General features: G+C 34.3%; 3 protein-coding genes and 1 non-coding gene across 4 annotated transcripts; 1 reads left to right on the top strand and 3 right to left on the bottom strand.

The window, feature by feature from the left end:
• The first annotated feature begins 8,846 nt into the window (after positions 1 to 8,846).
• LOC120067587 (uncharacterized) lies at positions 8,847 to 9,293 on the top strand. Its single transcript, XM_039019133.1, has one exon. It carries the CDS (start codon positions 8,847 to 8,849, stop codon positions 9,291 to 9,293), a length of 447 nt encoding a protein of 148 aa, XP_038875061.1.
• A 3,054-nt stretch (positions 9,294 to 12,347) lies between these two features.
• On the bottom strand, positions 12,348 to 18,994 carry CYSC1 (cysteine synthase C1). The gene is made up of 10 exons (XM_039019845.2): positions 18,559 to 18,994; positions 15,148 to 15,257; positions 15,000 to 15,057; positions 14,652 to 14,915; positions 14,223 to 14,360; positions 14,077 to 14,128; positions 13,282 to 13,361; positions 13,079 to 13,138; positions 12,872 to 12,952; positions 12,348 to 12,680 (listed from the first exon to the last, which is right to left on the bottom strand). The coding sequence occupies exons 1-10, from the start codon at positions 18,739 to 18,741 to the stop codon at positions 12,582 to 12,584; spliced, it is 1,125 nt and encodes a 374-aa protein (XP_038875773.1). The 5' UTR covers positions 18,742 to 18,994; the 3' UTR covers positions 12,348 to 12,581.
• A 20,323-nt stretch (positions 18,995 to 39,317) lies between these two features.
• Positions 39,318 to 43,550, bottom strand: LOC120068027 (ribosomal RNA small subunit methyltransferase G). The gene is made up of 9 exons (XM_039019697.2): positions 43,320 to 43,550; positions 43,130 to 43,210; positions 42,120 to 42,209; positions 41,856 to 42,022; positions 40,833 to 40,902; positions 40,602 to 40,681; positions 40,412 to 40,474; positions 40,146 to 40,222; positions 39,318 to 39,536 (listed from the first exon to the last, which is right to left on the bottom strand). Exons 1-9 carry the CDS (start codon positions 43,395 to 43,397, stop codon positions 39,436 to 39,438), a joined length of 807 nt encoding a protein of 268 aa, XP_038875625.2. The 5' UTR covers positions 43,398 to 43,550; the 3' UTR covers positions 39,318 to 39,435.
• Positions 43,551 to 53,756: 10,206 nt separating this feature from the next.
• Positions 53,757 to 53,863, bottom strand: LOC120068666 (small nucleolar RNA R71). Its single transcript, XR_005479301.1, has one exon. It is a non-coding gene; the product is annotated as a small nucleolar RNA R71 (small nucleolar RNA).
• Between the last annotated feature and the right edge of the window lie 18,226 nt (positions 53,864 to 72,089).

Below are 72,089 nucleotides of genomic sequence, written 5' to 3'. Positions count from 1 at the left end.
TGATATCGAACCTAGTAGAGGTAAAAGTATGTAGATTGATTAGGGTATGGGCTATCCTATCTTAATTGTTGATTGGGACATTTTCTTGACTAGGTTAATGCTAGTTGTCCGCCTTTGTAGAGGCTAGTTTAATCTAGTTAAGTAGGTACTTGTGAGCTTAATCCGATTGTGAATTAAATTTGTAAAATTCAATGATAAGAATTTCATTGAACCTCTAACTTGGATTAGAAGTAAGATTGTTTTAAATTTGGTTACAACTATCCTTTCTCTTTTGATTTTTAGCATGTTTCTTGTCTTAATAAAAAAACCCCCATTTTATAGCTTTCATAGTTAAGCTTGGTTAAGGAAAAGATTAAATAAAATTTTCCTGTGGATCGACCTCTTACTTCCACTTTAACTACGAGTTAGTTAGGTTGTTGTTCGAGCTTTACAAATATTGTTTGTTTTGGGTTCGGTAGACCTAACAACACCTACTTAGCTCCAAACAATCGCCCTCGACTCTACTCCTACCTAGAGTTGTCAATGACCACCAAATGGTCACTTGTGGGAAGGCCAACATATTTCATCTTAAAGCTTGGGTTGTCTTTGCCTCTACCGATGACTTAGTTAAATGTTCCAACATCAAACCGACCAAAGCCACCAATGCCCTCAAATCTCTCTTGTGGAAAGCTATGATGGAAGCTGAATACAGTCCCCTCTGCAACTCCAAGACCTGGTCCTTAATACCACCATCTCCTGAGTATAATATTGTGGGTTACAAATGGATTTTTTGGCTGAAGATGAACACCAATGGGTTCATTCAACGTCACGAGGCCCTCCACGTGGCAAAGGGGTTTCATTAGACGCCTAGAGTTGATTATTTTGACACCTTCAGCCCAGTGGTTAAACCTTCCACTATACGAATTGTACTATTCCTTGTTGTTTCCAACCACTAGCCTCTCCGTCAACTAGACTTCAACAGTGCCTTCCTCAATGGCACCCTTAAGGAGGTTTTCTATATGACTCAACAACCTAGATTTGAAGATCCCACTCAGTCACATCATGTCTGCAAACTTCACAAGGTCATCTATGGCCTCAAACAAGCTCCTAGGGTGTCAAACGATGAACTCATAAATTTTCTACTCAGCTATGGGTTTATGCTTAGTAGGTCAGATGCATCTCTTTATTATTTACATCGCTCCACTACAATTATATTACTTCTTATTTATGTTGATGATGTTATCATCACTGAAAGTGATCCGAAATTCATTTCTTAGATAATTGTTACTCTAGATTATAGATTTGCACTAAAGAACCTAGGCCGATTTAATTATTTCCTTGGAATTCAAGTCACATATTTACCTTTGGGCCTTCATTTCAACCAATCCAAATATATCCATGATTTATTGGATTGTCACAATCTGTCTAGCATCAAACCATGCCCTACACCGGCTGTTTTAGGGCTATCGCTTTCCATTAATGATGGTGCTCCTTTGTCTGATCCTCTACCTTATCGAAGTGTCCTTGGCGCCCTTCAGTATCTTGTCAACACAAGGCCGGATATTGCATTCACTACTTAATTAACTAGTAGTACAAGTAGCAAGTCTGGGGTCAAACCACAAGGAAGCGTGGAAGATTAGTTCCTCGAAGCTCATTTTTAGTTAAAGTGGTAATTTGGAGGGGGGTTAGATTGGATAAGTCGAAGTATATGAAAAGTAAAATGCGAGAAAATAAAGGATAGAAATGCAATTAATCAAGACTTTAGAGGAATGGAGTTGCTCAATATAATTTAGGTCATCAAATTTTCATAATATGACTTAACCTTTCTTGCCTATGTCTAACCAAATTAATTAGAATCCTAATTACTGTCCTTAAAATCTAATTAGTTAATATGAGAAGACAAATTCGCTCTAAATACCTTAACTAATCGCATTAAGCTTTAGGGAGACGCTAAGATGAACTAATTAACTTCCATCGTCTAGTTAACTCGTTCAATATGATTTTCACATTGAGATTGATTAAATCAATACCTAATGCAGTCAACTTCACAATTAAGCAAGTTAATCAAATCTCTTACTTCTTATGGTTCATTTCCTTAATCAAGGTTAAACCTAAGCATGGAACTACATAAATAAGTATCGTTTTTCAATGAAATACATGAAAATGCAATTCGTAATCAATAAATTCAGAGTGAGAATCCGTAAACGAGATATATACGTCGTAATATAAAAATTCTCCCAAAAATTACATTGAGTTCTTCCAAATCCCTAAACTAGGAGAAAACACTAGAACTTACCTTCCCATGGGATGAAGAAGACAAATCTAAGTTGAAAGAAATCAGACATGAGGATTTCCATAAGCAGCGAAATGATCGTTCCAAATTTCATTCGATATTGAACATACACAATTACAATCAAGAAACGGAAACTAACAGGTCATGCACAATACAAAATTACAGCATGCTTTAATGAGATCAAGGGATAAAGTATCATATCTTTGAAGACCCATTCTTCAAACTCCCTCGATCACGAACACTCGTTCAGTCTCCAAGATAGCAACACACAAATGCTCGAACACAATGACTGCAACATAGCACGATCAACAGCAAACACGAACTCAACAATCTCCAAGATCACGAACTCAACGAACGACCTCCAAAACCTCGAACTCCATCGAGTTGAGTGAGGACACCACCACAAGTGTTACCTTGGTATTCTCGATGTGAGAATTTAGAAGTATGGGCTCTATGTGAACTTAGTTATAGGCAAAGACTGGAGAAACAACAATCGTGTAGACGATTGAGCAAGTGGGAGATGAGAAGTGCTATCGTATTGACGAATGCTCTTCTAAATTTAGAAAAACATTTTTTCTTTTATTTTACAGTTACCATAAAACTACCAATAACCTCCCACTCAATTGGTCATTAGAGAAAAAGATATAATTATCCAATAATTAATATTATGATAAATACATATGATAACTAACTTACCATATTATATTTATAACATATAGTTTTAATATTTCATCTCATGAAACATATAAACCATGGCTCTTTTTCTATTTTATGGTACTTAATGTAAATCTTATTTACATTAATCCTCCACTTGATGTATCTCATACATCACATCGATCATATCATATATAATCAAATTTTCTCTTGTCAATTTGAACATTTCAAATCAACACCAAGAACTGATTCTCAACTATGGACCTGTAGCTTGAAGCTCCAATGGTACGTGAATAACTGACTAAACTCTTTAGTAACGAGATCCATCATTCGTTAACTGTCGGGCACCCCACTAAAGACTGATAGCTATACTCTCCTTACTATAGATATATTTTGTGTCCATATCAACCAATCAACAATGCAATAACCCTTCACAGATAGCTCATAAGTACAGCTGGGCCAATAACTGTTATGCCCCTGTAGTTACATCTAACTCCTTAAGTACCATTGATCCCTTTAATGAACATAAGTCATAGTCCTACTATGACTGAGTCCTCTCTTCCAAAGAGAATTTGTGGCCACTATGTTTAAGACCCGAAATCAACCCTTAAGGGAGCAATCTATCTACTTTGGGGAAGGAGTGAATTCCATCTTGTGTAACTGAGTTCCTAGCTCCCAAATCAGACAAATCCCCAAAAAGGTAGGCATGTTGAGTTGGCAATCTGGCCACTCTCACCCATACTAATCAAAGGACCGCCCTCAAATGCAGGAGTTCCCAAAACACTCGGGATTGAGGTCATGTCACCTATGGTCGTTTAGGTGAGATGTATGCTCAAGTATCAATGGCGTTATATAAATAGAAGAAACATCTTGTGGTCTGTTGTATAAGACACCCCCGCTCACATGTCTTCACATGAATGGTCAGGATCTACCATCTGTAGTAGTTCACAACCTTGTAAACCTCTACACAGCGGGTTATATCTGTAGTGTCATAAGGATCAGGTATCCCTCCTTAATCCTTATACTACAGATCTTTTTAGGTTATCACGTAAGGCATGATCCACTTGTATATATTATATACATGCTTAAGTTTACATGCAATAATCATAGAGCTTTGTTTATTGGATATGAGTAAATACCAAATAAAATAACTCTTATTTTATTCATAACAATGTGTACAGTTTACAAACTACAAGACTCTGGGAGAATTAGGACACCAATTCAAACACAGGATCCCATCTCAACTAATTACATGAGAAGAAGAAAGAAATTAGAGAAAAATGTAAGTGAAAGAGGTGACAAGGTGGAGAAATTGGCTAAAGGCCAATTGGGAGGTCAATCCCCCTTCCCTAAAACGAAGAATTCTTTAAATAGCAGTCGTGGTGGCGCCGCGACACTCTGGTTTGCGCGTCCGTCAAAGTACATAGCACCACAATGTTGCACCCAAATCTGGTGTTTCTGGAAAAAGCGTCGCGGCGCTGAGCGCTGCGCCTCTTGAGGCATTTTTGTCATTTTGTCTTCTTTGAAGCTCGAATGCTCTTTTTAGCTCCTAATTTTTCCAAATTAACCCCGAATAGCCATAACAGCTGATTCTATCTCTTAGGTGCTCAAAACATACAAAAACACTAAATAAACACATTAAAACATAGTAACGACGTAGAATTAAAAAGAGGAAGATAACACACTTTCGGTGCTATCAAACATCCCTAACTTAATTCTTGATCGTCCTCGAGTAAGGTAAAATCACACATTCATACAAAAATATGTTTGCTCAATCACGAAGGTCATTATTCTAGTCTCAACAGTCTCTTAAGATAAGATTTGCAATCAAAGATGAAATCTGATTACAATCAATCAATGAAGCACATTTAAAAATGATTCTAAACCTATCCATACATGGATGAGTCCAAAGCCCTACTATTAAGCCCACAACTCAAAATGGTTTTATAAGGCTCTCAATTCATCTTCCCCTTACTCTAGCTCTAAGGTTCAAGAGTTAAGCTTCGTAGACTCAACAATGCACTGACACACTTAAGGGGAACCAAACCTTTATTTTATTTTTGTCTTTTCTCATTTTCTTACTTTTATACAAAAGAGAAAACCTTATCTAGACACGTCACCTTCGTTTTGGCTTGCCCATAAGGGTTACGGGAAAGAGATCCAACTATAAGCAACGTCTCCTAACAAGGTGCCAAAGCTTACTCATTCCTCGGGGTACTTTAGCTCAGAGGGAAACTACAGGTGTCATAGCCGCCCAAGTTAATCATAACCCCAAGAAACGAGAGTAATCCCCTTCAAAAATAACATACAAACTTGTTTTTATTTTACAACATGCTTTGCCTTTTACAAACTTTCTTTTACTATACAACATGCTTGACTTCTACAACACAAAACAAGAGTTTGATAAAAACTTAGGCATACATTACTAGGTTGAGCTTTCAGTCACTTAACACCTATCACCTAGGCCTTTCGGGGTGACAACAAAAATATAAGCTCAATAATACAACTCTAAGCATGCTAACCTAATCACAAAGAGGGTGCGACATCAACTACTCATCATAATAAACCAAGCAAGAGAGTAAGCAAGCAATTCAAGCACAAAATCATTGTCCAAGCACAGTACTCAAAGACCCCAAGCTATCACAACATACCCCACCCTCAACTTAAAATGATACATTGTCCCCAATGTATCTCTAATCTAAGCACAAAAAAATAAAAGAGTCAGAGAAATAGAAAACCTACCCTGATGATGTTTACGTACATGGGATGGTGGTATCGCGCATGAATTGATCTTCTTCTTCTTTTAGGGCAGTGGAAAAGAACCTACAAAAGAAAAAGAAGAAGCTAAGCTAGAAAAGCAGTAAAGGAAAGAAGTAAAATTTTCACCTGGCTCCCTCTAGGAAGGGAAAATTTTTAATGTCGGTTGCTCAACGTGACCTATCCCCTGTCAAGGTACAAAGAAATTCTCATATTTCTCTGGTCCCTTCTTAGATGAGTCAATATAGCTCGGTACGGCTTTAAGGCTTTTCATCTTTTGAAGAGAGCCAGACAGGTCGAATTTGTTTTTTTTTTTTTTTTTTTAATAAGGCAAAAAAGGAAAAAAGAAAGAATTAAAAGACTCAAATAACCCAAAAGAGTCGAAATAAAGAAAATACTCGACAGACTCGTGAGGACTAGGGAAAGAAAATTAAAAAAATATATGAAATACTAGCAGTTAAAACAGGGCGAGTTCTTTGGACCTCTAACTTTGTCACCTGGATATCGTCGGGTTTAGGCTCAGGATCCTCCTTAGCCTCACAAAATGGGGAGTAGGGCGTGAGATCCCCATGATCATTGAAGAAGTAGCACTCCGTAAGAAACTCAGTCTCCGAGGTATAGACAACAGGCTCCTCTAATTGGCCCTCCAATCTCTGCACAACCTCCATCAGTTAGGCAACATGGTCGATCATGCTTTGCAGTTGAGCTTAGGTGTCCTACTGAAATTGAATGGAGCTATTAGCAAGTTCGGAAATTAAGAACTCCAACGTTGTACTTGGGGACGAAGCTCCATAAAGTGGTTCCTCCTTCTTCATCATGTCAACATGGACTACCTCATGCTTCTAGGCCTCTAGGGAATCCAGGGAATGGTCTGGCAATGGCTCGTCTGGCCTCCCAATTGATGTTACAAGCTGAGCAACAAGGTCATTCAGGCTTTGCAAATCAGTTCCAACCTCTACCTTGGGGAAAAGACTCTCTTGCTGGAAGCGTTCGAACTCCTGCTGCCTATGGGCATTGTTCTACTGAAACTCAAAAGTACAGTTAACAAGCTTTAAAACCAAAACCTCTAAAGACATACTCGACCCTGAAGATTGAGCATGAGTCGACTGGTGGAGTACTGTGAAATCTTTGTTATCCAAGCTCTACTGTCATCCTAAGTATCCTTGGTCAAAGAACTCCTCCCACCAAGAATGGTGAGGCTCGTAGTCCAAATGACCACAATATACCTCCTCGGCGAATCCTCGCGGTACTGGGATCCATTGCAACCTCAGGCATGCTTGCGTAGGGTGCCCCTCAAAGAGGCAACTCGTGCACACCTCTACTTGCTATGAACTCCTTCCCATTACGTGGTCAACCAAGGCGGTCAACTTGGCAATATGGCGGCTAAGCCCACTCACCTCGTCATCAAGACTTACAAGTCGACTTTTGGACGTCTAAGATTGATTTGAAAATCTTGCCATGCTTAACTGACACAAGAAAGAAAACAAATCAAAGCAAAAGAAATTTGAACTAAAAACTAACTAAGAAGAACTAATTGGCTTCCCTAGCAACGACACCAATTTGACGGATAGAATCTCTTTTTGGTGTCGCTCCCAAAAGATCGTCAATCAAATAATATTTATAAATTACTGAACGAACTACTTATACTAACTAGTAGTACAAGAGGCAAGTCTAAGGTCGATCCACAGGGAAGCACAGAAGATTAGTTCCTTGAAACTCATTTTTTTATGTAAGTGGTAAAATAAGGAGGTGGAGATTTGGTATGGATTGGATAATTCAAAGTGCATGAAAAGTAAAATGCGAGAAAATAAAGGATAGAAATGCAATTAATCAAGACTTTCTAGTTTAGAGGAATGGAGTTGCCCAATGTAATTCGGGTCATCGAATTTTCATAATATGACTTAACCTTTCTTGTCTATGCCTAGCCAAATTAATTAGAATCCTAATTACCGTCCTTAAAATCTAATTAGCTAACATGAGAAGACGAATCCACATTAAACACATCAACTAAACGCATTAAGCTTTAGAGAGATGCTAGGATGAACTAATTAATTTCCACTGTCTAGTTAACTCGTTCAATATGATTTTTACATCGAGATTGATTAAAGCATTACCTAATGCAGTCGACTTCACAATTAAGCAAGTTAATTTAATCTCTTCTTTATTATGGTTCATTGCCTTAATCAATGTTAAACCTAAGCATGGAACTATATAAACAAGTATTAGTTGTCAATCAAATACATGAAAATGCAATTTGAAATTAGTAAATTCAGAGTGAGAATCCATAAACAAGATATATACATTGTAATATAAAAATTCTCCCAAAAACTATATTGAGTTCTTATGAATCCCTAAACTAGAGAAAACCCTAGAACTTACCTTCTCATGGGATGGAGAAGACAAATTCAGGCTCCATCTCAACTAATTACATGAGAAAAAGGAAGAAATTAGAGAAAAATACAAGTGAAAGAGGTGAAAAGGTAGCGAAATAGGCTGGAGGCCGATTAGAAGGTCGATCCCTCTGCCCTAAACAAAGAATTCTTTAAATAGCAGTCGTGGACGCGCCGCGACACTAGGGACAGCGTCACGGCGCTTTGACGTGCGAATGCAGCCATCAGAGTACGTAGCATTGCGATACTACACCAAAATCTGGTGCTTCTAGAAAAATCGTCGCACGTTGGTGCTACGGCACTGAGCGTTGTGCCTCTAGAGACATTTTTATCATTTTTCCTCCTTTGAAGTCCAGGTGCTCCTTTTAGCTCCTAATTGGTCCAAATTAACCTCGAACAGTTCGTAACCGCCGATTCTACCTCTTAGGCACCCAAAACTTACAAAAACACCAAATAAACACATTAAAACATAATAACGACCTAGAATTAAGAAGAGGAAGATAGCACATTTTCGGTGCTATCAGATTTCTTCCCGATGTCTCCAACTGAGAATGAAACGACGACGATCTCGATCTCTCCCGACCACACCCGTCACCATCTTCAACTTTGTCATCTTCATCCCTAACACCAAACCCTACCATAGATTTCTTCTTGACGTCTCCAAATGAGAATGGCAACAACATCGATCTTGACCTTTTCCAACCGCACCAACCACCATCACCAACTTTGTCGTCTCCATCCCTTACATCAACCCTACCATAGATTTCTTCCTAATGTCTCCAAATGAAAACCTTAATCCTAGTACTCTTATGTCTCGGTCTCGATCTCGGTCCCTATCTCCGACTGTAAACTCTGTTGCTCTCACACGATGTCGAAGGCAATTACTCCGACCAGGAAAAATCGAGACAATACCGACGCCATATCCATGGGCGAGGAACCGACAAGCAATCATACACAGTATGAGAAACCTAGTTGGAGATGGGATTTTGAAAATTGTAGGAAAAATGAAGTGCAAGAAGTGTGAGGTAGAGAGTGAAATAGAATATGATCTAGTGGAGAAGTTCAAGGAAGCAGAGAAAGTCATAGTGAACAACAAATCTGTGATGTACAACTGTGTGTTGGAGGTTTGGAACGCCCCGAAGCGGCTCGACTGTGAGAATTGTGGCCGAGAAAGGTCTGTCGAGGCAATGATAGGGAAGAAAAGAGAGATTGTAGGATGAATGAATGAATGAATTGTTTTAAGATATGTTAATTAACATATTGTTATGTTTATTTGATTGATTATCTATTTGTTGAGCTAGTTTACTATTTGAGTGATTGTAGGATGTTAATTTATTTAGATTTTTTTTAAGGGATTTTGGATGAATATGATTGATTCTTCTAATATAAAACATTTTTCTACCCATTTTTTAAGGGTTTAGGTTGATGATTGTTGAGGTTTCCTTAAACCATTTGGTATTAATTCAAATGGAAAGAACGAACCATTTTAGGATATAAAATGTTAAACTTTTGGTTCGATTTATCTTAGTATGCTAACTTCCATTCAATTTAGTTATGTTTTTTCTTCAAGAATTTGGTTGATTATAATTTTTTTTTGTTTAAACTTATTTTAATTTTAGTTCAATAATTACTTGAGTGAATTTGAACCATCAACTCGACCATTAAAATGGTGATATTGAGTTATGATGCTCGATTTAATTTTTTATTAAGCTATATATTTTTGTTTTATATGTATCATTTATATATATTTGATGTCAACTTTAGATTTTTCTTCTTTTTTTTTTTTATGCCCTTAAGTTGGTTTAGATTTTGTAATGTGAAAATTTGTACCTATATTATTTTCGATTGAAGGTGGGAAAATTTTAGAATTTTAACGGATATTTTACATAACTCACGATTTGTTTTTTCTTTACGAAATAAAATGGAATGATAATATATTTTGAAGACACAAACGAGGTAAATGAAATATATGAATTAGTGGATACTTTAGAGCAAATGTTTAAAATCTGTGTGTGTTTTTTTACCGTGATTGAATTTTACCTGGAAAAAATAATAATAAATAAAGACATCGGTATTTTTTTTCAGTTTAGTGTTTGAATTTTACCTATAATTTAATTTAATGATTACTGTTTTTTTATTAAAAAAAAACATGTAAAAAATATTTATACAAATATCTTTTTGATTTAGTTTTTTACATTTTGAAAGTGTTTAGGTTAGCTAATTTTTTTATAAAAAATTAATTGAGATATAAGAAAATGAATCAAAATATTTATAAATAATAATAAAATATTACTATTTATATAGACCATATAGACTACTATTTATATCTATATGATAGATATATATAGTAGTCTATGACCGTCTATCTATATATATAGTAGTCTATGACCGTCTATCTATGATATTTTACTATTATTTATAAATATTTTAAGTAATTTAGTTATTTAAAATAATTTTTTCGAGTAACACACTTCTATTGCTAATTGAAGGTTTGATTGAAGATTTGTTTTTCATATTTGTGAGTATATGAGTCTTGATTTGCAATCTTAGATAAATAACCACCAAATAATTAAACTCCTAAAATATTAAATTTAGGAGATAACCACTTTTAGAATATTGTTTTTTGTTATTAGAAATTATTAAAATGTCATTCAATATCCTTTTGAAAGAAAAAAAACTATACAATAGGTAATGGTATTTAATTAAAATAGTTAGATTTTGTTGATATTTATCTTCTAACTTTTTTTTCCTTTCGAAATGTGATCGCATTAGCTAGTAACTTTACAATATTAAAGTTTAATTTCTTAAGGAAAAAAGTAATTAATTGAATTCAACAATATGTAAAATGAAAATTGAAACTTTTAACTTTATAATTGATGGTAAGAAATAAATATTATTTATTTTAATACAATAGGAATGTATTGGAATAAATGGTATGTGATTATTCGTATATGATTGCATTCTTTCAATTCCATGAGCTCAATGTTTTATGAATGCGTATGTCTTTTCAAAATTTAACCAAGGGATGTGATTATTTGAGTGACCACGAATTAGTCTATAATAATGTCTCTTCTTGAAATTGGTTTTTAACTTTTTCATAAAACTTTTCTCTCTTTTATAAATTCGTTGAAGTTCGATTTATTCCACAAAGTTGAGTGCATTGGATCTTGTGGAGGGTAAGGTGTTGCTTCCATGAGACAAGACAATTACTCTTTAAACTCAGCAACTAAAGTGAGTAAAATTGTATTAATAAGACAACGAGAGATCAAACCTTCGACATCTAGAGAGGAAGTCTATACCAATTACAGTTGAGCTAAACTAACTTTAATGAAGAAAATATTATTTGGTGATGATATAGATTTTCATTTAATTTCTTATTAAGTCTAAGATAACATATAATTTTGATTCTTAAAGTTTGAATTTAGTAGCATTTTCAATCCTAAATTTTTAAACTCCACATTTTAACCCTTAATATTTAGGAAAATGATTTATTTGGTAAATTTTGAGAAAAATGTTCTTTCTCACTTTCCCACCCTCCTTTTTCCTTCACATCCTCCCACTATCATCTATCACATCATTACATCTCTCTTTGTTTTTGTTTTTCTTTTATTATTTTTGTATTTTTATCTAATTTTAATCTTTATACTTTCATTGAAAACTTGCATACAAAAAAATACGATACGATATACGGAATATTTTCTAAATTTAAAGTAAAAGTACTAATAGATAATTATTTTAAAAAAAAATCAACCATAAACTAGTATATAGAAACTATATTTAAAATTAAAATTGCACAAGTATGAAAGTGTAGAGATGAAAATGAAATTTTAACCTTTATTTTTTTATTTTGCGTAGTATTTCTTCTTTCTTCTTCCATTTTTTTTCCTCTTAATCTTTTCTCATCTTTTCTTGAAAAATAAATACTAGATCTCTTGTTTATCTCTAAACTTTAAAAAGAAATAGGCCTCCAAACTTTAAAATTTGTATGTAATAGTTGTTTGAGTTTTTAATTTTATATCTAATAGAGTCCTCAGTTTATTGGATATATATTTTTTTTAATTCACGAATTTATAAAATACAAAATTGTAGATTTAGATTTTTATTAGACATTAAATTTAATAAATCAATTAATTTTTTATAAATTTTAAATATGTCGTAGATCGATATACTAGATACAAAATTGAAAGTTAAAAGAAAATTATTTAGATATTTTTAAAATTTGAGGAATAGAAGCAAAATTGAAAAGGGACTAGACATAAACAACCAACTTCAAATTGAGGAATTAAACTTTGTGATTTAACATTATTAGTTTAAAGAGATTACAACTTACAAGAAACATCTCACAATGCACTTCTGGGGAAAAATCATTCCCCCCCTCCCCCTTCTTTCTCTCTTCAATATATATAAAATTTGAACTACAAACTTTCATCCAACATAATACTGGATAAATTTTTAATTTCCCCACATTGGAAACAAGTCAACTGCCATACTTGATATAATCATAAGCTTCAATCAACTGAGACTGGTTGCATGTTCTCAGCTTCTTTCCTCAGTTCTTGGAACAGGACAGATGACAAATATCTCTCCCCAAAACTTGGATGAATTGTCTGAAAATGCAACCAAATAACAAGTTATACCGACTTCTTATTTCGATATCGATTCAATCGTCTTTACGAAAACATTCACAAATCACAACTGGTAAGGATCTTCATCTTAGGCTATGTCGATTTAGCTCTAGAGATTGTTTAAGAAAGTAGGAGAGGAAGATTCTTTTTCTTTTTCTTTTTCTTTTTCTTACCACAATAAGTTTGCCTTTGTTTTCGGGTAATCTCGCAAGCCTGAGCGCAGCGATGGTATTGGCGCCGGATGATATTCCCACCTGAATGAACCAGAAAAGTAAAGCTCTAATCTTAAACCAAAAGGGGGCAAAGTAAGCAAAAATGTTTGTGTTTTATAATATGATTCTGAAAGGGGAAAGGTTAAGCTTTAATGTTTATTCTTTTACCATTAGTCCTTCTTTCACTGCTAGTTCCCTAGCCATATTTACAGCATCTTCACTGCTTACCTGCCAAGTAAATTTTTTTTGTGAATATGTAAATTTGTAATCAAATTTTAAGGGGAAAAAATATATGAAGAATGTAAAAACTAAGAATTAAATCAATATCAAGGGGCCCTTGGCTAACATGTTTTTAGACTTTACTAACTTACTTCAAGAACTTTATCCATTACATCCATATCCAATATGTCTGGCTTGAATCCAACCCCATTGCCTGTAATCTGATGAGGACCTAATCCAATTGACAACACCATGGCCCATTAGTTTTCCTTACCACTGAGGTAGCAATCAAAGGAGATTGATGAAAAGTCACATAAAGAATCTTCCACTGATCGTAATAGAAGCACGGACACGACACGACACAATTTAGTGACATGTTGTTTACTAAAAAGTTAGAACATGAAAATGGAAAGGGCAAGAAAGCGTCTCCTTTTTAAATATGTCTTTATACAAGAAAGAAATTTCTTCAAAAGCATGGCCTATATTAAATTTTATGTATATTTTTCATGGTTAATGTAACTAACACGGACACGCTATCCAGACTAAAACGTTCATACTTCTTGGATTATCAAAAACAGGGCATTTTGTTGGAATGCATTGAATCTGTTATCTGGTGATGCAAACGATTACGTACAAGGGGTTGTTTTCGTATTTGTTTTATTTACATTATTTACAAATTTGGTCCTAGGGTTTAGAGGAATGCACTATTAAACTCTTTAATCCTAGAGGCACCTCTCTTATCAGTAATCTGAATTTTTCTACTCTAATCATAAAACTACTCTCTCACTCTACTCGTGAACATAGTTAACACATTATTAACGAACCACGTAAAGGTTCTCTATTACTTACGTTTTTTTTTGTTCACCTTTGATTATCGATTTCTTTAGCACATTTTCTAAAGAAGAAGTCAGAGAATTTTCCTTGAAAAAGCAATATTGTAACTATACCTGGTTTACCACCATTCAGTACATTACTTTCAGCAGGCTCCACTCCATAAATCTTCAGTAAATAAAAAACCAAAATATCAACCATTAATAAGAAACTCAAATCCATGTTCAGCAAAACTTCATCACATAATCACATAATTACATACCTTAACATTAGGATTTTTGGATTTCAGATACTGTCCTACTCCAGAGACAGTCCCTCCACTGCCTATTCCCATCACAAAAATGTCAACTTGTCCATTTGTATCCTCCCATATCTCAGGCCCAGTGGTTTCAAAATGCACCTGTTCAATTTTTTTAAATCCATCTTCAGTTCAACCAAATATCTACCAACGTCTTATGTTCGAGCGAGGAATATAATTTCAACATCTTAAATCGTTAATTGACGACCCTTGAGCTAATAGGTGAAGGAAATTTTAATATTATATCATCTAACACCTCCTAGACCACCTGCTCTGATACCATCTTAAATTGTCGGTTGGCCCAAAAGCTTAAGTTGGGTGAAGACAAATTTAATATTATATCATCCAACCCCACAAAGAAATTAAGTAAGAAAAATGGATTTTGTTAGGCACCTGAGTATTGGCAGGGTTTGAGAACTGTTGGAGCATGAAACCATTAGGTGTGGATTCCAAAAGATCATAAGCCTTTTTGACAGTACCTCCCATTCCTTTAGTTGGGTCAGTGAGAATCAACTCAGCTCCAAATGCTCTCATTGTAACTCTCCTCTCCAAGCTTGTATAAGAAGGCATGGTTAGAACCATTTTGTAGCCTTTCAAGGTAGCCATAAATGCCATACTGATACCCATATTTCCCGATGTCGGCTCGATCAAAGTCGTCTATGTTGTAAAACAGAGTTTCAAAAGTTCAGAAAAGAAAATATTGTAGAAAAATTTTGCTGTCTAAGAGTTGATAAAGCTGACCTTTCCAGGAGTAATCAGGCCTTTCTTTTCGGCATCGTTGATCATCGCAAAGGCCGGTCTGATGACGAAAGGAAATAGAACTGATTATAAATTGAAAGAGATCAAAGATATTAAGAAGAGAATGTAATTGTAAAAAGAGTGGCTCTACCTGTCTTTGATGCTGGAAGTAGGCTGCATCATTTCTTGTTTTACAGCTATATAAGCTCCACAGCCCTCAGTGACTTTGTTAAGATAAACCATTGGCGTTTTCCCAATGAGCTGAAAATGTGAGTTTGAAAATAAAGATTTAGAACAACATTACAATTTATCTACTAATATGGGCATGGAGATACTAATGTTATATTCTAAACATTATCCTAAACTTTTAGTATTATGTCTATTTAGTTTTTAGATTTAAAAGACTTCACTGCTATCTTAAATATTAGATTATGCTTCTATTCCATTTAGTTTTTGTTGATTACGAAAGTTCTCCTTTTTATAAGCATTTGATTTTTTATTTTTTTTTAAAAAATTAAACTTATAAATACTACTTCCACTTATAATTCCACCTATCCCTTTGTTTTACTGTCCACTTTCTATAAATGTTTTAAAAAATCATACCAAAATTTGAAAACTATGGTCTCGTTTGGTAACTATATTCGTTTTTTTGTTTTTGAAATCAAACCTATTTCCTCCTCATTTTTTACAATGATTTACATCTTTTTTAAGTACAATGGTTGAATTCTTAGCTAAATTTCAAAAACAAATACAAATTTTTAAAAGCTATTTTTGTAGTATTCAAAATTTGACTTGGTTTTTTAAACAATTGGTAACAAGTAGCTACCAAATGAAGAAATTTGGAGATAGAAGTAGTGTCTATAAGCTTAATTTTCAAAAACAAAAAACAAAAAACCAAATAGTTATCAAACTAAGTCTAAAAAAATAATTTTAAAGATTTTTTTTTTTACTTTTAGAAATTATCTAAGGATTCAAATATCTCCTTAAGAAATATCAAACGAGTAAGAAGATTAGAAAATAGGAAAACAAGCGTAAATTACAAAAACAGTAAAACTAAACTAAAATAGTTAACCAATGAGGTTTTGTAGAGTTTTAATCAATACAATTTCAAAAACTAGTATAAATTGATCTTTCATCCCTAATATCGATAAACACACAATATATGAGTGGGAATGTGTAGAAAATATTATAATTTCCAACCATTTTATTTTGAATTAAAATATTTTGAGTTCATTTTATTTTTAGACCAAAATTTTTTGAGTGCATAACTTAAAAAACAGAGGAATTTTGAGTTCATTTTATTTTTGGACCAAAATTATTGAGGTCCAATCCAAACATTTCTTCTGTAGTGCCTTAAAAAAAATTAAATCCTCCTTTAATTTATAAAACATGTATATTTTAAAGAAATATTTAAATACTATTGGGTTCGATTCTTTCCATTTCGATTAGAGTTTGTTTTGTAGGTAATTTAAAAACAAATTTTCAAGAATAAGAAATTCAATTATTATTATTATTATTTTTTATTTTATGTTTTCATATACGTGTTTGCTAGCCGATTCAAATATTAAATTCCCATTTGAACCATGTTTAATCGCATATGAATGAACCATAAAATTAATTATAGTTAATCACAAAATTAGGTTGAATATAAACTATTATTAGTTAATTTATGAATATTTAAAATAGATGTATAACTATTATTTTGTAACATCATTTAATTTATAATATATTATATAATACTTATTTCAATTTAACAAAAATAATTGGACTCCGAAATATTATATTTATTAATGTTTTTAACCTTTTTTTAATATAATTATGAATTTTAAAATTTCAAGTTCAAAAACAGAATACACGGAAAAATATGAAAATATTATTTTTAAAATTCGACTATCGATTAATTCAATAGACCTGAAAATATAAAACAAAGTCTTAAGTTCCAAATCAAATATTCCTCTCAATTTTGTTTAATTTTCAATGGCGTAAATCCCTAGCTCAGTCAAAGCCCCAGATCCAATAAATAAGAATAAAATAAAATAAGACTTCTCGTGATGTTTCGAGCAATTTTCATGGACATATCAATAGTTTTCATGGGTTAGATAATGAATGAGGGATTAATCGAAATTTCATTATATCATAGAAAAATCTACGAAATACAAAAAATAAACAACAAAATATCACTAATCTAAATATAATATAAATAATAAATACATTAACTGGTTAAAAAATAATAAAATATTTATTTACTAATCTTAATTTATTTTAAAATATTTTTTTATAATTTTCTTTAAAAATATCCATTGAAAACGATATTTCCATAGAAATTTTTATAAATTTAAATCTTTAATATTTCTATTGCATCATGAGAATTAAATTCCATTAAACTTTTCATTTCCCAAAAAAACAAAAGCAAACACAACAAATAAACTCTTTTGGCATGTTATTTCAACTTTCGTTTGTTTTTTAGGTCTTTTACGTTCAAAAGGTCTATATTTACCATTATCAGGGCATTTAGATTTAGTCTATTTTTTTGGTACACGTACATCTACTTTTTTTTTCTTTCACGTAATTAAATAATATTTTAAAGTTAAATTTAAGAGTTAAAAAGAGAAATTTTAACTTTTTAAATTAGGATGGTGAGTCAAATTTTAAGAGTTAAAAAGAGTAACTTTAAAAAGAAAAAAATAAATAAAACTAAGAATTTAAATGTATTTGCAACACTAGTAAAAAACATACTAAAGCTTAAATGGAAATAGACATTACTTTCAAAAAATGAAACCTTTAATAAACTAAATATTAATTAAATTAAAATTTTTTTAAAAAATTACATTCTGGTACTGCAAAAATTAAAAGCTTAAGATTAGAGGTATTAGATCAAAATATCATTTTGATTCGTATACATTCAGATTTTGTTCAATTTTAATCATTAAAATTTTAATAAATCTTAAATTTAGTTCGTAAAGTTTATTATTGATTTTTTAGAAAAATATATACATCACCTAATAAATTTTGTTTTCTTGCATGATTATTATTATTATTATTATTTAATTCATTTTAAAAAATTAAAATCAAATAACTAAATTTAAAATGGATGGAAAAGTATAAGGATTTGAAATTGAAGTTTCGAATTACGTGCATCAAAAATGATATTTTAATCTATTTAAAATCATTTTTAAAAAAACTTGCATAGCTACAGCTTTTAATCTATTTTTTCTCTTTGAAATAATACAATACTTTCTAGTTTCTTGTTAACCAACTTCACATCTATAACTGTACTTTTTTTAATAAATAATTAATAAAGATTATATTAATATAAAATAAATAAATAAATCCTCTTTCACCCAAATCTCTTCGTTCTTATTCCCTACTGAATAAAAACCAAAAAAAAAAAAAAAAAAAAAAAAAAAAAAAAAAAAAAAAAAAAAAAAAAAAAAAACAGAAAACCGAAGGAAGGAGAAAGCATAATCGGAGTTCATCGGCGAACTCCAGAACGCAAGAGAAACGAGCAATTTGAAAAAGAAAAAGAACAAAGGCAAAAACAGAGAGGAATCGAGCAACTTACATGAGCAGCATCTCGTCTGATACTAGTTCCAGGGAGATCCTTAGGTAGATCTCTGAGTCTCTGAACGAAAGAAGAAGATTCCAGAACTGTTTGAGTGGAAAACAATTTCCTCACCGTCGAACAACCGTCGGACGAAATTGCTGCCTTCTGCTTCACCAAACTCCTCAAAGCAGCGGCGGCCATTAATGTCGAGTACAGGATCGCTGCTTCTTAGGAGAAATTGGAAGAAACAGAGCCCTAGTAGAGATGGAAATTGCAGAGAGAAGATGAGATTAGAGGAAGAAGTTGGGAGTGATGGTACCTAATGGCTTCTTCTTCGGGCTTTTGTACTTGAAAATTGAGATCCCTTCGCTCTCATTGCCGCCTCTGCCTTTTTCTATTCGTTCTTCTTTTTTTAACAGGAATTTGTAATATTTGAATTACCTTTTACAAAATTATTTTAAATGAGAAAAATTATTAAAATATTTATAAATTATAGTAAATAGTCTACAATAAATTATGATAGACTATTATCTATATATTACAAACATAAATAACAGATAGATTATGATATTTTATTATATTTATAAATATTTCGATTCATTTCTCTATATTGGAAAACCACTATTAATTCTCCTTTCTTTTTCATTTTCATTTTTTTCTTTTTATATTAAAATTGTTCATTTTATACCATTAGTAAATAAATTTTAAGGTTTATATTTTAGTATCTAAACTTTTAAAAGTATTTAATTTGTCTTTAAATGTAAATTTTATGTTTAATAGGTTCTTGACGAATTTAAATTTTTTAATAATTAATGGAAAATTTTGAATTTTTTATCTAATAGAATCTTGAAGTTAAAAAGAAAAGAAAAAAAAAAACAATAATTTAAAATCTAAATTTACAACTTACAATTTTTTAAAGTTAATCGTATGATCTCCTAAAATTTTAAAATGGTTTAATCCATTTTTAATGTTTATTTTTGTGTTTAATAAAATTTTTGAAAACCACTTAAAATAGTTTTTGAAATATTTTTAAAGTCTATTTTGAACCTTTTTTTATCACCAGATTTTAAATAAAAATGATTTTTTGAACAATATTTTTTTCTCTAATAAATCCAAATAAACTTTTAGTTAATTGGTTAGGCATAAATGTGATAGTCCGACAAAATTAATAGTTTAAAAATATTTTAAAATAAAATTGAAAGTCGAGAGATTTATTAGACACGACAATAAGAATACATAAACATATTTAATATTTTTTAAAGATATATATATATATATATATGTAAGACACAACATCTTAAAAATTTGGGGATAGATTTGAAAAGCTATTCAATGCAGAAAAAGATCATTCTTCTCAATTGTAGGCAAAGAAATTATAATTAAAAATGTAGGTGAATCCGTTCCTACCTGCACAATGAGTCTCTTCAAATTACCTAAAGAAAAAATTGCTATGAGATTACAAGATCCTTCTGAAGATTTTGGTGAGGATCTTCATCGAGTCACAAAAAGCTTCATTGGGTTTCTTGGAAGAGAATATGTATGCCTAAAACCTAGGGGTTTAAACTTTAAAGATCTAGAAGGCTTTAATCAAGCACCGATTGTATAACAGGTTTGGCGGATGATTGAGAAACCTAATTCATTAGTAAATTTTCTCAAAGGAATATACTTTGCAAATGGAAATATAATGACTGCTGAAATGGAAAAAAAATCCTTCATACTTATGGAACAGCTTACTATGGGGTAGAGATCTACTAAAAGATAGCTTGGGCTTCAGAATTGGGAATGGACACTCTAAGAAGATTTTTTAGGTCCTTGGATGCCTAGATCAAATACTTTTAAACCTATATCATCTGATCCATGGTATTTAAATGCCCTGGTTGCTGATTTTATTCAACAAAATGGTTCATGGAACATTGAACTTCTAAGTAAGGTCTTATCAAGAGAGGATGTTGTTTTAATCAAAACAATCCCTCTAAACTTGAAAATCGAGGGCAAATGAATTTGGTATCATGACAAAAATGGCATATACACCGTTAAAAGTGGTTACAACGTCTTCCTAAATTCAAAATTACTTCAGAAATCATTAAGTAATAATAAAAATGAGAGGTTATGGAAGAAAATTTGGCAGCTCGAGCTCCTTCAAAGATTAATCACTTTATATGGAAATGCACAAACAAGAAGATAATAGTTGAATTTGATTGTAGTATAATAGGGGTGTTCAAAAAATTCGATGACTCGAAAAAATCGATCAACCCAATCCAACCATGCGGTTTGGGTTGGATTATCAATTCATTTGGGTTGGGTTGGGTTCAAATAAATGAAAATTTTATGGGTTGGGTTGGTTCATGGTTTCATCTAATATAACCCGAACCAATCCGAATTTATTATTGACTTTAAAATATATGTCTTTTGTTACTTATAACACAATTATTTATATATATATATATATTGATTTTAATTTTATTTAATTCCATTATTTTTTGAATAATTTATTCTTTAACAACTTTTTATACAATTTCTTTTGCACATATCCCTAGATAGAAAAATAAATTAGCTGATAATGTAGCTAAGAAAGCTAGATTACTAGGTATTAATGACGTTTGGATGGATACTTATCCTTTATGGATTCAAAATCTAGTTGTATATGATTCTGACTCAAACTATGTCCTTGAGATTTAATAAAAATATTTTTTTCTAAAAAAAATAGTTTGGGGATCAATTAAACTTTAACCATTACATAAAATTAAGAGTTACACTCACAATTGACAAAAAGGAAACCATGAGTGAATGACCTTTATACAAATCATGGAGAGAATCCACAAAAACTTTACCCTCATTAATATTTATGTAGATTTTTTAATCAAGCAAGCAATAGCTTCTGCCAGCTCAACGAAACCAGATAAAAGAAATGGGTCTCCATGTTGAACATAACATCACTATTGGAATCATGAATAATGGCTCCAATACCCACATCCCCTTTAAGGACTGTGGCATCATAATTCAACTTGAAGAAACCATACGACGGGGTTGACCAATGACAAATGTCCTTGGGGTTTAGAAGAGGATTAAAATGTGGAAAGGGAATAGACGCCACTCTACTAAAAATGGCTAATGAACCATAGATTCTACCGTTTGCAATGCCCACTGGATATGAGCTAAGGTGGTAAAGTTGCATCCTCCAGAAACAAGGAGATTGCACCTGTGCCAGGTAACATAAAAAATAAGCGAGAAAATCTTGATATCCAATTGGTTCAAAACATCACAAGCTCTAAAAAAAGAGAAGTAACAATAGAATAGCTCCTACAAAAGAGACAAAGACTAGGGGGCCTTAGAGACCAAATATGTTTACTTCCCTTTGCACAATCAAAGGGCATGAATACTAGATTAAGAAGCACGGAGACAGAGGATAGTCTCCACTAGAGCAGTGATTGAGTGGCTAATCAACGCTCTACACGTTGGGAAAGAGTTAAGACATGCTCACCATAAAAAAATAAAATAAAATAACTTTTGAGGGATAGATAAAGCCCACAAAAATTTTCAAATTTTTTCTGTATCATGACTTGAGGATTATGAAGCTTCTTGAGCCAAGGCTTGTGCCAACTTGTAACTACTCTTAACAAACTAGATGTCTCTTTTATCATAATATCATATATAAATATCAAACCGAGGAAGAGAACATAAGGTAATGCTCTTGATCATCCCCATTTCTTTCGAACAAAAGAACTCATCTATTGTAGGTTGATCCATTGCCTATGGCAAACTATGCACTGATGACAAAAAAAGAGGACGTGGGAAATAGGGAAGATTGAAAGTCGATTATCTGGGGATCCGTTGGTTAGAGTAAATATCAATGGACTTACTGTCCCCAATCATCCATATCCCTTCTTTGAGAGCCAGCTAGCTCATGATTCCACAAAAATATTTTACCAAGTGTAGGAAGGACGATAATCTAGACCTGCATGAAGAAAGAAGGTATACGAAAAATACTTAGCCTTAAGTGTTCGAGCCACGAGATATTGATCTCTTTCCATAATATCACAGGTGTGCTTAGTCTTAAGTTGCAGTTCAGATGTTTAAAATTCAGGAGATAAAAATTAAAATGGTATTATATATCATTAACCAAATATAATTATGCTATATATCATTGACCATGTTGTGTCTAGTATTTCTAGTGTCTAGTTTGAAGATCATCCCCTATGGATAGATGGTACTATGTCTAGTGATTTAATATCTCTTTAGTTTTATTATTCTTTTATATGATTGTGCTATTATGGATTTAGGTAAGCATTTTCCTTTTAGTAAATAATTGGGTGGAGAGATTTGCAAATCTAATTTTTTAGTCAAAAGTAAATAACATATCTTATGTCAATTAAGTTATGTTCATGTTGGTTAATAAGGACAAGAGTTGTTGATTTCAAAAAAGATTAAATATTCTTTTTAGGCCAAAACGAGCCTATCTAAACTAGTATATAGATATGTTTGCAACTAAGAGATCTGTAGTTCAAAACTCCTAACTTTATCCCGCTAAAAAAAAATATTCTTTTTAGATAAAGTTTCGACTTAGCTAAGGTACAACTAAAATCAATCATTTAATTAAAAATAATAATACATTATAATACATTTTAATACAGTATTAATACTTCTTAGAACATGCTAATTTGTGTCTATCTCAGTAGGTAAAGTATCAATAACCATTCTAAATGTCTATGGATACTTTACTCCATAACTTTTTTTAAACTTAGAATATGTTGAGATACAATTATAAATAATTTATAGGTAATTAAAAGCAATTTTCTACCATAAATTTAGAATTCCTTTGTTTTTCTTAAAAAAAAAAAAGTCAAAAATAAACGTTGCCTTTGGCTAAATATTTTACTCTTAATCTTAATCGCTAATGCTATATGTGGTCATTGCTAGGAGTTGGACATCAGAGGTGTTCTTTATAGTTGATCTCTATGTGATCTTCGTTGGAATTGGACATCGAAGTGATCACCAGACATGGTTCATAGAGTTAATCGCAGAGTTGGCCACTAGAAGTAGTTGTCAAAGTTAGTCGCTAGAGTATGTCGTAAGAGTGACGTAGCAGTAGTCGCCGACAAAGGGTTGTCACTAGAGTTGATCGCCAATAAATGGAGACATTTGAAACGTTAGAAGAAGGAAGAGTTAGTCATTTTAACTAGCTTAAATGGCTCACACTAAGCTAATTATTACCATTCAACTCAATGTAAGTTTGTGCTACAAACCGTCTATAAATGATATGGTAAACCCAATGTGTAGTGTATCTCAACTAGTATAGTACTTATATTATCAACTTCGGTGTTAGAAGTTCGATTTTCTCCTCTTACATATTGTTTAAAAAAAAACGATTTACTCCAAAATTTGTATATATAAGAGCAAAACTTAAGCTATGACATTTTTTTAAGGGAAAAAATATATAAAATCGTTGTGAACTTGAGGAGTACAAAGGGAACATGGATACCAATAAAATATAATATTAAAATAAATATAATATAATAATAAAATAAATAAATATTAAATCCTCTTTATAAAAAGTTATTAAATGTGATATTTGTTATAGTGTCATAAGCTAATTGTAATGGCGAGTACTTACGATAAGATACTAGCCTAATGCGTATAAGTGATGCTGCATGCAAAATAGTATATCCTCATACAAATGTAGGAAGCTTAGCTCTCATAAGTAATGGTCTAGCAATTAAATGCAAACGTTTTAGGAATGATTCTGCTAAACTATTTTGTGTATGAACATAAGCTACAAGATGTTCAACACTTATCCCAATCGAATACAATAATTATCAAAAGCTTATGATGTAAATTTATCATCATTATCAAGACGAATGGTCTTAATTGTATAATCAAGAAATTGTGCTATTAACTTAATTATTTGAGCAAGTAATCTTGCAAATGCAAAATTTTGACTTGATAATAAGCACACGTGTGACCATCTGCTGGATGTGTCTATTAATACCATAAAATATCTAAATGATCTACTTGGTGAGTTAATAGGTCCACATATATTACGATGAATTCGTTCGAAAAATGCAGAGATTCAATTCCCACTTTGGTTGATGATGGTTTAATTATTAATTTGCCTTAAGATCAAGCATCACATGATAATTTATTGGTCTGAAGAATCTTCTGGTTCTTCAATGGATGTCCATTTGAATTTTCTCATCATTATAGATTCTGGATGACCCAATCAGCCATGCCAAATTGTAAATATGTCTAGATTTATGAACTTCAAGTTCATTGTTGCATAAGTTTCAATTACTCATATATAAGTGTAATATAATTTAGAAGGTCAAACAAGCAACTCTTTCAATATACGTTTTTCATATGAGAGAGTAGATATAATATAAAGATACTCCATATTATTATTTCTATCAGTCTCAATATGATAACTATTGTAACGTATATTTCTAAAACTAAGTAGATTTCTTTTTGATTGACTAGAGAACAATGCATTGTCAATTGTAAATTTTGTTTCTCTAGCCAAAATTATATTTACATTTCCAAAATCTGTTTGCAGCACCTTATTTTGTATTGACTTTTGCTTCCAGTATTGTCATTTTCGAAAAATATTTTCTACTTGTAAATATTGTATGTGTAGTTGCACCGTCTGCCAAATATAAATCTTTTTTACTCATTTTTTAGTCACTTGACATATGAAAATGATCCAAATTTCTTCGTTAAAAGAAAATAATTACAATAAGAAAAACAGCATTTGGAATATATAAAAGTTAACGTCTACTAAGAGAAGAAAAAAAAACATGGAGATGAATAAAAAAAAATTAAATCTAGATATTTTCAAAGTCAAAAGAAACACTTGATGTTCCATCAATTCTGCTGATTTTTTCTTCAAAAAATTTGAATAAGTCCGTCACATCCAAATATGTCATATGAGATGGGTCAAATATGTCATTATCCTAGTATCAAATGCTATAAATTTTAATTTTATAACATTTTCATAGTAACACTATTACAAAATATTATATTTATATTAGAAATTTAATATATATCAAATATCTAAAACAACAATTAATTTGTTAGTTATAACAAAGAGGAAAAAACCAATATACTTTTAAGACCTACCTATGACAGGAAAAATGAAAAAAGGTCGTGTTGATAACGTGCTGTGAACTTGAGGAGAACAACGAGAACACGAATACCAATAAAATATAATATTAAAATAAATATAATATAATATAATATTAAAATAAATTAAACATAATATATAAATAAACAAAATAAAATAAATTGGCAAAATATAAAATAAGAAATTTCTCTAAATTCGCCACTTTCTCCAATTTTTATGGAATTTATCCAACGTGTGTCTTCAAAAACTCACTAAAATAGGTAATTTGGCAAGTAGGAGATAGATTACATGGACATTAATAATGTGTAATGTCGAGACACATAGACAACACTTTAAAAAATGGGGACATGATATATAGTCAATAGACAGTAAATATGAGCATCTAACGAGCATCTATTATCATAATATTTATAATAAATATAACGTTTTTTATATAATAATAATAGCAATTTTAGTTTTATTTAATTTGGTGTTGGTATAGACTAATTGGAATATGGGTTTGAAACTTTAGTGGAAAGAATCTTTGAACTTGGAGATGCATGCACGCTGAGAAGTGGCCCCACAAGAAGATTATTGAGTGGTCTCCATATGGCCATTGTGCATCTATTTATGATTGTTTTGTCCTTATGTTATTTGTTATTTTCTAATGATTTTTTTTCCCTTAAATAAAATGCCATCTTTCTTATTTCTTAATAATCTTTGGTTTAATTTAACATCACATCATCGTCTTTTAAAATTGTAATTAAACTAAGCTAGAATTTACGTATCTTAACCGTTAAATTATGTTCTGATTAGTAATTATTTAAAAAAAAAAAATTGAACATTCGACTATTTAGGGAGTACTATATTGTTGGATATATAGTGAAAGAAAATGAAAATTTGATGAAGATTTAAAATATAAAATAAATTTAATTATGTAGATTAAATTCATTATTTAGAAACTTCAAATTAAAATGATGTTTCATGTACAAAGTTAATATGTATAAAAGTTAAATTTGTAGTTTTTCCAATTTGAATGAATTATGTTTGATTTTTGTCAAGTAACAGCTCAATTGAGTTAAATTTGATAAATGTTTCAATTTTTATATTTATTTGATTTTATTTTGTAATTAGGAGAGTTACCAAGTTGCTAACCTATAATTAGCTACTTGGTTCTTCATTTGTAGCATCTCATTTCAAATTGAAAAGTTTTTTACTTTCTTTTTTTCTTTATTTTGTTCTTAAGTTGAGTTGAGAACAAGTATCAAAGAGTTCTGCCAAACTCGAGTAGTTCAAGGTTGCAGTTCTACCAGAGTTCGTCGTTGTATCCTGCTGAGATGATCATTGTAGTTTACTTACAGCCCATGTAGAGCGAATAATTGTCTTCAAGATAATGCTTACCAGAAGCGTACCTCAACTGCACTTTGAGTCTCTAAAAGTTTTGAAGCTCTTTCAAGTTTTTGGTTATTTTCATATCTAAGCCTTGTTACACCATTTGGCTTTTGTTTGAGTTTGAATGGTTTACACTGAATGTATTGTTTCTAGTAATTGAGGTGTAATCAGTTTGCTAATGTATTATGTTCTATATATACCATTTCCCCAATAGTCTGAAGACAATTAATATATTTGAATTGGTGGCTGCAAACTCCTCCATCAATATCGTTAATTCTACCATCATTGGATTGCCCATTGTCAAATCTTATGCTAAAAAACCAAAGAAGTTTAAGGGAGACAATTTCAAGAGATGGCAACAGAAGATAATCTTCTATCTCATCACACTGAATCTTGCTCATATTTTGAAGGAAGATTGCTCAATTACCATGTTAGAAGCTGTAACTTCTGAAACAGAAGCTGCAAAGCAAGCATGGATATATTCGGACTTCATGTGTCGTAATTATACACTTAGTGGTCTTGAGGACACTCTGTATATTGTATATTGCAATGTCTACGATACATCAAAACTATTATGGAGGCATTAGACAAGAAGTACAAAAGGTGCTGGTACTAAGAAATTCCTTATGGAAAAATTCTTAGATTATAAGATGATCGATACCATATTGGTAGTCAATCAAATGGAAGAATTGTAAATTATCATCAATTATTTGCAAAGTGAAGGGCTAGACATCAGTGAGCCATTCCAAGTTACTACTGTGATTTAGAAGTTGCCTCTTTCTTGGAAGGACTTCAAATGTTATCTTAAACACAAGTAAAACGAGTTATCCATGGAGAACTTCGCGATAAAACTTCGTATAAAAGAGGATAACATAAAAGGAGATAAAATTCCACTAGAAGTTGAAGCCAAGGCTCACATTGCTGAAGCTTCAAAACATAAACCCAAGAAGTAGAATTTCAAGAAGAAAAATTAATATCATGGGTTAAGAAATGATGCTAGCAAGAAAATTCGAGGAAATTGTGGGTTTTTGATAAGAATGGTCATACTGCTACAATGTGCAAGCATAAGAAGAGATAAAGTTCCAACAATCACACTAATGTTGTAGAAAATGACGATTTGGTTTTCCGTCATTTCTGAAGTAAATATGGCTTCACACACTAAAGATTGGTGGATTGATACTGGTGCTACTAGGCACATTTGTAATAACAAATCATTGTTCAATATATATGAGAAGCTAGATGGCAACGATAAGTTGTACATGGGAAATGCTTCAACTGCCTTAATGGAAGGCAAAGGAAAGGTCCTGCTAAAATGGACTTTTGGAAAGAAACTTACCCTTAATGACGTATGTCATGTACTAGAGATTCGAAAGAATCTAGTGACAAAAATCCTATTTAACAAAAAATGGGTTTAAGCTTGTATTTGAGTCAAATAAATTTATTTTGACAAATGAGGATATGTATGTAGGAAAAGGTTATCTGAATGATAACATGTTCAAATTGAATGTATTGGCACAAATGCCAAAGAATAATAATAATATCAACTCTTCTGCTTATATTGTTGAGTTGTATGATGTATGACATTCTAGATTAGGACATATCAATTATCGTTCTTTAAATAGAATGGTAAACTTAGGACTATTGCCGAATTTTAATATTGATAATAGACACAAATGTGAAGTTTGTGTTGAATCAAAGTTTACTAAAAAGTCATTTTTATTTGTGGAAAGAAGCAGTGAGTTACTTGATTTAATCCACATTAATATATGTTGTATGAAAAATACTCCCACACGAGGTGGTAAGAGATACTTTGTCACATTCATTGATGATTGTATTAAAAAATGCTATATATTTATTACATAGTAAAGATGAAATCCTTAATGTTTTTAAAACATATAAGGTAGAAGTTGGAAATCAACTTGAGAAGAAAGTAAAAATGCTCAGATAAGATAGAAGTGGCGAATATGAATCATCATCACTTTATGAATTCTAGGAAGTTAATGGTATAATCCATCAACTATAACACCTTATACACCACAAAGAATGGTGTAGTTGAAGGAAATACCGGACTTTAAAGGACATGGTTAATTGCATGTTAAATAGTTTAGGCTTACCTCACAATTTGTGGAGGGAAGCTTTGCTGACAACAAATTTTATACTAAATAGAATTCCACATAAGAAGACTAATAAGTCGTCCTATAAAGTGTGGAATGGAAAATTACCCTCATATAAAATGTTGGGTCCAGTTCCTATAGAACCTATCACTAAAATACCCCTAGAGGGGGATAGAGCTAAGCGGAGCGAAAAGGGTTTTCCATGAGATGGGAAATGAAAACTATTAGCCCCACATGAAATTTGTGGATAAGTGATTGTCTGATAATAAGCAAGAAATTTCTGTCTTTCTATCAAACAGGATGTATTGAACTCATAATTCATTAGATACTTTTTATGAATGTCAACTAAGTATCGTAAGTAAATTACTCTCGGTTGTTCAATCATTTGGTAACCAGAGGCATTCTTTGATAAATGATCACTATGAATCAAACTCAATAATTGCAAATATGTTCCAAGTAATAAATGCCCAAGTTTCCTTTGGGTCCCAATTCCAATACGATCCTAATGTCTCATTAGCCCATACTACCCCTACAAGAATACCTATGCTTAAAAAGATAAATCCTAGACTAATAATATAATAACTCCAATGATGTAATTATTGAATCAATTGAGAGTTATAATAATTCTTTGAAGAAAAAAAGGAAGTGTTCCTTACAAAATTGTTCCCTTCATTCATGTATTGGATCTCATCAAAGGAAAATAACGCATTTAAGAAATTATCGTTTTTACCAAAAATTCTAATAGCTTTTTGAAATGTAATCATTATAAGTGCTACTAAAAATAATGATCCATATAAAAGAGTTGCATAACCCAATACCATCATAAGAGGGGTAACTAATAGTGGAGATTGATGCATTTCAGTTAAAAAACTTGAAGTAGCAAAACCTTGGATAAAAATAGTACTTGGCATGATATTGTGCTTACACTTAAATAGTTTTTATATTTTTTAAAATATGTATATAGATAAATAATGGAGAAATCTCATCAAAGAAATAGTGATGATTCATATAAATCACTTACAGATAAATGCCTTAAATAAATTCAACGAGTAACTAATAATCCAGTTATGCAGAAAAAAGTAGCCATCAGGCCCCTTTCTAGAATCCTACAATTTCATCGATTAATAAGGTTATTAACTGAATTGTAATGACAATTGAAATGACCCAAAAAATATATATGAGTTAATATATGCTCTAAAGTTGAAAATATCATTAAAAAAATTAAAGGTCCCTTAAGATCAGCCTTATCTCTTTGTTTTCACATTAAGAATTCTCTGCAGATGAAGAGATGTCAAAGGGGTTGCTTACTTTCCAAACAGATCTTCCTTCATCTATATATAAATACTAGTTTATAATGAATACGTAAGAAAAATACTTCAGATTGTTGATTCATCGTCAGAGATGGCTTAGAACCAATAATTCATGTCTAATGTATTTTTCCGAGAGTTATCAGTAAATCAAATCTATTCCTGTCTAACGGAACACTATTGGATCTAATCATAAAGACAATATTGAGAAAAAGATGGCTTTTCCTGGACAAAATGAAAATTAGATTCATGTAATAAGAGAAAAGTTTCCCATTCCTTAGCCGGAAAAATATGTGGCAATAAAATAGGGATTAAATGGAACAGAATTAACTGGGTGATAGAATCGTGAAAACACCAGTTTCTTCCGTATTTTGGACCTTAGCTCTATGGAATAATATACTACTGCTGAAATATGGAAGAATTAGAATCTTAGATCAAAACATTATGTATGGATGGTATGAACTGCCTAAACAAGAATTCTTGAACAGCGAATAACCAAAATTATTACTCACTACATCAAAAAAATTCCATTAATGAAAGGTTTTTGGCAAAGGTACAAATTCCTTTACCAAAAAGGATCAAACTTCCTAAGACAATTGATTTTGTCTTTATAGGCTATGCAATGCATATGCATAGTGCTGCTTGTAGATTCATGGTAATTAAATCAGAAATATCTGATATCGATAATAATACCATAATGGAATTTATTGAAGCTGAACTCTTTTAGAATATCTTTCCTTTAAATGAGGAATGATATAAATTTATTAGTATCAAAAGAATTAATGAGGCTAGCTCTTCGAAAGGTCAAGACAATCTGAATACTGAGTTAAACCTAGAAGAAGCAAAAGAGCTAAGAAAACTATTTATTTCGGACCTAATTTCATAACTTATATAATAGAAGGTGAGTCTCAGACTTTTCAAGAAGTTGTATCATCCCCCAGTACACCTTATTGGAAGGAAGCTATCAATAGTGAGCTAGAATTCATTTTACAGGACAATACGTGGGTATTGGTTGATTTACCTCCTGAAAGTAAACCAATTGGAAGTAAATAGATTTTTAAGAGAAAGCTAAAGGTTGACAATACTATTGATAAGTACAAAGTCCGATTGGTAGCTAAAGGCTTTCGCCAAAAAGAAGAGCTAGATTTCTTTGATACCTATTATCCAATAACGAGGATTACATATATTGCAATAGAAACTTTACAAAATTTGGAAATACACCAAATGGATGTAAAAATCATTTTAAATGGAGATTTAAATGAAGAAATTTATATGGAACAGCGGTTTGTTGTTAGAGGCTTGAAGACAAAATTTGTAAACTTGTTAAGTCTCTTTATAGGTTGAAACAAGCACATAAACAATGGCATAAAAAGTTTGATCACACTATGTTATCAAATGAATTTAAGATAAATGGGTGTGAGAAATGTATCTATGTTAAAACGATAGGTCAAAAGTATGTCATTGTTTGTTGGATTATATATTAATAATGGGCACAAATAGAAATGTTATTGATTCCACTAAAAGAATGTTAAAATCAAACTTTATCCAGAAATTCAAGTGGATACATACTTTCTCAATCTCATTATATAGAGAAAGTGCTGAGAAAAATTAATCATTTTGAGAATAAGTCGGTTGTTACTCCATTTGATCCAAATTGTAATTTGAAGAAAAATAATGATGAAGATGTGACTTCTCTAGTGTATTCTAGAGTTATTGGTAGCTTAATGTACATAATGAATTGTACAAGACTTGATATTCCCTATTCGGTAGGAAGTTTAGTCAGATACTCCAGCAATCCTGGGCATGATCATTGGAATGCATTAGTTAGAGTTCTAAGGTACTTGAAGTATACTCTAGACTATGGATTGCATTATATGAGGTATCCACATGTATTGGAAGGATTTAGTAATGCTAATTAGATTTTTGATAGCATGGAGACTAAATCAACTAGTGGGTATATTTTTACCTTAGGTGGAGCAGATGTATCATGGAAATCTTCAAGACAGACATGTATAGCACGTTATACTATAGAATCAGAGTTTATAGCTCTTGATAAAGTAGGAGAAGACGTTGAATGGCTCCGAAATTTTCTTGAAGATATTTTATTGTGGCCAAAGCCTGTAAGTTCAATATGTATTCATTGTGACAATTTAACGGCTTCTATGAGAGCCAAGAATAATGTCTATAATGACAAGTCACGACATATTAGACGCATGCATAATTCGATAAGGTAATTTCTCTCTAATGGAATAATTTCCATTGATTATGTGAATTTGAAAGATAATATTGCAGATCCTTAAGAGAGCAAGTCACATAACATCGAGGAAAATGGGACTAAAGCCTATGAAATAGGTTATCTGGTGGTAACCTAACCTAGTTGACTGGAGATCCCAAGATCTAGGTTTAATACACAAACTAGTTCGATAATTCATAGTTGACACACTAAGAAACTTATAGTTTCTTCCCATTTCTATGATGTTCTAAAGTATGTGATCTGTTAATGATAAGGTTATATTGATGTCTTTTTTTTTTTTTTTTTTGTTTACGAGAGAAGTAGTGACAGGATGCTACCTATATGAGAGTAGAAGTGGTGTCGCTTCTGTGAGAACTTTTCAAATGGTTTATGTTCTCTAAAACTCTCATGAATTCATGATTTTATCCAAGACCAAAATGGACACAAATTATAGAACTCAAAGATACAAGACAAGTTGTGTGTGATATCTGTTGTCTCAATTCACCAATGAGAAGGATAGTTCCAAATCTTAGTTTCACTATTTCTTCGGTAAATTCGATGGATATTCACTAAGGAAGGTTCAAGTTCAGAAAGACACCTCTCCCGATGCATAGCTTGTTTGTTTGCTCTCAATAGTTTTCTTTGATTTTTCTCACTTTCTTCCATGCGGGGGATTGTTGGATTGTTGGATATATATAGTGAAAGTTGTGTGAAGATTTGAAATATAAAATGAATTTAATTGTGTAATTAAATTCATTGTTTAGAAACTTTCAAATTGAATTGAAACTTCAAATTAAAATGATGTTTCATGTAATATGTAAATTTGTAGTTTTTTCAATTTGAATGAGTTATATTTGATTTTTGTCAAGTAACAACTCGGTTGATTTAAATTTGAAAAATATTTCAATTTTTGTATTTATTTGATTTTATTTTATAATTTGGAGAGTTACCAAGTTGCTAGCCAATAAATAGCAACTTGGTTCTTCATTTGTAGTATCACATGCCAAATTGAAGAGTTTTCCCCTTTCTTTCTTTCTTTCTTTTGTTCTTGAGTTAAGTTGAGAGTAAATATCCAAGAGTTCTACCAGATCCAAGTAGTTCGAGGTTGCAATTCTACCGAAGTTAATCGTTGTATTCCGCTGAGACGAACGTTGTAGTCTGCTTGCAGCCCGTGCAGAGTGAATAATTGTCTCTAGGACCGCACTTACCAGAAACGTGTCTTGACTACGTTTTGAGTCTCCAAAAATTTTGAAGTTCTTTCAAATCTTTGGTTATTTTCATATTTAAGCCTTGTTACACCATTTAGCTTTCGTTTGAGTTTGAATATTATATATTGAGTGTACTGTTTCTAATAATTGAGGTGTAATCAATTTGCTAGTGTATTTAGTTCTATATATACCATTTCCCTCATATATATGACTTAATTGATCCAGCTATGTGTGCTTATATTTTAATCATATAAATTACAACTAGTTAGATCCTAAATTCTCTGTTCTAGTCATCATATTCTAAAGTGTTTTGATAAGTTTTTGAGCTTTTGGAATTATATGTTTTTATTTGTATAGTCACCCTGCTTTTTTGAAAACTTCTTATAGACTCTTAAATTTTCAAATTTGTTTTTAATCGGTTTTTAACATTAGTTTTTTTAACACTTAATAACACGTTAATTGTGTGTTAGTTAGAAGCCCTAAAGAACACTATCAATATCATGTAAAAATTGAACAATGGAAAGCAAGGATCAACGTTATTAGTCACAAAACTTAAAAAATTAAAACTACTCATTTTTTTTAAAAAAGAAAAAAAAAATACAATAACTAAATAAACACGAATTAATATAGAAGTTTAGGGTCCTATTAAAAAAACAATTTTTTTAAAAAAAGAACTTTAGTCAAAATTAGATATGAAAATTCAAAGAAACAAAATTATAATTTAACTTACTAGTGAAGATTTAGATTTTATTATAGTTGTTCGACTTTAAAGTTTATTCCATCATGATATATTTGAACTTTTAAAATGTCTTGAAATTGAAAAATACACCGGCAAGTCTACTATAATTTTTTTTTTTTTTTTTAATTTTACTTTTCTTAAAAATATCAAATAAGTACATACTATACAGATAACCATCTCATTTTTTATTTTTTATTTTAAAAGTGAAGCATATTTTTTTTCTATTTATTATATTGATTTTTATCTTTTTTTAATATAATGATTAAATTTTTAGTCAAATTTTAGAAAATAAAAATAAATTTTTAAAAGTTATTTTTCTTTCAAATTTTGACTTTTTTTTTAAATCATTAATAAAAAGTAGATAATTAAAAAAATAAGATAAAAATAATATTTATAAATTTAATTTTTTAAAAAATATTAATTAAATGATTATTAAACGGAATTTAGAGAAACTTAGTAAACGTCGGAAAATAATTAAAAACAAAATAGGGAAGCGAGCCATTGAGGAAATCAATTCAATTCTCTCACTTCAATAATTAAAAACGATTTGTCGAATTTCTTTAAACGTCAGAAAATAATTCTCATTCAGTGTACGTTGTGGTGGCGGCTGATTGTTGAAGACCAACGGTCAAAAAAAGTCCAATGTTGGTCAAAAGTGCAGTTGGTGGAAGCCAAAATTAGGTGGTTTTTTATATGAAATAAACACGAGAAATTGTTATAAATTTATGTTTAAATTCTATTTTAATTTTTAAATTTCTAAAAATATCCGTTTTAGTCTCTAAATTTTTTTTAAAAAATATTTACTTTGATCATTATTGTAAGATTTGATTAACCATTTAAGAGAAATGTTGTCAACTTTAGACTAAAAATTATAGGGTTCTAATTTCTTCTCAATTAAGTTGGCCAATTTCTATTATACAACTCCAAAAAAATTTATTACCTAACTCATTGCTCCTCTATAGTCTGATTTTGAGGTATAGGGAACACATGTTCTTCCATCAACGCAATCTATGAAGCAGAGATACTTCATGTGAGATAAAGAATTCGTATCAGACATGTATCGGGATATCGAAACTTCCAGATACTTCACAGATGCGTATCTGACACGCGAATTGACGTATCTATTTCTACGCGTACCTTTCTTTAAAAAAAAAAGACAAGCAACTCATCTAATATGTCACAATCTAAAACTAGGCAACCTATTTTAAAAACTCACTAGTCAAGTACAAACTAAAGGAAAAAAAAATAAATAAAAGACCAAACTCTAGAATCATCTAATTTCATCTTCACATTTAAGTCCCCACAAAATCCACCAAAATATAAACCATTTGGATATGTTCAACAATTCAATAAAAAAGTTCTTCATTTATTTTCATACTTCTCACTTTAATCTTCTTCTTCTTCTTTGTAATATGAATCATTTTTCTATTACATTCTTCAACATCTTAGATGTTGCTTTTTTTGTATTGTATTTTAGTGTTTGTATTCTATTTTGTGCTATTGTTATTAACTTGTATACTAAATTTATCTATATACTAGATTTTTTTAAGAAAAATAAAATGTATCTTCAGTGTATCAGTATCTCATTTTTTAGAAATATATATATTAAAAAATATATATAAAAAAGGCGTATCCTTAGACCTATTTGTATCTTAGTTTTTTAGAAATTGACGAAGCGTCGTATCTGATGTATCCGTATCTGTATCTGTGCTTCATAAAACGCAATCAATGCAAGCTTTTACAATCATACTCCATCATCTTGACATCTCCCATGCATGTGCTAACTAAACTATTCAAAATAAACTCATCCACATCATACCCAATTTTCAATATCAACCCATTAATCTTATTTCGATCATGTAGTGCACTCAATCAAGCATAACCCTTTAGGACGCAAGGGAATGTAAAAGAATCAGACATAAACTCACAAAGCAATTTGCAGAACAATGCAATGGCATCATTTGGACGTTGTTGATTCTCATGTAGCACTTGATGAGCAAATTCCAAGAAACCAAAATGGATTTTTGAATCCAGTCAAAGAGGGACTAAGCATATTTGAGATTGTTGATTCTCGGATTTGCATAGAGGGGCAACAGACTAGAAAATATTGAAGCCAGGAGATTCAAGGAGCCTGTTTTAAGCGAGAGAGTGTGGAGTTACAATCTGATACCATGCTAAAAATCATTTTTTTTTAAAAAACAATTCTCTCCCCTTACATATTTTGAATGCAAAATGAGTTTCGAGTTCTCCTACATAAAACCAATTAACCTTTTACTTCAAAGTTGAACTCCTAAAATTTTTAGGATGGTTAACTTATTTGGCAATTTAGTCACTTCTCCTCGCCCTTGTTGCACACCAACTACAAATCTAGGTTTTTTTTTCCTTCCCTTTTTCTCTCATCTTGATGTCACCCCATTGCCAGTGGAAGGAAGTGTTGAGTTGTGAAGAAGAGTTTGGGTGAAAAACTAAGGTTCCATTTAGTAATCATTTCGTTTTAGGTTTTTAGTTTTTTAAAAATTAAGTCTATTTCCTCCACATTTTTTACCATGATTTACATTTTTTTTTAAGTATAATGGTTGAACTCTCAGTAAAATTTCAAAAATGAAAACAAGTTTTTAAAAGCTGTTTTTTTTTTTTTTAATTTTCTAAATTTGGCTTGATTTTTTAAACCATCAATAAAAAATAGATAACAAAATAAGAAATTTGAAGTTAAAAGTAATGTCTATATGCCTAATAATCAAAAACTAAAAAATTTAAAACCAAATGGTTACTCAAACGGAAACCAAAAATTAATGGTCATAAAGTTTGTTTATTTTATTTGGATTGAATTGGTTGGGTAACTTCTCCCCTCCCTTCCGTACATCTGAGGAAGAGAGTTGAACCAATTTGAGAAGAAATAGTCAAATCGTGTACACAGTGTATTTAGCTATTTAGCTCCAACATATTCGATAGGCAAGTTTGGTACTAAATTTGTCATTAGATTGCTCTGAACCCTATTTTTGTCATTTCTTACTTTTATTTAAATTATTGCTTTAAAAACAACTCTATACTTTAATTTTTTTTTAAGTGCATTATTCTTAAAAATTGCTCTTGTGGAAATCAAATGAAGGTCGTAGCATAGGTGCAAGGCATAGTAACACTTTGCCTTAAAATTTTTCAAAAAAAATATTGGAGATCTTAATAATCTATTGAACATGTTGAGAAAGATTGACTTAAACATGCATATCAACCATTTCAATGATTAATGATTCAATTTTCCACCACGTAATTATTGAACTCTAAAAAAAATGAAAAATGAAGAATTCCACTCTTCAATTCTAAGTAGGGATGAGCAAAGAATATCGAAAAATTAAGTCAATCTATCAAACCAACTTTCTTAGTTGGTTTAATGTATATATCCTATCCGTCCATCAACTTTTAGGGGAAAAAAACTTTTTCATTCACATTATTTTTTAAAATGATATGTCAATATTTGAAATATATACATATATAACAATTTTAGAAATGGAAAGACAGAAACATAGATGCTACCAACCAAATCTATATGAGTGCCTTTTCCACAGATTGTAGGTTTTGTAATCCAATATTTTTCTAATTTTTTTTTTTTTTTTTTTAAAAAAAAGAAGAACCACACTTTGAATTGAAAGAGGGAGAGAAAGGTTGGCCTTTGAGTTCAGGGAATGGGCAATGGACTACTGAAAAGCAAAGCTTGAAAATGGATTGAAAAAGACTTTCTGTTTGTCTTCTCTTCTCCCTTCTTTTTGCCCTTTTTTGGTTGTTTCTTTATTTGAATAAGAGTCCAAGTTTGATTAGGATTGTTCTTTGGACTCTCACATGTCAAAAGTTGTGCGTTTTTTGCCTTTAATTTTTTTTTTTTTATTCCCACATGCAAGAAATTTTGTATATGCTAAGGATTTGCAATTTGTACTCACTTGGACATTTCATTGGTCATTGGAATATGTAAATCTTGTTTGTTAGATTTAAGAAAGTAGTCTAATTACAACTCATCTACTCCCAACTATTACATGTTATTATGAAACATGTTTGTTATTATTAAATAAAATTGTCGACACTGCGTATTTTAACAACTTCAAGTTTCATGTTTTTCTTCCATAGTTAATGAGACAATGTTTGTCTCATGAATCGTCATTTTAAGCGTGTAAATATCAGTTTAGTAATTAACAGGAAGGGTTCAAAAAGTATTTAAGAAATATAAGTTTAAGAAAAATGTCATGGATATGCTTCTATCAACCTTTATCAAATTTGTCAAAATTTTGCTATTTTGAGTAAATAGTTTCCTTTATTTTTTTGTTTTTGAAAATTCTCCTTTTTGACACTCGAAGTGTTTATCCAACAAAATTATAGGTCTGGTTCAAACATAAGTTCCAAACTTTAAGTTAAATCCTAAATTTATAACTAATCTCCTCTTGAGCATAGCTCATAAAATGTACTATCAATCAAAAGGTTTGAGAGAAACGAATTTCTTCAATCCCATATTGAACTATAAAAATAATAAATAAATAAATTCACTCCCAATACCAATGAGATAGAAATTTTGAAGGTAAAATAACTAAAGGATGATTCTCAAAGTGGTGCTAAAATGGTATTTTAACTGAAAAGTCAAATACCTAATCTCAAAATCTTAACTAGAGTAGAGATATAATTGTTGGAATAATAAACTAAGAAAAGAGTAAAAGAAAAGATAATTATTAAATTTGAATATCAATTCAAAGTATGTATTGGACAATTAAGAATAGCATTCATCTGCAAAAAGGATACATAAATATCAACTGGGAACAATGAAGAGTACTACCTGAGCTTCGTACTGAAGTCAGATAGCTGAAGAAGTCGAATCCTTTGAATCGCTGCTGCTTCCTCTCTCTCTTTCTGTGTGTTATATCCCCAGTCCACTGTTAGCAATAAGCCATCATCAAACGAACGCACATGTGCAGCCATTAGTAACAGACTCTAAGCTAAAACTTCGATTAAGAAATTGACAATCAAAGATGAATAGAAAATGTAAATAACAGAAAATCGACATAGAGATTTACGTGGTTCACTAACAGTATATTAACTATATCCATGTGTCAAGGATTTCATACTACAGAGCTAAAGGCATCAGTAGGGTTAGAGAGTTTATATGATACACTCTTCTAAACCCTAAGGCCAAAATTGTAAATAGTACAAATAACATAAATATGAAGCACCAGATAACAGATTCAAGGAATTCTAACCACTTCTATATTCAAACTTTATATATATATATACATACATATATTCAAATGTGGAAATTAAGGGAAACTTTAATGTCTTAATTTTCTAAATCTAAGATAAATTAAAGGGGCAATAAGCGCCATTCCTTTGTTCGTGGTTATACGTCTGCTTAGTGGATTCTTACCCTTCATCTAAAACATTCTCAAAAGAACAAATGGATAAAAAAAAAAGGACCAAGTACTTCAGAGGATAACGAAAGTATCATTATGTTTAAAAGAAATGACTGAGAGAGAGAAGAGGTGTACCCAGATATATATTCCACCCATCTAATTCTGGCTCTTTGATGACATTCTTTAGGGTAGCCAATCGATCTTCCACAAAGCTGGCCACATTTAAAGCACATCTATTCTTAGTTTTCTTTTTCTTTCTCTCTCTCTCCCTCTCGCTTTCTTTTTTATAAATAGTTAAGGGAGAGAAGAGATCAGAGAGAGTAACACAAAACACGTGTAATGGCACTTGTAAAGGCCACTGCTACGGATGACGAGTGAAAATATACTGTGATATATCTTACTGCAGTTTCAATCCTTGGTGCTCAGGCATCTTTTGAAGCATCTTTAAAACTTCTACCTTTGGACTGAAAGAAATCATCAATGTCAAAGAGGTAATAAATTTTCATGATATGACAAACAAGTCAGGGCAATATGCATTTTGTAACGAAAAACTATACTTTAGTGATGATTACGCTAGAGTAATGGACTAACCCTGTTCCTAGACCATATATTCTTTCTGGTGGTATGGTCACTCCAGCAAGTTCTCGTAGTAGAGCCTCAGCAAATCGACCCTGCATCAAGAAAAGAGGAGAAGAATATGAGTTTTGTGAGAAGGTGCATTTCAGTGAACGGACTTCTGTAACCTTAAAAGGATGGTTTTATATCACCCCTAGTAAAGATACGTGTTAGAGATTTTAGCAAGTGTTTAAGTGAGAACCAAACCTGCTTTGTGGTAACTATGTATATCCTAGAGCTTGAGAACTTCAGAGCATCAGAAACACCTGGATAAAATCTGTACAGGATGTTAAACAAATGCAACAACCTTCCAAATCTAAAGGTAGAAATAATTAGTACATGATAATTGACATTATGTCAGTCTTGACCAAGAGTGAATGTCGACATCAGTCAGGACCTTTCATTTCCTCGATATGATCCTTCTCATTAGAGAGAAAGGAAGGCAGTCAACATGTTTTAATTCAGTCACAACTCATACAACAGGAGGAAATAGAAACGGAAACTACCCTACTCATTGAAATAATGAAATGAGACTAATACTCAAAATACATGATAGGAGACAAATCAAAAGATCCAACAACATAAGAAATTCAAGGAAAATGCAAACACTTAGCAAAAGATTACAAGCTAACTAGTAGAAGAAGCAGAAATAAAAGCATTCCAATTTAAACTAATGTAAAATGCTGAGACAACTGGAACTCAAAATTGACATTTCGTTGCTCAGAAGCTTCAAAAAGAGCTCAGATATATTAAATATCATTTGGGGGTAAAATAACATGATTTCATAAATAGGAGTTAACTTTTGGACTATCCCATCTGGATAAGCCTGAAATTATTCTAGAATACTGTTAAATAAGTAATAATTGAATAAAATAAAAATAAATTAATTAATAAATAAGAATTGCAAAACTCATGTATCGTCCTCTTGATGAATAGCAGATACTTTGAGATAATTAATTGGACAAGACTCGAACATTTCCATAGTTGTGTCTTCCGTGCTTCAGCTTAAAATTTTTGTTAATTTTGAATGCTTAAAGATTCATCAACTCCCAACACCTCAGCCTTCCTCCTCGCTAAAGAGAGAAGGTCAATTGGACAGCCAAGATATTGGAGCTCAAACAAAAGAAACAAAAGCTACCAAAAAGTAGTGCTCAAATTCCTATGATGGCTTTAACCATCATTAGTTTGAAGCAAGATACCTATTCCATTTGAAAACCTTGTCTAAAGTACCTATTTGCACCGATCCAAGTTGCTAAGTCCTCATCAATCCATTGATCTCTAACCTTTCCAAAAAGGTCTATGAGAGCATCTCTATTCTCTCGCCATTCTTCCATGATGACTGGTTTGAGTTTTGACCAATTCTCCAATATTCCATGAACTGTGAGCCCTTCTGCAACCTTTCTAATTGAAAAAATAAATATAATGTCCGCAATTTCCTAAGAATGTCAACAGAACTGATTTTATAAACTGAAGCAGAACTGTGGGCATACCCACCGAAGACTTCCTAATTGAGGGTAATCTCATCTCCAACAGCAACCTCACCAGCAATAAATTCTCATATCCAGTTTCAACCACAGGGCGGACCTACCACATTACAGGACATTAGTTATATTAACAATGTTTTATTGATAACTTCTATCTGCTAATGACATTTCTTGGGGCTTCTCTGTATTTGATAAAAGAAAAATGGCACTGAAACATTACAAGTTTTTTGTATAATTATGAAGTGTGCAGTGTTTGTGACAATAAGTAAAAAAGGGCTATAAGTTATTGTGCACTCGAATTTTCTTTTCTTATTACATGTCGAGCTTGCATTGAACAATGCAAACAATTAAAAAGCCAAATAAAAGATGACAAACACAACAAACTAACTATACAAAATATAATTCAAAATCCTAACATTTAGAAGAAAAAAACAAATTCAAATGCTATAGAAGACAGTTTATCTATGAAAATAAGCTATATGAAAACAAGAGAACTTTCAAAAACATTGCTGTGCAAATATGTATTTATAAAAATTTTATTTCGAAAAGCATAAAGCTATGTTTTCAGAACAACATATATAGTTCCTTATATATATATATATATATATTTTTGCCTGCAATTAATTACTACCAGGTCCTTGAGCTCCTGCCCCCTCATTTTCTCTTCGTTATCTCCATTTCTCTTCTTCTTTTTCCCAAATGTCTTTCTAGTAAGAATATATTTTACTTGTTTTTATGTCTTTCAATCTTTAAATTTGACTGAACTATATTTAAAACACAGAAACAAATTTTCCCTTTTGTTCAGGTTTTCAAGTTATGACCGAAAAAATTTAATATAACTTTTGAATTACAGAAAACACACACTAATTTTTAATTAGAGAACAGAAAAACAAAATGTGCAACAAACCCACTATAAAATTTTCCATGTACTTCTATGAGAAATAGATTCAGCGTCTTTTGGATTGAAAATGTTATCCAAACAAACAGATTGGAACAATTAAAGGGCAATAACAGACTCACCGTGTACATCTGATCCACAATCCAATTCTCCAAACTGGAATCCACATCGTCGAACAATCCAGGCCATCTTACTTTAGCAGCCTGATAACAGAGTTGTATTAACTCGTTTTGGGTCAAAACTTTTGTTTTCAGAGGGAGGAATTTTCATTCATTTTCAGAAGAAGCAAAGAGGAAAGTGAGAGAGACGAACCTTAACAGCAGAAAGAGAGCTTTCTCCGCAGCTATCGCAGAGAACTCCATCGAAGTCCAAAGCGTAGAGATCCCCCATCTTCTTCCTATTTTGTTCTGTGATTTTCGGCTTCTCACCTCGCTCGGATAATAGATGGAAGTTTTTTTTTTTTTTTTTTTTTCACCCTTTTCCTTATTTTTCGCTTACCCGCCATCATAGAGTAGAAAGGAAACTCGTTCTTTTCTTTTTTTTTTTTTCTTCAAAATGCACCACGTACTTAATGGATATTGCTGTTTGATTTTTTTTTATTGTAAAAATACATTTTTGGTCCTTAAGTTTTGGTTTATTTCTATTTAGTTTCGACGTTTAAAAATGTTATACATTTATTCTTTTAAGTTTTTTGAGTTTGTTTTAATTTAGTCTCTAAGTTTCAAAATTCTACGATTTTACTCTTGACATTTGAGTTTTGCTTCAATTTGGTCCATACGTTTCAAGATTTACACTTTTAGTCTCGATTTTTCACTAAATACTCACTTTCCGTGTTTAGAGTTAATTTATGTTAATAAATTAAAAATCGCTAAAAGAATTATAATTAATTAAATTTCACCATTCTTATCACTTTTAAAATTAAATTTAAAATTTCACTTCATAATTTTTTTAATTAATTAATAGAAATTGACACTAATGATTGAAATTGAGTATTTAATGAAATATTGAGATTAAAAATGTAAAAACTTGAAATGTAGGGACCAAATTGAAACAAAATTCAAATCTTAAGGGTAAAATTGTAACATTTTGAAACTTAAGAACTAAATTGAAACAAAACTCAAATCTTAAGAACTAAATGTGTATCATTTTAAAATTTAGGGACCAAATAGAAACTATAGTCAAAACCTAGGGACCAAAAAAGTATTAGCTTGGGACTAGAATGTAATAAGCTATAATTCCAAGCAAACGTTTGGATTGTGGCCTTTGGACTCGGTTCGTAATCCTTATTACATTCTCTTCATTGTTTTCAACCCAACTCTCTTTTCCACCGTTTTCGTCATCTCATTCTAATATCGATTTTCACATTTCATTGTAAAACTGATTTTCAGTCATTTTGATTACATTCCAGTTTCCCAAATAAACCCTTGGTTTCAATTTTTTTTTCTTTATTATTGAAATCAAAACCAAAATAAACAAAAGGTAAACTAAGGGGTTTGAATATCTCTACAGACAACTGAGGTCACATGTGATGGGTAATCTTCAATCCAAATCTTCGAGTATTCGAAATAATGAGCATGAATCACACAATCATAAGTTGTGGTATTTTCTTCGCACTTGGCAAAAAGGAACCCATGGATGAAACCATTATACTATTTTGAACGAAGAGCATCAACAAAACATTGTAATTCATTCCAATATCTTTCATGGCCTGTTTGAGGATTACTTCAGTTTAAAGATGGTGCAAGTAAGCTTCAATAATGATAGTAATGTCGTTAAAAAAGCCAAAGCTTATGATAATTCGACTAAGCTAGGAATATTCTGGTAAGCTTCAAACATAAACATTATCTCTCCCATCAAATTTCAAACAATAGCATCTAGTCCCACAATACAACAGAAAACTATTGCATCTAAATTGATTTTATATGAGTACAGAGGAGGGAGATGCATTGTGAAAAGTGGGAAATGAGGTCGTTAGTGGTTGTGCTAAAGTTGTGGCAGCCTAATGTAGAAGGAGGCACCAAAACAGCAGAGGCATCGATGCCACTTGCACGTCCATTTGATTGACAAGTCGAACCATGATCAAGTTTCTCCAGACAATAATAAGCCCATTGAAATGAGTCCTTCAACGCATGTTGGAACTTCCGAAAATCAAGACCATTGCATTGTTTCCATAATGTCATTGTGATGAGGGTGAAAAGACGAATCTTCGTTGAATAAAAAACGTCAATAGCCCTACAAGTATATGCCTCTAACAAGCGAAATTTTAGCAAAAACGAGCATAGCTCAATTAGCAAAATGCTTGTATTTTCAATTTCAAAGTCAGATTATTCGATCCCCTACCCTACATATTGTCTTAGCTCGATGGTAATTGGCATGACCTTCGTCTATAGAGGTTGAATGTTCAATCCTACGTCTTCACACTAGTTTATTATGCCAAAGTAGGCTTAGCTCAGCGGTAATTGATATGGACTTTTGTTGGGGTTTGTGCCCTAAAGTCTCGTACCCTGTAGTTTGTAAATAACTTTGTACGAACACTTGTGATGTATAATATAAATGATATTTACTTCACTACTTGACTTTGCACATTTAGATGTTTTTTATTTTACAACAAACCAATAAACTTAATATCCCTGGTTGTCTTTATGTAACTTAAGCATGTATGTAGTGACATACAAGTGGATCATGTCTTAAGTGACAACAAAAATAGTTTGTAGTATATGGATATAGAAAGGAAACCTTATCCTAGTAACACTACGGATGTGACCCGCTTTGTGGAATTATTACAAATGTTGTGACTAGTCGCAGATGGTCTGATCTTCATCATTCATGTAATAGACATGCGAGCGGGGGCGTCCTATACAAAGAGTTTGTATAAGACTTGACCTCGAAGTGTTAATGTCTTGTCATATAACTCCATTCATGACTAAGACTTCACTTCACTAGGATGACCATAGGTAACATGACCACAATCCTGAGTGAGTTGGGAACTCCTACTATTGAGGGCGGTCCTTTGATTTTCACGGGTGCGAGCGGCCAAAACGCTGACTCAAACCTACCATTTTGGGGATTCGTCTGATTTGGGAGCTGGGAACTCAGCTTCACAAGATGAAGTTCATTTCTTCCCCAAAGTAGGGGTAAGTAGATAAATTACTCTCTTAAGGGCTGATCCCGAGGCTTGAACGATGTGGCGTCACACACCTTCTCATGGTCCGAGAGGTGTTCACACATAATAGGACTATGTTGTAATATTCATTAGAGGGATCAGTGGTACTTTAAGAGGAAGATGTAATTACAGGAGCAAAATGGTAAATTGACCTACTATAATTACGAGCATCTGTGAAGGGTCATCATATTGATAATTAGTTATATCCAATGGACATAGAAATATATCTATGGCAAGAAGAGTTCAACTGTCGATCTTTAGTGGAATGCCTGGCAGTTAACAGATGGTGGATATCGTGACTAAAGAGTTTAGTCAGCTATTCACGTACCATTGGAGCTTCGAGCCATAGGTTCATAAGGTCCCCTTGGTAGCTTGGATACAAGTTGAGAATCAGTTTTTGGGTCAGTTTGAAATGTTCAAATTGACAAGAGAGAGTTCGATTATATATGATATAATTGAACGAGTTAATTAAATATGATATAATTAAATTTATGTATGAGATACATTAATTTGGAGGAAATTGGATATAAATATGATTTATATCTAGTAGAGAAAAATATTATAATTAATATATGATATTAATTTATATGTTATGAATATGATAAGATCACATTCATTGGATAGTTATAAAGGAAATGGGACGGCGTCTCTTCTGTTCTAAATAACGGATGAGTGCATTATAAATAGCTGACAGTGTGTTGAGAACAAATGCACGAACATTGTGTTAAAGAGAGTGTCATCGTTTAGAAAATCAGTGTCTATATGATAGTGCCTGCACGATCGCTTACATATACGATATTGCGAAGCGATCGCTTACCGATTATACCTTCGCGCGCTATTAACTAAACGATCGTCTACCTTTTCTTATGCGATCGTTTAGCTCCTGATATTTACTAAACGATCGTATAGATGATCGGTTATTTTTTCCTACGCGATCATTTGGATGATCGCTCACCCTTTTCCTTCACGATTATTTACGATCGCTTACCTTTTCCTACACGATCGTTTATACGATCACTTACCTTTTCCTACACGATTGTTTAGACGATCGCTTACTTTTTCCTACACGATTGTATACTTCACCTAAACGATTAAGCATTTTGTCTATGCGATAGCCGACCTCATCTCCCACTTGCTTGATCATTGTGTACGGTTTCTCTTTCTCCTTCCTTCTACCAAATCCGAACAAAGCCCACACTTTGGATTCTCACTCCAAGAATACTGAGGGCTCTGAGTGGTGGTGTCATCTTCGTTTCCTTTTATCTGAGTGGTGATTGTTCGAGGTAGACGATTAAGTTTTAGACTCACTGTGAAGAAGAAATCTTCATCTGGTATGATCTCTTGATCTCTTTAGCATTATGAATGCATATTAGTATGTTTTGAATGTATATGCGGTAATTCTGTCACAATGAATTGGAAATATTCGCTTCCACTCATAGGTACTCTTGAATAAGAGTTCCTTCAATTGGTATCAGAGAACTCGATTTTCTGATATTCCAATTCATTATTGCAAAAGAATTTCAAATACGTTATTGGTGCGTGCATTTCTACACTTTTTAATCGTTAAATTGTTGTGGATGTGTGGATTTATGGATGTTTTTGTGGATGTTAGCCTCAGTTTGATTTAATTATTTTACATTTGCGGTTGTTTGTAAAGGCCCCTACATTTTTGGGCATTAATAATCATTATCGAGTCTATATTCAAAGTCTGTTTGAGTTTTGAGTTGTTCGTGAAAAAGATCGGAGCAAGCGTTGCGGTTCTTTGAGAAAGAAGACAATTAAGGGTTGATCGCATCGTGTAAACGATGGGGTACGCGGTCACTGTTGATCGCATCGTATAGACGATGGGGTATGCGATCGCTATTGATCGCATCGTGCAGATGATAGGGTACGCGATCGCTGATGATCACATTGTGTAAACGATCGGGTAAGCGATCAAGGGTTGATCGCATCGTGTCGACGATCAGTTACACAATCGCTGAGTATCGAGACATCTAGGCAATGGGATGCTCGTGTATCGCTTAACGCGCACGCGCTCTAGACGATCGTTTAGGTCAGCAAGCTTCATTGCTTAGTAACTGACTAAACAATCTCTTAGTAACGCAAGGTAAATCGTTTACCTGTCGCCGCGTTAAGCGATCGCATAGACGATCAGGCTTCGCAACCTTGTTGTCGACTACACGATCGTTTAATTTTGCTTCTATCGTCTAGTGCACGTTGGACGATCGTCTACCTATGGTGTTTACTACACAATGGAGTCCTCCTGGCGATTCAAGACCCGGTATGCTGGTAAACCGGTTTGCTTGATGAAAAATGTAATAGATAGGGTTATTTCATTTCGGTTTTTGAAAAGTCTCATCCCGGTCCATTAATCCTTTATTTATTACATGCGATGTTTGTTTTTTAATATGTCATATGGTATGCACATATAGTAAATCTCACCTTAGGTTATGCATTGGTCATGCATCATCTCTTTATTGTAAATGTTATAATTTAGAGAAGCATGTTTTAATTTACATAAGTGCATGCTCATGCATCATATAATATAAGGGTTATATTTATGTATGCTTTATTTATTTAACGTTATATTTATAAGCGTTATAAATACTTCGTTAAGTGGGATGAGTGTTTTAGTTGTTTATTTTATAAATAGTTATAAAATGAAATTAGAACTAAAATAATTACTAAAAGATTAATATGTAGCAAGTCTATCTATAATAGACCTTTTGTCGAAGGCGGGTTCTGTCTAGGCTGGGGTATTTAAGATGACGGCAACGGAACACCCCTACCTAGGAACCTACCTAGAAAGGTAATTTAGATAGCTTTGATGCATGCATGCAAATTAAGGTAAGTCCATTAAAGAGTTTAATGTGACTACTTGGATTTGTTTTTTTTTTTTTTTTTTAATTTCAAAGACAAAAGTTTTTTTTTAGCAAACTTTATAAATGATTTAGATCATCATCAGTAGCCAGATTGTTTAAGTTAATAAACCCCTAGGTAGAACATTCAGTGGGAGGTTCTTGGGGCATTTGATGTTTTATTTTCGCCTCTCGCGTTTCTCCCTCATAGTCCACACCGAGAGATCTACCCTTGGCCTCGAGGCACCTTTGGTGTGTCCCCCTGATAGATGGTGTTTGGGTAGGTCAATATCAAGGTGGATAGAGAGAGTGTTCATAGTAAGTGGGGGTGGGAAGTGCGATAGAATATCCCTTGGTCTCCCTCATTGGATTAAATAAAGTTTCTCCGCATCGCCTCGTGGCACCCTGGGTGTGTCCCCCTATAGGATGGCTGTTTTACGCATTTCTTTATTTGATCTACTGTAAGAGGATAAGGTTACTTAGTCTCTTGTTCTAATCTGCTTTTTTCCCTATGGTGAGTGCATTAGGGCGGGACTCTGGGGCCGAAAACGAGGGGTTACACTTACACAGGATTGTTAAGTGTTAACTATTCTGGACCGAACAAATGGTGGCTATTAGGTTTAATTCTAAGAGTAAGTTCTGCCTAATGGTTGAGAATGTCTCATTCCAGTGAAGAGTCATCCAATCACCCCACCGGTGACATTTGTCTTGCCTTGTTGGGACATCATTGCAAAATAAAAGTCTTTTCACTTAGGGTATTTGAAATTTGTTTTGCCAAAATTAATTGGTTAATTAAAAAAATGTGGTTTTTGCAAAGTCTTATAAAAGGTTATTCATTTTTTCAGCAACGGTTTTTAATGGCATCATCAACCACTATCAATTTACTTAGCGCCGAAAAACTGAATGGCCTAGACTATTCAAGTTGAAAACATATGCTAACGACGATACTCATCATCGAGGATCTGAAGTTTGTCGTTACGGAGGAATGTCCTCCTATTCCACCTCAGGATGCTACTCGAAATGTTCGGATAGCGTACGAGCGTTGGACACAGGAAAACGAGAAGGCTCGAGCCTATATTCTGACCAGTCTTAGTGACGTGTTGGCCAAGAAACACGAGTCCATGGTCTCAGCTTGTGAGATCATAGAGTCCTTGCGGGGAATGTTCGGACAGCTGTCTGGACAGCTCAAGCATGAGGCTCTGAAACACATCTTCAGCTCCAAAATGGAGGAAGGCACCTCTGTTTATGAACATATACTGAAGATGATGGTCCATTTTAACGTGGCAGAGGTGAATGGGTCTAAAATCGATGAGGGCAATTAGGTTAGCATTATCCTGCATTCATTGTCGGAGAGCTTCCTCCACTTTGTTAGCAATATGATTCTTAACAAAGTAGACTATTCTCTTACCACTCTCCTCAACGAGTTGCAGACTTACCAATCCTTACTAAAAAAATATGGAGAAAAAGGGAAGTGAGAAAAATGTTGTCTCGTCCTCTAAAGAGTTCTATCGAGGTTCAACCTCAGGAACAAAGTCTATACCTTCAACTTCTAACTCTGGAAAGGGGAAGAAGAAGAAAGGTGGTAAAGGGAAAAGGAATGTGCCTGCTAACCCACCATCTGTCGCCCAGAAGAAGCATCCACTGCCGGTTGAAAAAGGAAAATATTTCCACTTTAACCTGGACAGACACTAGAAGAGGAATTGTCCTTGTTATCTGAAGGAAAAGAAGGCTGCCAAGGCAGACAAAGGGGATTAGATCCTAGCAAAATTTGGAGGCTGGTGAGATGACGTTGCGAGTAGGCACTGGGCATGTCGTCTCAGCTGTGTTAGTGGGAGACATCCAGCTTACTTTACAGAATAGGTTTCTTATATTAAAAGATGTCTTTGTAGTTCCTGAACTAAAAAGGAACCTTATTTCTGTAAAGTGTCTATTACAATACAATTACACTATTTCTTTTAAATTGAATAAAGCATTTATTCGTAAGGATGGTATTGAAATTTGTACAGCTTAATTGGAAAATAACTTGTATGTGCTAAGACCTTTAGCCTTAAATTCCCTCTATAACATAGAGATGTTTAAATCTGTCGTAACTCAATCTAAATGCCAATGAGTTTTTCCAAAAGAAAATGCCCGACTTTGACATCTTCGATTAGGGCACATCAATCTCAGTAGGATTGAGAGATTGGTGAAGAATGGCCTTCTAAGCGAGTTAGAGAAAAATTCTTTACCAGTGTGCGAATCTTGCCTTGAAGGTAATATGACTAAATGACCTTTTACTGGAAAAGGTTATTGAGCCAAAGAGCCTCTTGAATTAGTACATTCTGACCTTTGTGGTCCTATGAATGTGTGAGCTCGAGGAGGCTATGAGTACTTTTATCGATTTTACTGATGATTACTCGAGATATGGGTATGTCTATTGATAATGGGTAGAAATGCACGTTATTACAGTGCAAAGTTATAAAACAATGTAGGATTGCAATGGTAAAAATATACAATATTGCGTCCAAAAGCATTAAGTTCACAACATTGCGATCGCATGCATCCATCGCATTAAAACAACTAACTTATGTATTTTGTGCATAAAATGCATTGGCGCAAGGCGGAAATGCGATTTGAAGAAATTAATGTCCGAGCGCATTAAGAGATTGTGACCACAAGGTTATGTGATCATTTTCGCTTGCGAAAATCTACTAAAGAAGGTGGCTGCGTAGAGCCGGCGCATCGAAAATCTACTAAAGAAGGTGGCTGCGTAGAGCCGGCGCATCTGAGTGAAAGCTTAATAAATCATGATGGGACAGAAAGCTAATGACGGTCGATTCCAAATTAAGTTGATAAGCCGTTAACGACATATTGTAGCAAGTACACTCAACTTTTCGGTGACAAATATTCGGCGAATCAGACAGAGAATTAATGACATCCCATTAGTGCAATCATTCGAGAGAAAAAGTTCTTCACCTCTATAAATACCGAAGGCCACCTTCGTTGAAGGAGTTCGCGCAGTTTACAGAGTTCACCATTAAGATAGAAGTTAGCCTTGTTCATAGTTTTTCTTTTATTTAGAAGGCGGAAGCAAGTGAAGGGAGATTACACTGAGAGATCGTCCCGGTGAATTCAGAAGAGTGCCGGGTAGCGTCGAAGTCAGAGAGAGGGCCAACTCTTGCGGAAGCAAGAACATCTTTTGGACATAATAGAGATAACATAGTGTAAAAGCCTTGGGAAGCAAAATATTGCTACCGAGCTCTCTACTCTTATTTTCCATTATCATTTTGTACTCTGAGCCTATTTATAAAAATGGAAATTGCATCTTTATATCTGTCCACTCTCTTTACATTATGCATGAGTAGCTAAATCTGTCGAATGGGTTGAGAAGCACTTAGCTAGCATAACCTGAGATCTTCATTCTATGCGATTATCTTGTATTATGTATGTTTCATTCGTCCATTAGAGATACTCGGGAGGGTAGTCTAAGGATAGAATCTAGGCTTGAAAAAGCCAGATTAGAATCTAGGCTCGGGAAAGTCAGATTAGAACCGCATAATCAAGAGATAGAAGCTTAGGAATAAGTTCTGTTTGCTATTAATGCATCGCATGCACCCTAGAGATAGGATATGATTGTATACGGTCGTCTTGTCCTTGTGTGCATCTTTCATCATCGCATAGGCAAGAAGTAGAGACTTAGGAATAAGCTCTATAGACATTATCGCATTCATCACATGCGTCCTAAAATTAGGAGCTATCGCATTTGCATTGGAAAATGAATTGCTATCGCATAACTTGAACGCATTCTCAGGAAATACTAGCTAAAGACCTTCTCAACTCGTTCCTTTGCATACTCAGTGTATCTATCGCATAATTACTTCTTTCTCAAGTCCGCCGCATACATTTTATACCTTAAACAACAAACCAACCAACACTTTAATTTATTTGTTACCGCAAAGTGACCTAAAATTACCATCGCATACTGTTTTCCTTAGTTCTTGTGTTCGACCCTAGGCTTACCAGGCAACTCAGTAGGATTTATACTTGGGTCTTACTGAGAAAACTTGGATGCACAACGCATATTCCACCATCGCATTCTACACCATTATTTCATCGAATAAAATAACGTATCAAGTTTTTGGTGCCGTTGCCGGGGACTTCGACAATACATTGTGCTAACGGTAATTTTTTTGATTTTCTTTGCAGCTTTCAATCTCTGGCAAATTACGACCCAGAGATTGAAAGAACATTCCGATGAAGATTGAGAAACAACCGCCAACAACAACAAGACAGAACTCCAAGAATGGCGAAACAACGAGAAGAGAGGGTCGCAGACGCAAATAATATAATGGCTAACCCCATCCTCCTGGCGAATGACCGTAATAGACCCATTCGAGACTATGCGTCGCCCGACTTATATGATTTCTCCCCAAGAATTATGAGGCTAGCTCTGGACGGATCGAGGTTTGAAATGAAACCATTTATGTTGCAGATGATTCAAATGGCCGAACAGTTTGGTGGAAGGCGTGGCAAGGATCCGCACGCCCATCTCTGGAGTTCCATTGAAATCTGCAAGCTTTTGTGTTCCCAAATATCTCCGTTGAGGAGGTTCGACTAATGTTGTTCCCATTTTCCTTATGCGATCAAGCAAGAAAATGGGCTTATTCTCTCGAACTAGGGGAGATAACATCGTAGGAAAAAGTAATGGAAAAGTTCATGAAGAAATACTTCCCTCCAATGGAGAACGCAAGAAGGAGGAAGTTAATTACAAATTTTGAACAAGAAATTGACGAATCGCCCAATGATGCTTGGGCGAGGTTTAAGAGGCTGGTAAGAGATTGCCCACATAACGGCTTACCAGATTGTTTACAGATGGAGATTTTTCTACCACGGACTAAACCCTGCATCACAGACGGCTGCCAACGCGGCAGCAGCTGGTGGTCTGCTTGATAAAACTTACAATGAGGCGAAAAATATACTTGATCGCATTTCCAAAAATCAAAGATTAAGCCAGCAGTTCGTAGGCACCGTAATCTTAATCCTTAGAGAGCTTGTTGTAGCAGTATATTAAGAATAATGAATCAGTGCTTCAGAATCAAGCGACATCCATCCGAAATCTTGAAATTCAACTAGGACAGATTGCGGGCAAACTCAAAAAAAGACCGCAAGAAGCATTGTCGAGCTCAACTGAGCTCCCTCGGAACTCTGGGGGTGCATGAAAGGAACAATGCTTAGCAGTCTCTTTGCTAAGCGAAAAAATGGCAGTGGAAGTAGGGGAGGAACCCATCACGACCAACTTGAATGCGGTAACAACCGAGGACCCGTTGACATATGATACAGAAGAGCCCGAGAAAATGAACCCAGAGGTTGCGTCCACCTTCAAGCCTCTAGAACGCGAGATGGAAGAAGTCTAGTTACCACCATTCCTGCAGAGATTAAAAAAGAAACAGAATGATGAAGATAAGATCGCTATAGAGGCAGTAACGCGAAATACTATGATCCCACCAAAAATGTGCGACCCAGGAATCTTCACGATACCATGCTCAATTGGAGGAGTCTACATTGGTTAAGCACTATGCGATCTTGGGGCAAGTATAAACATAATGTCGCTATCAATCTTCCAACGATTGAATAAAGGCAAACTCACGCCCACGACGAAGACTCTCTTACTTGCAGACAGATCCCGAATACATCCCGAAGGAGAGTTGAAAGATGCCGCAATCTCAATTGACAAATTCATCTTGCCGACATATTTCATCATTCTGGACTATAAAGTGGGCGAAGATGCGCCCATCATATTGGGACGAACATTCCTCTCGACCAGTCGTGCTGAAATTGATGTGCACAAGGGGAAGATCGTGATGAATGTCAATAGGGAAAAGCTCTAGATTAAGGCAGTCAAGATCCCAGAAGACCAAGAAAAGAAGAGGAAGCTGCCCTGGATGTAAAAAGCACAGATGGAAATAAGCAGTCCTTGCGTTTATATGTGACTCACACTCATTAGGGACGCGATCCTTTTGGAATATCATTTTTCCTATCAATGACTCATGAACTTTCATTACCTTTCTTTTAACTATTATTGTATATTTGTCTTTTTGTCCAAAAAAAAAAAAAAGAGAAAATTTGTGTTAACTTTGTTTTTTATTTGACCCTCTCAATGTTTTCTGTGCAACGATCGTGGTGACCGATTGTGGAGGCACTACACGAAAGACGCAACTAGCTTATTCCGCCACCGCAATCGAAGAGAGCAGTTCGCCGCAAAGAAGGATGCGTTCACAAATAATGCGGGTGACAGAACAAATTTGGGGGTTGTATCTTTCCTTGACTTTATTTATTCCAAATTTTGCTCTATCGCATATCATTTTAACTTTCATAATTTTATCATTGCATCCTCTTTAGTCGGTGCAATCATTACACATTTATTAATTTAGTAAGTCACCGCATTATTTCTCTTTGCCAATTATGATTTCAATGATGAAACACATGCCTCTATTTTTCGTATATACTAGAGTCAACTTAATTTTACGACAGTCATCTCATGAAATATTTCTCGAAGTTAGTGGTCTGCCAGCTTTCTTTCAAACTGACTTTTCACGAAACTTCCTAAGAGCATCGCATGACTTCTTTCAATCTTTCAGAAATGAGGACATTGTTGCATTTAAATTTGGGGGTGCGGTCAACCTTGCTAATTTTAGTTTCTAGAAAAAAGAAATATATATATATATTTATATATATATATATATATATATATATATATATATATATATATATATATATATATATATACGTTGCAATCGGACCTACTCGTAGTTGGATGTTCGCATGACACACGTGGGGGCAAGCCAAAACGAAGGTAGGAATCGTGATCAACGCATAAATAAATGATCGCAACTCCGTTGCCAAATGGGTATGAGTTTAGACTGAGAAAGAGCGCCCTACTCCTAGTTGGATGTCCGCATGACACACGTGGGGGCAAGCCAAAACGAAGGTAGGAATCGTGATCAACGCATAAATAAATTATTGCAACTTCGCTGCCAAATGGGTATGAGTTTAAACTGAGAAAGAGCGCCTTGCTCGTAGTTGGATGTTCGCATGACACACGTGGGGGCAAGCCAAAACGAAGGCTAGGCACTCGGATCAGCGCAAGGTCATAGAAAAAAAATATATGTCTAAAATACACAAGGATAAAAATCATTTGAAAATACCTCAGTTGAAAAAGTTTTTTTATATGAAATAAATCATGCGATGCCCTGGAAACTAGTAAAGTATTTTTGAAGGTTAAACTTGCGGTCCCTAAATTTTATAACTATTTCAAAAAGAGACCTGGATAAGAATTAAGAAGATTTTGGTGCATAAGATTTGAATAAGGCAACCTTGAGAAATCTAGGAAAGAAAAAGGCAGTCGGCTTGCTAGAGAAAATCTTTAGCTTATGCTTGAGGACAAGCATTGTTTTGAATTTGGGGGTGTGATAACGGGCATAAATGCACGTTATTACAGTGTGAAGTTATAAAACAATGTAGGATTGCGATGGTAAAAATATACAATATTGTGTCCAAAAGCATTAAGTTTACAACATTGCGATCACATGCGTCCATCGCATTAAAACAGCTAACTTATGTATTTTGTGTAGAAAATACATTGGCACAAGGCGAAAATGCGATCTGAAGAAATTAATGTCCGAGCACATTAAGAGATTGCGACCGCAAGGCTATGCAATCATTTGCGCTCGCGAAAATCTGCTCAAGAAGGTGGCCTCATAGAGTCGGTGCATCAAGGTGGGCGCATCTGGGTGAAAGCTTAATAAATCACGATGGGACAGAAAGCTGATGACGGTCGATTCCGAATTAAGTTGACAAGTCGTTAACGACATACTGTAGCAAGTACACTCAACTTTTCGGTGACAAATATTCGGTACATCAGATAGAGAATTAATGACATCTTATCAGTGCAATCATTCGAAAGAAAAAGTTCTTCACCTCTATAAATACTGAAGGCCACCTTCGTTTAAGGAGTTCGTGTAGTTTACAAAGTTCACCATATAGATAGAAGTTAGCTCTGTTAATAGTTTTTCTTTTACTTAGAAGGGGGAAGCGAGTGAAGGGAGATTACACCGAGAGATCGTCCCGGTGAACTCAGAAGAATTTCGGGAAGTGTCAAAGTCAGAGAGAGAGCCAACTCTTGCGGAAGCAAGAACATATTTTGGGCATAATAGAGATAACACAGTGTAAAAGCCTTGGAATCACGATCGAGGTTGTGCCTCTTTGTAGGCTACCCCAAAAGGTATACGAGGAGGTTTTTTATGATCCGTCCGAAAATAAGGTGTTTTGTTTCCACGAACACTACTTTCCTGGAGGAGGATCATATCAGGGAGCACAGTCCACGTAGTAAAGTCGTGTTAAGTGAGTTTTCCAAAGAAACTACTGAAACTTCAACAAGAGTTGTTGAAGAACCTGCTTCATCAACCAGAATTATTGATGATAGTTCATCTGGTAGGTCGGTTCCACCTTAAGAGTTGAGGGAACCTCGACGTAGTGGGAGGGTTACGAACCTGCCTAATCGCTATATGGGTTTCATGAAATTTCTAGCTATTAACAGTTCTGTAGCTTTCTTAGTATTGTATGTAGACGATATACTACTCATTAGGAATAATGTAGGTCTACTGACTACAGGTAAGAACTGGCTAGCGACCCAATTCCAAATGAAATATTTGAGAGAGGCTTAGTTTATGGGTATACAGATCTTTCAGGATCGTAAGAACAAATTGTTAGCTCTATCTCAGGCATCGTATATTGACAAAATCTTGCTTAAGTACTCGATGCAGAACTCCAAAAAGGGCCTACTACCATTCATGCATGGAGTCACTTTGTCTAAAAACATGTGTCCTAAGATGCCTCAAGAGGTTGAGGAGATGAGACAGGTCCTATATGCATCTACCGTCGGCAGCTTAATGTATGCGATGCTCTGCACTAGGCCAGACATCTGCTATGCTGTGTGAATAGTCAATAGATATCAGTCTAACCCAAGTCAGGGTCACTAGACCGCAGTTAAGAACATCCTTAAGTATCTTTGGAGAACGAGGGACTACATGCTCGTGTATGGGTCTCGAGATTTGATCCTTACTGGATACATGGATTCTGACTTTCAGACTGATAAGAACTCTCGAAAGTCCACTTTAGAGTCAGTATTTACTTTTAATGAAGGAGCTGTAGTGTGGCGGAGCACTAAGCAGGGGTGCATCGCCGACTCCACGATGGAGGCCGAGTACATAGCTACTTGTGAAGCTGCTAAAGAGGTCGTCTGGCTCAGATAGTTCTTGACAGAGCAGGAAGTTGTTCCAGATATGTCTGTGCCCATCACCCTCTATTGTGACAATAGTGGTGCTGTGGTAAACTCCAAGGAGCCCAAGAGACATAGACGCAAAAAAACATTGAGCGAAAGTATCATCTGGTCCACGAGATAGTGCATCAAGGAGACGTGATCGTCACAAAGATCACTTTTAAACAAAATATTGTTGATCAGTATATGAAAGCTCTCACGACTACATTGTTTGGGTCACCTTCAGAGCATGGATCTATGGGACTGCCCGTGGCTGGACTAGGGCAAGTGGGAGATTTTGTTGCACTGGGTTTTTATGCCCTAGTTTATTGTTTTGTACCTATTTACTCATACTCCCCACTTCACTTTAGGACAAGTGGGAGATTATTGGGGTTTGTGCCCTAAAGTCCTATGTTCTGTAGTTTTTAAACAACTTTGCACGAACACTTATGATGTATAATTTAAATAATATTTACTTCACTACTTGACTTTGCACATTTAGATGTTTTTTATTTTACCATAAACCAATAAACTTAATATCCTTGGTTGTCTTTATGTAACTTAAGCATGTATATAGTGACATACAAGTGGATCATGTCTTAAGTGACAACAAAAATAGTTTGTAGTATATGGATATAGGAGGGAAACCTTATCTTGGTAACATTACGGACACGACCCGCTTTGTGGAATTGTTAAAAATGTTGTGACTTGTCACAAATGGTCTGATCCGGATCATTCATTTAATGGACATACGAGCAGGGGCGTCCTATTGATAATGGGTGAAATGCAGATTATCATAGTGCTAAGTTCTTAAACAATGTTGGATTGCGTTGATGAAATATGCTAATTTGCGTCCATTAAGCATCAATTTCATAATATTGTGGTCGTATGCGTTCATCGCATTAGAATAATTGAATTTTGTATTTTTGTGCAGAATATACGTTGACGCAATACAAGAATTGCGATCATAGAAAATCATTGATCGAGCGCAACTTCACCGCAAGGCTTTGCGATGATTGTGCTCACAAACATTCGTCCAAGAAGGATCGCCGCAACCTGGTCAGCGCAACTTGGTGGGCGCATCTGGGTGAAAGGCTAATTAATCGCGATGTGACAAAAAGCTGATGACAGTTGAATTTGAATTAAGTTGACAACCGATAATGATCACAAAGTACATTTAGCTTTTCGGTGACAAATATTCGGCGCATCAGTCAGGAATTAAACCCGTCCCATCTGTACAATCATGAGAGAGAAGCCGCCGTTCACCTTGAATGTTCTATAAATACCACGGGCATCCTTCAGAAAAGGGGTTCACGAGTTCACTATTCTTTTTTTTCCACAAGTTCGCACGCCCTTGTTCATAGTTTTCTTTCGTTTTAAGGCGAACGCGAGAGAGAAGGTTGTGTCGATAGATCGTTTCAGTAAGCTTGGGAGAGCACCGGAAGCTTCAAGGATAGAGAGAGGGCCGACGCCTGTGGAAGAGGGAACATCTTTAGAACTGAATAGAGATTATATTGTAAAAGCATCGGTCAGCAAGGAATTACTACTAGGCTCTCTATCTTTAACCTCCATTTTCATTTTGTACTCCACTCATTTATCGAAATGGAATCTATTTCTCTATATCTGTTCACTCTCTGTTATTTACGCATGAGTAGCTAAACTAGTTGAATGGGTTGAGAAGCATTTAGCTAGCACAACTAAGGAATCTCCATGCTATGTGATTATCTTGTATTGTGTATGCTTCATTCGTCCATTAGAGATACTTGGGAGGGTAGTCTAAGGACAGGATTTAGACTTGGGAAGGTAAGGTTAGAATATAGGCTCGGGAGAGTCAGATTAGAACGCATAATCAAGAGATAGGCGCTTAGGAATGAGCCTATTTGTTATATACGCATTGCATGTATCCTAGAGATAGGATATGATTATATGCGGTCACCTTGCTTTTATGCATCTTGCATCATCGCATAGGACAAGAGTAGAGACTTAGAGATAAGCTCTATGGACACTTTTGCATTCAACACATGTGTCCTAGACTTAGGAGCATCGCATTTGCATTGGAAAATGACTTGCTGTGCATGGTGATAGCATGATCGCATAGTCTGACGCATTCCCAAGTAATGCAAGCTAAAGATCTTCTCAACCCGTTCATCGCATACTCAGTGCATCTATCACACAACTGACTTTTCTTAAATCCGTTGCATTTTGTTTATTTTCTTCATTAGCGCAATCAACAACAAACCAACAATTTATTTATTTGGTTAGTGCAAGGCTTTCATAAAAATTACCAATGCCATCTGTTTTCACAAGTCCCTGTGATCGACCCTAGACTTACCAGGAAACTTAAGGAAATTTACACTTGGATTCCGCTGAGGAAACTTGAGTGCACATCGCAATTTCATGAACGCATATCATCCATATTTCCACTTCATAAAATTAAACATCACAGATACAAAGAGTTTATATAAAACTTGACCTTGAAGTGCTAATGTTTTGTCATATAACTTTGTTCATGACTGAGACTTCACTTCACTAGGATGACCATAGGTAACATGACCTCAATCCTGAGTGAGTTGGGAACTCCTGCCATTGAGGGTAGTCCTTTGATTTTCATGGGTGCGAGTGGCCAGAACGCCGATTCAAGCCTACCATTTTGGGGATTCGTCTGATTTGGGAGCTGGGAACTCAGCTTCACAAGATGGAGTTCACTCCTTCCCCAAAGTAGAGGTAAGTAGATAGATTGCTCTATTTAGGGCTGATCCCGGGGCTTGAACGATGTGGTGCCACGCACTTTCTCATGGCCTAGAGGTGTTCACACATAGTAGGACTATGTTGTATTGTTCATTAGAGGGATCAGTAGTACTTAAGGAGGAAGATATACTTACAGGGGAAAAATGGTAAATTGGCCTGTTGTAATTACGAGCATTTGTGAAGGGTCATCATACTGATGATTGGTTATATCCAATGGACATAGAAATATATCTATGGCAAGAAGAGTTCAACTGTCAGTCTTTAGTGGAATGTCTGATAGTTAAAGGATGGTGGATATCGTGACTAAATATTTTAGTCAGCTATTCACGTACGGTTGGAGCTTCGAGCCATTAGTCTATAAGGTCCTATTGGTAACTTAGATACAAGTTGAGAATAAGATTTTGGGTCAATTTGAAATGTTTAAATTGACAAGAGGGAGTTCGATTATATACGATATAATTGAACGAGTTAATTAAATATGATATAATTAATTTTATGTATGAGATACATTAATTTGGAGGAAATTTGATGTAAATATGATTTATATCTAGTAGAGGAAAATATTATAACTAATATATGATATTAATTTATATATGATAAGTTCACATTCATTAGACGGTTATAAAGGAAATGGGACGACGTCTCTTCTGTTCTAAATAATGGATGAGTGCATTATAAATAGCTGACGGTGTGTTGAGAACAAATGTGCGGACATTGTGTGAAAGAGAGTGCCATCGTTTTGAAAACCAGTGCCTATACGATAGTGCCTACACGATCGCTTATATATACGATATTGCTAAGCGATCACTTACCGATTACATTTTCGTGCACTATTAACTAAACGATTGTTTATCTTTTCTTAAGTGATCGTTTAGCTCTCGATATTTACTAAACAATCGTATAAACGACCGTTTAGTTTTTCCTACGCGATCGTTTGGACAATCGCTCACCCTTTTCCTATACGATCGTTTATACGATCGCTTACCTTTTCCTACACGATCTTTTAGATGATCGCTTAGTTTTTCCTACACGATCGTATACTTCACCTAAACGATCAAGCATCTTGTTTATGTGATAGACAACCTCATCTTCCACTTGCTTGATCGTTATATACTATTCTCTTCCTCCTTCCCTCTACCAAATCCGAACAAAGTCCACACTTTAGATTCTCACTCCAAGAATACTGAAAGCTCTGAGTGGTGGTGTCATCTTCGTTTCCTTCTATTCGAGTGGTGATTGTTGGAGGTAGACGGTTGAGTTTTAGACTCGGTGTGAAGAAGAAATCTTCATCTGGTATGATCTCTTGATCTCTTTAGCATTATGAATGCATATTAGTATGTTTTAAATGTATATGCGATAATTCTGTCACAATGAATTGGAAAGATTCGCTTTCACTCATAGGTACTCTTGAATAAGAGTTCCTTCAATTGGTATCAAAGAACTCGATTTTCTGATATTCTAATTCATTGCTGTAAAAGAATTTCAAATACGTTATTGGTGGGTGCATTTCTACACTGTTTAATCGTTAAATTGTTGTGGATGTGCGGATTTATGGATGTTTTTGTGGATGTTAGCCTCAGTTTGATTTAATTCTTTTACATTTGCGGTTGTTTGTAAAGGCCCTTGCATTTTTGGGCATTAATAATCGTTATCGAGTCTGTATTCACAGTCTGTTTGAGTTTTGAGTTGTTCGTGAAGAAGATCGGAGTAAGCGTTACGGTTCTTCGAGAAAGGAGACGATCAAAGGTTGATCGCATTGTGCAGACGATGGGGTTAACGATCGCTGTTGATCGCATCGTATAGACGATGGGGTATGCGATCACTGTTGATCGCATCGTGCAGACGTTAGGGTATGCGATCGCTGATGATCGCATTGTGTAGACGATCGGGTAAGCGATCAAGGGTTGATCGCATCGTGTCGACGATTATTACGTGATCGCTGAGTATCGGGATGTGTAGGCGATGGGATGCTCGCGTATTTCTAACCGCGCGCGTGCACTAGACGATCGTTTAGGTCAGTAAGCTTCATTGCTTAGTAACTGACTAAACGATTTCTTAGTAATGCAAGGTAAATCGTTTACCTTTCGCCGCGTTAAGTGATTGCATAAATGATTAAGCTTCACAGTCTCGTTGTCGTTTACGCGATCATTTAATTTTGATTCTATCGTCTAGTGCACGGTGGACGATCGTCTACCTACAGTGTTTACTACATGATGGAGTCCTCCTGGCAGTTCAAGACCCAGTTTGCTTGTAAACCGGTTTGCTCGATTAAAAATGTAATAATAGGGTTATTTCATTCCGATTTTGTTAAAGGCTCATCCCGGTCCATTAATCCTTTATTTATTACATGCGATGTTTGTTTTATGTCATATGGTATGCATATATAGTAAATCTCACCTTAGGTTATGCATTGGTCATGCATCATCTCTTTGTTGTAATTGTTATAATATAGAGAAGCATGTTTTAATTTACATAAGTGCATGCTCATGCATCATATTGGGACGAACATTCCTCTCGACCGGTCGTGCTGAAATTGATGTGCACAAGGGGAAGATCGTGATGAATGTCAATAGGGAAAAGCTCTAGATTAAGGCAGTCAAGATCCCAGAAGACCAAGAAAAGAAGAGGAAGCTGCCCTGGATGTAAAAAGCACGGATGGAAATAAGCAGTCCCTGCGTTTATATGCGACTAACACTCATTAGGGACGCGATCCTTTTGGAATATCATTTTTCCTATCAATGACTCATGAACTTTCATTACCTTTCTTTTAACTATTATTGTATATTTGTCTTTTTGTCCAAAAAAAAAAAAGAGAATTTTTGTTAACTTTGTTTTTTATTTGACCCTCTCAATGTTTTCTGTGCAACAATCGTGGTGACCGATTGTGGAGGCACTACACGAAAGACGCAACTAGCTTATTCCGCCACCGCAATCGAAGAGAGCAGTTCGCCGCAAAGAAGGATGCGTTCACAAATAATGCGGGCGACATAACAAATTTGGGGGTTGTATCTTTCCTTGACTTTATTTATTCCAAATTTTGCTCTATCGCATATCATTTTAACTTTGATAATTTTATCATCGCATCCTCTTTAGTCGGTGCAATAATTACACATTGATTAATTTAGTAAGTCACGCATTATTTCTCTTTGCCAATTATGATTTTCAATGATGAAACACATGCCTCTATTTTTTCGTATATACTAGAGTCAAGTTAATTTTAGGACAATCATCTCATGAAATATTTCTCGAAGTTAGTGGTCTGCCAACTTTCTTTCAAACTGACTTTTCACGAAACTTCCTTAGAGCATCGCATGACTTCTTTCAATCTTTCAGCAATGGGGACATTGTTGCATTTAAATTTGGGGGTGCGGTATTCATTTTTCAACCTTGCTATTTTTAGTTTCTAAGTATATATTATATTTATATTTATATTTGTAACGTTGCAATCGGATCCTACTCGTAGTTGGATGTTCGCATGACACACGTGGGGGCAAGCCAAAACGAAGGTAGGAATTGTGATCAACACATAAATAAATGATCGCAACTCCGCTGCCAAATGGGTATGAGTTTAGACTGAGAAAGAGCGCCCTACTCCTAGTTGGATGTCCGCATGACACACGTGGGGGCAAGCCAAAACGAAGGTAAAAATCGTGATCAACGCATAAATAAATGATCGCAACTCCGCTGCCAAATGGGTATGAGTTTAGACTAAGAAAGAGTGTCTTGCTCGTAGTTGGATGTCCACATGACACACATAGGGGCAAGCCAAAACGAAGGCTAGGCACTCGGATTAGCGCAAGGTCATAGAAAAAAAATATGTCTAAAATACACAAGTATAAAAATCATTTGAAAATACCTCAATTGAAAAAGTTTTTTTATATGAAATAAATCATGCGATGCCCTGGAAACTAGTAAAATCTTTTTGAAGGTTAAACTTACGATCCCTAAATTTTAGAAATATTTCAAGAAGAGATTTGGATAAGAATTAAGGAGATTTTGGTGTATAAGATTTGAATAAGGCAACCTTGAGAAATCTAGAAAAGAAGAAGGCAGTCGGCTTGCTAGAGAAAATCTTTAGCTTATGCTTGAGGACAAGCATTGTTTTAAATTTGGAGGTGTGATAACGGGCATAAATGCACGTTATTACAACGCAAAGTTATAAAACAATGTAGGATTGCGATGGTAAAAATATACAATATTGCATCCAAAAGCATTAAGTTCACAACATTGCGATCACATGTGTCCATCGCATTAAAATAGCTAACTTATGTATTTTGTGTAGAAAATGCATTGGCGCAAGGTGGAAATGCGATCTGAAGAAATTATTGTCTGAGCGCATTAAGAGATTGCGACCGCAAGGCTATGCGATCATTTGCGCTCGCGAAAATTTGCTCAAGAAGGTGGCCACATAGAGTCGACGCATCAAGGTGGGTGCATCTGGGTGAAAGCTTAATAAATCACGATGAGACAGAAAACTGATGATGGTCGATTCCGAATTAAGTTGACAAGCCGTAACGACATACTGTAGCAAGTACACTCAACTTTTCGGTGACAAATATTCAACACATCAGATAGAGAATTAATAACATCCCATCAGTGTAGTCATTCGAGAGAAAAAGTTCTTCACCTCTATAAATACTGAAGGCCACCTTCATTGAAGGAGTTCACACAGTTTACAGAGTTCACCATATAGATAGAAGTTAGCTCTGTTCATAGTTTTTCTTTTACTTAGAAAGCGGAAGTGAGTGAAGGGAGATTACACCGAGAGATTGTCCCGGTGATCTCAGAAGAGTGTCAGGAAGCGTTGAAGTTGGAGAGAGAGCCAACTCTTGGGGAAGCAAGAACATCTTTTGGGCATAATAGTGATAACACAGTGTAAAAGCCTTGGAATCATGATCGAGGTTGTGCCTCTTTCTAGGCTACCCAAAAGGTACACGAGGAGGTTACTTTTATAATCCGTCCGAAAATAAGGTGTTTTGTTTCCACGAATGCTACTTTCCTGGAGGAGGATCATATCAGGGAGCACAGTCCATGTAGTAAAGTCGTGTTAAGTGAGCTTTCCAAAGAAACTACTGAAACTTCAACAAGAGTTGTTGAAGAACTTGCTTCATCAACTAGAATTATTGATGATAGTTCATCTAGTAGGTCGGTTCCACCTCAAGAGTTGAGGGAACCTCGACACAGTGGGAGGGTTACGAACCTGCCTAATCGCTATCTGGGTTTCATGAAATTCCTAGCTATTAACAGTTCTGTAGCTTTCTTAGTATTGTATGTAGACGATATACTACTCATTAGGAATAATGTAGGTCTACTGACTACAGGTAAGAACTAGCTAGCGACCCAATTCCAAATGAAAGATTTGAGAGAGGCTCAGTTTATTCTCGGTATACAGATATTTCAAGATCGTAAGAACAAAGTGCTAGCGCTGTCTCAGGCATCGTATATTGACAAAATCTTGCTCAAGTACTCGATGCAGAACTCCAAAAAGGGCCTACTACCATTTAGGCATGGAGTCACTTTGTCTAAAGACACGTGTCCTAAAATGCCTCAAGAGGTTGAGGACATGAGACAGGTCCCATATGCATCTACCATCGGTAGCTTAATGTATGCGATGCTCTGCACTAGGCCAGACATCTGCTATGCTGTGGGAATAGTCAGTAGATATCAGTCTAACCCAAGTCAGGGTCACTGGACCGCAGTTAAGAACATCCTCAAGTATCTTTGGAGAACGAGGGACTACATGCTCGTGTATGGGTCTCGAGATTTTATCCTTATTGGATACACGGATTCTGACTTTCAGACTGATAAGAACTCTCGAAAGTCCACTTCAGGGTCAGTATTTACTCTTAATGAAGGAGCTGTAGTGTGGCGGAGCACTAAGCAGGGCTGCATCACCGACTCCACGATGGAGGCCGAGTATATAGCTACTAAAGAGGTCGTCTGGCTTAGAAAGTTCTTGACAGAGCTGGAAATTGTTCCAGATATGTCTAGGCCCATCACCCTCTATTATGACAATAGTGGTGCTGTGGCGAACTCCAAAGAGCCCATGAGTCATAGGCGCAACAAAAACATCGAGTGAAGTATCATCTGATCCGTGAGATAGTTCATCAAGGAGACGTGATCGTCACAAAGATCGCCTCTAAGCAAAACATTGTTGATCCGTATATGAAGGCTCTCACGACTACGATGTTTGAGGGTCACCTTCAGAGCATGGGTCTGTGGGACCGCTCGCGGTTGGACTAGAGCAAGTGGGGGATTTTGTTGCACTGGGTTTTTATGCGCTAGTTTATTGTTTTGTACCTGTTTACTTATACTCCCCACTTCACTTTAGGACAAGTAGGAGATTGTTGGGGTTTGTGCCCTAAAGTTCTGTGTCCTGTAGTTTTTAAACAACTTTGTACGAACACTTGTGATATATAATATAAATGATATTTACTTCACTACTTGACTTTACATATTTAGATATTTTTTTATTTTACCACAAACCAATAAACTTAATATCCTTGATTGTCTTTATGTAACTTAAGCATGTATATAGTGACATACAAGTGGATCATGTCTTAAGTGACAATAAAAATAGTCTGTAGTATATGGATATAGGAGGGAAACCTTATCCTGGTAATACTATGGACACGACCCGCTTTGTGGAATTGTTACAAATGTTGTGACTTATCACAGATGGTCTGATCCGAATCATTCGTGTAGTGGACATGCGAGTAGGGGCGTCCTATTGATAATGGGCAAAAATGCACATTATCATAGTGCTATGATCTTAAACAATTTTGGATTGCGTTGATGAAATATGCTAATTTGCATCCATTAAGCATCAATTTCATAATATTGTGGTCGCATGCGTTCATCGCATTAGAATAATTGAATTTTGTATTTTTGTGCAGAATATGCGTTCACGCAATACAAGAATTGAGATAATAGAAAATCATTGATCGAGCGCAACTTCATCGCAAGGCTTTGCGATGATTGTGCTCGCAAACATTCATCCAAAAAGGATCGCCGCAACCTGGTCAGCGCAACTTGGTGGATGCATTTGGGTGAAAGGCTAATTAATCGCGATGTGACAAAAAGTTGATGACAGTTGAATTCGAATTAAGTTGACAACCGATATCGATCACAAAGTACATTTAGCTTTTCGGTGACAAATATTCGGCGCATCAGTCAGGAATTAAAGCCATTCCATCTATATAATCATGAGAGAGAATCCGCCGTTCACCTTGGATGTTATATAAATACCACGGGCATCCTTCAGAAAAGGGGTTCACGAGTTCACTATTCTTTTTTTCCACAAGTTCGCACACCCTTGTTCATAGTTTTCTTTCGTTTTAAGGCGAACGCGAGAGAGAAGGTTGTGTCGATAGATCGTTCCGGTAAGCTTGGGAGAGCGTCGAAAGCTTCAAGGACAGAGAGAGGGCCGACGCCTGCGGAAGTGGGAACATCTTTAGAACTTAATATAGATTATAGTGTAAAAGCATCGGTCAGCAAAGAATTGCTACTAGGCTCTCTACCTTTAACCTCCATTTTCATTTTGTACTCCACTCATTTATCAAAATGGAATCTATTTCTCTATATCTGTTCACTCTCTGTTATTTACGCATGAGTATCTAAATTAGTTGAATGAGTTGAGAAGCATTTAGCTAGCACAACTAGGGATTCTTCATGCAATGTGATTATCTTGTATTATGTATGTTTCATTCGTCCATTAGAGATACTCGAGAGGGTAGTCTAAGGACAGGATCTAGACTTGGGAAGGTCAGGTTAGAATCTAGGCTCGGGAGAGTCAGATTAGAATGCATAATCAAGAGATAGGAGCTTAGGAATGAGCACTATTTGTTATCAGTGCATCGCATGCATCCTAGAGATAAGATATGATTATATGCGGTCACTTTGCTTTTATGCATCTTGCATTATCGCATAGGACAAGAGTAGAGACTTAGAGATAAGCTCTATGGACACTTTTGCATTCAACACATGCGTCCTAGACTTAGGAGCATCGCATTTGCATTGGAAAATGACTTGCTATGCATGGTGATAGCATGATCGCATAGTCTTGACACATTCCTAAGTAATGTAAGCTAAAGATCTTCTCAACCCGTTCATCGCATACTCAGTGCATCTATCACACAACTGAATTTTCTCAAATCCGTCGCATTTTGTTTATTTTCTTCATTAACGCAATCAACAACAAACCAACAATTTATTTATTTGGTTACTGCAAGGCTTTCATAAAAATTACCAACGCCATCTGTTTTCACAAGTCCTTGTATCGACCCTGGACTTACTAGGAAACTCAGGAGAATTTACATTTGGATTCCACTGAGGAAACTTAAGTGCACAAAGAAATTTCATCAACACATATCATCCATATTTCCACTTCATAAAATCAAGCATCACCTATACAAAGAGTTTGTATAAAACTTGACCTCGAAGTGTTAATGTCTTGTCATATAACTTCGTTCATGACTGAGACTTCACTTCACTAGGATGACCATAGGGAACATGACCTCAATCCTGAGTGAGTTAGGAACTCCTGCTATTGAAGGCAATCCTTTGATTTTCATGGGTGCGAGTGGCCAGAACGCCGATTCAAGCCTACCATTTTGGGGATTCGTCTGATTTGGGAGCTGGGAACTCAGCTTCACAAGATGGAGTTCACTCCTTCCCCAAAGTAGAGGTAAGTAGATAGATTGCTCTATTTAGGGCTGATCCTGGGGCTTGAACGATGTGGCGCCACACACTTTCTCATGGCCCAGAGGTGTTCATACATAGTAGGACTATGTTATATTGTTCATTAGAGGGATCAGTAGTACTTAAGGAGAAAGATGTACTTACAGGGGCAAAATGGTAAATTGGCCCATTGTAATTACGAGCATCTGTGAAGGGTCATCATACTGATGATTAGTTATATCCAATGGACATAGAAATATATCTATGGCAAGAAGAGTTCAATTGTCGGTCTTTAGTAGAATGCCTGATAGTTAAAGGATGGTGGATATCGTGACTAAATATTTTAGTCAACTATTCACGTACGGTTGGAGCTTCGAGCCATAGGTCCATAAGGTCCTATTGGTAACTTGGATACAAGTTGAGAATCAGATTTTGAGTTAATTTGAAATCTTCAAATTGACAAGAGGGAGTTCAATTATATATGATATAATTGAACGAGTTAATTAAATATGATATAATTAATTTTATATATAAGGTACATTAATTTGGAGGAAATTGGATGTAAATATGATTTATATCTAGTAGAGGAAAATATTATAACTAATATATGATATTAATTTATATGTTATGAATATGATAAGATCACATTCATTGGACGGTTATAAAGGAAATGGGACGGCGTCTCTTCTGTTCTAAATAACGGATGAGTGCATTATAAATAGCTGACGATGTGTTGAGAACAAATGTGCGGACATTGTGTGAAAGAGAGTGTCATTGTTTTGAAAATCAGTGCCTACACGATTGCTTACATATATGATATTGCTATGCGATCACTTACCGATTACATTTTCTTGTGCTATTAACTAAACGATCGTTTATCTTTTCTTAAGCGATCGTTTAGCTCCCGATATTTACTAAACGATCGTATAAATGACCGTTTAGTTTTTCCTACGCGATCGTTTGGACGATCGATCACCCTTTTCCTATACGATCGTTTATACGATTGCTTACCTTTTCCTACATGATCGTTTAGACGATCGATTAGTTTTTCCTACACGATTGTATACTTCACCTAAACGATCAAGCATCTTGTTTATGTGATAGATAACCTCATCTTCCACTTGCTTGATCGTTATATACTACTCTCTTCCTCCTTCCCTCTACCAAATCCGAACAAAGCCCACACTTTGGATTCTCACTCCAAGAATACTGAAAGCTCTGAGTGGTGGTGTCATCTTTGTTTCCTTCTATCCGAGTGGTGATTGTTGGAGGTAGACGGTGAGTTTTAGACTCGGTGTGAAGAAGAAATCTTCATCTGGTATGATCTCTTGATCTCTTTAGCATTATGAATGCATATTAGTATGTTTTGAATGTATATGCGATAATTCTGTCACAATGAATTGGAAAGATTCGCTTCCACTTGTAGGTACTCTTGAATAAGAGTTCCTTCAATTGGTATCAGAGAACTCGATTTTCTGATATTCTAATTTATTGCTGCAAAAGAATTTCAAATACGTTCTTGGTGGGTGCATTTCTACACAGTTTAATCGTTAGATTGTTGTGGATGTGCGGATTTATGGATGTTTTTGTGGATGTTAGCCTCGGTTTGATTTAATTCTTTTACATTTGCAGTTGTTTGTAAAGGCCCCTGCGTTTTTAGGCATTAATAATCGTTATCGAGTCTGTATTCACAGTCTATTTGAGTTTTGAGTTGTTCGTGAAGAAGATCGGAGCAAGCGTTGCGGTTCTTCGAGAAAGGAAACGATAAAAGGTTGATCGCATCGTGCAGACAATGGGGTATGCGATCGCATCATACAGACAATGGGGTACGCGATTGGTGTTGGTCGCATCGTGCAGGTGATAGGGTATGCGATCGCTGATGATCGCATTGTGTAGACGATCGGGTAAGCGATCAAGGGTTGATCGCATCGTGTAGACAATTGGTTACTGATAACGAACAAAAATGCACGTTATCATAGTGCTAAGTTCTTAAACAATTTGGATTGCATTGATAAAATATGTTAACTTGTGTCCATTAAGTATCGTTTTATAATATTGCGGTCATATGCGTTCAACGCATTATTACAGTTGATTTTTGTATTTTTTGTGCAGAATATGCGTTAACGCAATGCAAGAATTGCGATCATAGGAATCATTGGTCGAGCGCAACTTCACCGCAAGGCTTTACATTGATCATGCTTGCAAACATTCACCCAAGAAGGATCGCCGCAACTTGGTCAGTGCAACATGGTGGGCACGTTTGGGTGAAAGGCCAATTAAGTGCGATGGGACAGAAAACTGATGACAGACGAATCCAAATTAAGTTGACAGCCGATAAC

This window comes from Benincasa hispida, chromosome 12 (assembly GCF_027475165.1).
Source record: "Benincasa hispida cultivar pf3 chromosome 12, pf3_genome.v1.1, whole genome shotgun sequence".
Classification (NCBI taxonomy): Eukaryota; Viridiplantae; Streptophyta; class Magnoliopsida; order Cucurbitales; family Cucurbitaceae; genus Benincasa; species Benincasa hispida.
This window is presented reverse-complemented; position numbering and strand designations above follow the sequence as displayed.

What these genes read in the sequence shown, in the direction of transcription:
- LOC120067587 (XM_039019133.1), top strand. Translation starts at nt 8,847, where the DNA reads ATGTCTCCAAATGAAAACCTTAATCCTAGTACTCTTATGTCTCGGTCT.
- CYSC1 (XM_039019845.2), bottom strand. Translation starts at nt 18,741, where the DNA reads ATGGCCGCCGCTGCTTTGAGGAGTTTGGTGAAGCAGAAGGCAGCAATT. An exon ending in GCCTGATTACTCCTGGAAAG is followed by an intron (nt 14,916 to 14,999) that starts GTCAGCTTTATC and finishes TTTACAACATAG; the next exon opens with ACGACTTTGATCGAGCCGAC. An exon ending in ACTGAATGGTGGTAAACCAG is followed by an intron (nt 13,362 to 14,076) that starts GTATAGTTACAA and finishes CAATTGGATTAG; the next exon opens with GTCCTCATCAGATTACAGGC.
- LOC120068027 (XM_039019697.2), bottom strand. Translation starts at nt 43,397, where the DNA reads ATGGGGGATCTCTACGCTTTGGACTTCGATGGAGTTCTCTGCGATAGC. An exon ending in TTGTGGATCAGATGTACACG is followed by an intron (nt 42,210 to 43,129) that starts GTGAGTCTGTTA and finishes GTAATGTGGTAG; the next exon opens with GTCCGCCCTGTGGTTGAAAC. An exon ending in ACTTGGATCGGTGCAAATAG is followed by an intron (nt 40,903 to 41,855) that starts GTACTTTAGACA and finishes CATCCTGTACAG; the next exon opens with ATTTTATCCAGGTGTTTCTG.